The sequence below is a fragment of the Rhinolophus sinicus genome, linkage group LG15, assembly GCF_036562045.2.
Source record: "Rhinolophus sinicus isolate RSC01 linkage group LG15, ASM3656204v1, whole genome shotgun sequence".
NCBI classification, from domain to species: domain Eukaryota; kingdom Metazoa; phylum Chordata; class Mammalia; order Chiroptera; family Rhinolophidae; genus Rhinolophus; species Rhinolophus sinicus.
In genome coordinates, this window is record NC_133764.1 from 33,511,830 (window position 1) to 33,583,918 (window position 72,089).

At 38.7% G+C, this 72,089-nt stretch overlaps 1 pseudogene; it reads right to left on the reverse strand.

The window, feature by feature from the left end:
• Positions 1–40,291: 40,291 nt before the first annotated feature.
• Positions 40,292–48,378, reverse strand: LOC109451869 (large ribosomal subunit protein eL31; annotated as a pseudogene).
• Positions 48,379–72,089: the final 23,711 nt, after the last annotated feature.

Genomic DNA, 72,089 nt, shown 5'->3' on the forward strand with positions numbered 1-72,089 from the left:
AGGGTGGAAGTATAAACAGCATGAGGCCACTCAGCTAGGCCTTCCAATTTCTAGGCCCACTCTCTTACTCTGCTTATCTACTGAGTATACTTACAGAGGCCATTAGATTATGATCATCTATGAGTTTCCATAGATCAGAATGGTGTGCCACGACCATGGGTCACAGTCGTGCATGAAAGTAACACTACATTGCAAGGAAACTTGAATAAATATGCTTTCATTAGGATCCTGGAGGTCAGGATCTTAATGACTGACTTCCAGTCAACATGTACAATTAGGAAACTACTGTGCTCACCTCTTCCCATGACCACATCAGAATTACAACTGAATTACAGGACAACCATCACTGTGAACCACCTCAAGTCTAGCTGAACAGAACTTCTATAACTAGGGATATGAAGAAGAAGTCACATCAAAACTGAATATTGCATGTCAAGTGTAACGGAAAATTTTTTTTTTAAAGATCCAAAATGAACTCTGAATAGATTAGTGGTGATCTCTTTTTTTAAAATTGGATAGGTATCATTTCTTTTGGAAATAAGAACAATACATATTGTTACCAAAATATAAGAGATATTTCCATTCTGGTTCTTCCTAGGTTATTCTCCATTCCAAATAGGTAATATTTCTATGATACCATCATTCTGAAGCATACACTTAATAATGTTCAAAATGCTGTGGCAGCATAGTAAGCATTGGAATAATAAGCAAGCTTGCAAGAACCATTGCCCTGTAGGAGTTGATAACCTAAGTTTAGTCTGACATCAAGTCTCACGTGTGAAAAACACTGGGAAGAGTAAACTCTATTGCTTAAGTAGTGATGGAGTTTCTTGAGATTATCAATTTCACCTGTCTGCTCCCATACAGACATATCCATCTCTGGGAACTGATTTTTTTTTTCATCTAACTTTCAAAATGCTTTAATGATTAAGGATATGCCAGTGTACACCCAGGTCATTCATTATTATTTTCTGAAACTTTTAAATTTTGTCTTCTAAAAACCAGAAGAAGAGAGGAGACAATGCTCCATGTTTCTGTAACCTATTCATAATGTGACGGACCATCCGTTAACTGTCCCTCATTAAATATATATCATATACATATATGATAGGAAAGCAAAATATAAATCTACACAACTACTTTCCCTCCATGTTCTTGCCTGTTCACACCTGAGCCAAGGAGCCCTTTACAAATAATTTCACTGATCCTGGATTTTTTTCTTTACAACACAAGATCAAAGTCTCTCCATCTTTGGAGTAAATTTTCTGCAGAAATAAGTCTAGCATCGTTACATGTTGGACTATATAAAGAACTCTTCGAGTATCAGTAAAACTGAGTTAATTTTATGGAAGCTGATGTCAAGGTCTAGAGCCAAAGACTTAGAATATTACAATACACACACACACACACACACACACACACACACACACAAACGGGCGGGGGGGGGGGCTTGGGAGGAGAAGAAAAAAACAGCCAAGGATTTTGTGATATTTATGTTTAAAGACCGTACCAGCAGGACAACATTTATGAGGCTTTTCCAAGTGAAGTACCATCATCAGTTGAAGGCTTGGCTCAGACTAACAACATCCTATCTTTCTCTTCAACGTTTATAGAATCCCTCTTGGCCTCTGAGTGTTGCCTGAGGGCTGGAAGTGTGCCACATAAATCTTTGCTGGTCTTTTTAAATGAGTCTTCAGTTATCTCCAGGGAGAATGGAACTGGGTCAATTCCATCCAGGAACCTCAAGTAATGATGGAATAGAGAATATAGGTCATACTTATCCTCAGAGTATGGATAAACTTCATCTAAGCATGAATCTTTTTAACTGTGGAACAAATATTTCTTCCTAATTGCTAACTCTGTGTTTAGTTTTACTCTTGGAGGAACCAAATATTTAGTGCAATGAAAGCTAATATCTTTGTGGTTCTTTCTTCCTTCCTATTCCTCCTTCTAGTCACACATATCTCATTGCCCCATGTCTCTGCAGCACATGTGCATAAAATTTATATTATATCATCTTACACATGTTATTTTCTAGATTTTTGGTCAGGTATTATTTTCCCCACAGAAGAGAGTATTTCCTGAGTATCTGACTCATATTTAAAATCTACTCATCTACTATTTTCCAAAATGGCCAGCCAATAATAAGCACATCATAAATAATTGTTGACTATATGTGTAAATAAACTTTGCTTTTCAAAATATTTCACTGACACACTTCTTCCTTAAAAAAATATAAAAAAATAAAAAAATAAAATAAAACACAAAAATCGGGAGACCTTAAACCTCAATTGCCCCCTGGACAGAATGTTAAGTTTTTATATCCTACCCTTAACTCTTTCTACCATTATTTTCCCATATTGGGGACTGAATGTTTGTGTCCCATCAAAATTCATCTGTTGAAACTCTAAGGCCCAATGTGATGGTATTAGGAGGTGGGGCCTTCGGTAGGTAATTTAGTCCTGAGGCTGGGGCCCTCCTGAATGGGATCAGTGCCCCACAGAGCTCCCCCACCCCTTCGGCTATGTAAGGACACAAGGAGACAGGAACCTCTGCATGAGGCAGCAGGTCCTCACCAGACACGGAATCTGCCAGCATATTGATCTCGGACTTGCCAGCCTTCAAGACTGTTACAAATAAAGGTTTTGTTGTGCAAGCCACTCATTCTATGGTGTTTTGTCATGGAAGCCCAAACGGGCTAAGACATCCCACAGTCCCTCAATGTACCTTGAGTTGCTGCAAATCTGAATGTCTTCCTAGTCCCCAAGGAGGAGACGCTCTTCTATAACTTTCCTGTCTTTTCCATTTGTGAACTTCAATTTAACCTTCAACATACAGGGCAAATGTTAGTTACTTCCTCTGCGTATCCTCATTTGATTCCTCAGAGGAAGCTTCATTAGTACTTAAGTGACACTTTATAACTATTTCTATCATGTCAGCAATCATACTATAAATGTGATACTGTGGTTATGTATTTATTGGGCACGTCATCACACACACACACACACACACACACACACACACCATTCAAACTTTCCTGAGCATAGACATTACACCTTATTCCTGTGTCTAACTAAGCATTCAGCATAGTATCTGGAAGATAATTAGGTATTTAATATATACAATATATATTTGTGGAATGAGAGAATGACTAATTAATTAATTAATTAATTAATGGAATAGGTTGGAATTTGGAGACTAACAAAAGATTGACCTGAGTTTGAATCCTGTTTTAACAAGTTTTAGCTTTTGATTTTGGGCAAGTTTCTTGCCTTTCTAAAGCTTCAGGGTTTTTTACCTCTAAAATAGAGTCAGAGTAGTACTTTCACACTAGGGTTGTGATAAAGATTATATGAAATAATTCATGAAAACAACTGGCAGTGTCTGGAAGACGAGGAAGCAATGGAAGAAGAGGATGAAAGAGAAGGAGGAAGAGAAAGAGAAATAGGAGGAGGAGGAAAAGTTGGAGAAGCAGAAAGGAAGGAGGATAGAAAGGAGGAAAAGGAAAGAAAGATGTGCAAGAAGATGAATAACGATAATAAATACAACTTCACCAAAGGTGAACAGGGAAGCAAAGATAAAGTGGACGAAATTCAACTAATCAAATGGTAATTCTGACCAGGCGCCCTTATTGGATTGCGTGGGAAGGGAAAAGAGCTAATGATGACAAAAGAGAGCTGTCACACCCCTGTTGAGTCCAGTCATCCATTCTTACATCTTTTCAACTAACACCAATAGTCAAAAGACAATAAACGAGAATTTAAAAAGGAAAGTAGTTAAACTAAGTGATAAGTGAATAAGAGAGATGTTGTGGGTCTCTTTCCAAATATTTGACAATTAATAAAAACATCATTTAAAGATATTACTCTCATGATGTACTTCATTGGGAGGGATGCCTACAGTGAGCACAAAACATCAAAGCAGGATCCATAAGGCAGAAAGTATCCTAAGAATGAAAAGAGCTTGAAAAAGCTTGATATAGGGTGATTTTTGGAATTGCCACAGTTTATTGTCAACACCATCATGGCTATGTTTTAAAGAGGAAGGGAGGAGTGGGGCTTTCCAAAGAGTCAAATTTCATTAACCAGAACAATTTCTGAATCAATTGTTATACTGACATCAAAGCCACTGAAAATAAATGAGGTCTCGGGAACCAACTGTTACCTGGATTATTAAGGGGATTTCGATGTGAGGGTGGAGAGTATGGTTCAAGGCTCACACCGCAGAGAAGGGTGCAAAGACAGAAAGGTTCTCTTTTAAACTTCGGAATAATCTTTATCCCCAAATAAGTGAGACTTAGTCAAATGTGTGCTAGGAGTCTCCAGCGGTAGCTAGAAGTACCTCCTTAGACATCAGGTCACCTTCTGCTAAAAACCACGGAAATCTGGGGAAAAAGAAGTCAGTATAAATCCTTCATAAACAGTCACTTCCATACCCATGTATTTGTCATCATCATGGAGAGCATTCTTAGTGCTCAGAAGGGTCTGAACAGAACGTATACACACACACACACACACACACACACACACACACACACACACACTGAATGAAAATTTCTCTCATAGTCTCCACTCCCCCAAATCTGTGATAAACAAATACTAGTTGTGCCAATGAATCTGGAATATAAATCATAAGTATTAATCATTTTGATGTCACAGGAGCTCAAAGACTGGAAACATGATGGAGGGACCAATCTTTAGTGGCCTCTAAGTTACCAGTTTATTTGAAGAAGTGTTGTGAATTCTAAAAAGAAAGTTCTCCAGCTGAAATTATTTTTCGAAAGTATTCTTCAAAATAAAAATGAATCAAATTATCAACTTAATTTAAAAAGCTGCTACGTATACATATGTGCACTTAGCTTCTATATATGCAACAGGCCTGTAGCAACTTTATGTATGTTTCTTGGGGGTCAGGACAATATCTATTGTCATCTTTCACCTCAGGATGCTCAAACAAGTGATTTACACATGAAGAGGTTCAATATGTCTTTTTTCCCCCTTTTTAATGTACCTGAGCTGTAACCAGAGTGGGTATGTATACCCACAAATGTACTTATTGATGTCATTATAACAGTGATTAATAGCCCCTCAGACATCTTTCAGTTTCCAAAGTATATGCCAAAATGAATGGGCTCTAAGAATACTCGGGAACTGAGGGTCGGAAAGGGTCCAGTTTCCATCTCCTGTCATTGACCCAAATGCTATTATTATTTACCGACGGCCAGTGATTTGCTTGGCACCGCAGAGCTCACAGGGGAGAGCTCTGTCTCCGCCCAGTGGGGTTTGAAGAACAAGGCTTATAAAACATAAATGACAAGTAAGAACTGACAAGAGCAAGGAACAGCCTAAGCCTGTGGCTTAAAATACCATTAAAAATAATCATTAAAACCAGGCGCTTAACACACCCCATGATCTAGGCCCAAAACAGAGGAAAATGTAGGATTTTTCACCCTGTACCCATAGGCTGTTAATGTAATTGGGAGGCATCAGAGTTCTTCCTTGATATTCTAGAAGAGAGTTGTATTGTTCCAAATGTTGTCGTTAGATAGTATGTGTCCACAGTTTCATGGCTTATGGTGGGATATATACGAGAGCGACACATAATGGAATTGTTTCAACAGGCAAAAAGATATTGTCCGCTTTACCTAGGATATCACTTGTAAAGACTAACATCGTGTCGAAGAACATGGAAGCCCAGGCTGATTTCCCATCATGTGCCACGTAAGGACCATGAATGACTTGATCATGCAAAGACAGAAATAGCTTTCAAATTCTAATTCCCCAAATGGAGAAAGCATGTAATATTTCCTGTGAAAAGATGTCAGAATGTGTGGTCGGAAGAATAGTATTTCCCAACGACGTTCATGGCTTAATGCCCAGAACCTGTGCGTCTATCACCTTACTGGGCCAAACGGTCTTTGCAGATGTGACTAAGGATCTTGATATGGGGAGCTCATCCTCAAGCACAAGGGTCCACAGGCAAGAGAAAGACCACAGGCAAGGAATGCAGGAGGCCTCTAGAAGCTGGGAAAGACGGGGAAATGGATTCTCCAGCACCTTCAAAGGAATATAGTCCTGCTTACACATTGATGTTAGGACTTTTGACTTCCAGATAATATATTTGTGTTGTCCTAAGCTAGTAAGGTTATAATTTGTTATAGCAGCAATAGAACACTAATACCCAGGAAAAGTAATTAAAATCATCCTTTCAAAACAGTCTTGGTAATGGGCGTGTCTCAGATTTAGCTGCATATTCTGACCCGTTAGGAGGCATCTGTAGACACTGTCATAGCCAATGGGTCTTCCACATTTTCCAAGGACACATCGGCCTGTGGGTATAAGGTATGTTAATAGTATCTCTGTGTTTAGACCCTGCCCACGGAATTTCCAGAAAAGTAGCACTTTCCTCTTCCAAATAGCTTTCTACTATCTCAGAACACCAGAAGACCCCAGGAAATGTATTCTATATTACAGAACTTTGGTTTAAGAGTAAAAAAAAAAAAAAAAAAGTAGTCATTCAAGTTCACCATATTAACAGAATAAAGGAGAATCATCACAATAAATTCAGAAAATGAAACTGATAAAATGGGATACCTATTCATGATGAAAACTTCCAGGAATTAGAAATAGAAGGAAATTGCTCCAACCAGTTATAGGGCTTTGATGAAAAACCTTAAGGATCGAAGAAGCAATGTTTCCCCCTGAGAGTGGGAATGAGGCAATGATACCTGTTCTCACCATTTCTATTAAAAAATTTGCTGGAGATCCTAGCTAATTCAATAAAACAAGAAAAAGAAACAAAAGGCATACTTTTGGGAAGGAAGAAATAAGACTATTCAGGGAAGACATCATTGCCTATCTAAAATATTCCAAATAATTTATAAAACAAGCTGAAAACTACTAGGTTAATTGATCAAGAACACAGATAAAATAATTAATACACAATTATAAACTATCTTTCAATATATCAGCAATAAACAATTGTAATTGAAATAAAAATAGCATTACAATTACAATGGAATACCTAAGTATAAAAAATTTCACAATATATGTATAAGACCTGTAACTGAAAACTACAAAACTAATGCAAAAAGGAAGTTTTTTAAAAGCCTAGACCTAAATAAATGGAGAATTACAACATAGTTATGGATTGGAAGACGCAATATTAAGATGTCTATAATTTTATCTATAAACGTAACACAATTCCAATCAAAATAACAGCAGGCTACATTTTAGAAACTGACAAGTTGATTCAAAAATTTATATACATTAGCAAATAACCTGGAATAGCAAGTTAATGGCAGAAAGAATAGTCTTTTACACAAATGGTGTGGAAGCAAGTGTTAGTCCATGTAGAAAAATGAACCTTGACGCTTCCATTCCATCATGTAAATATTAACTTGAAATGCATTATAGAACTAAACATGAAAATTCAAAATACAGAACCCCCAGAAGAAAACAGGAGCAACCTTTGAATAGATTAGAATTCCTTAAATAAGTCGCAAAGACTACAACTCTTTGAAAGATACTACAAGAGAATGAAATAGCAAAACAGACTGGAAGAAAATATCTGATATACACAGATCAAAGAACCCTATACAAATAGGCAAATACTATTATAAACATTATCAGATCACAAAAGAAGATGTACAAACAGCCAATAAACACATAAAAATAGGCTCGGCATCATTACTCGTCAAGGTAATGAAAGTGGAAAATACAAATAGATACCACTATATACTGGAATGGCTAAATTTTAAAAGAATCTCAATACCAAGAGTTGGCAAGGACGTGGATAACTGCTATTCTCTCCCCACTGTTGCAAATGCAAATGGTACAACTACTTTGGAAACTCGTTGTCAGTTACTTACAAAGCTAAACCTACATTTACCATACGACATGGGCATCCACTACTAGATACTTAGCCAACATATGTATAAACATAGATCTCCAAAGAGACTTGTACACGAATGTTCACAGCAGCTTTCTTTGTCATAGCCCCATACTGAAAACAACCCAGGTGTCCACCAACCAGTGACTGGATAAGCAAATTGCAGTACATCCATGCAAACATACACTAATCAGCAATTAAAAGCAATAGACTAGGGGTACACAACAACATGGATAAATCTCAAAAACATTAGCTGAGTGGTAAAGCTTTGCAGAAAAAGCACACACTCTGAGATTTTATTTACGTGAAACTCTAGAAAAATCTAATTAGTGTCTGCCCGTGGCCAGAAGCTACGGAGGACACAATCTTCCAGGGCAATAGAATTGTTCTTTATCTCGGTTGTGGAGGGGACTGCATAGATTAACCCACTTTTCCAAATATATCAAAATGTACACTGGAAAATGGGTGCCATCTAGTCTCTCTTACTTACATAGGAATGAGGGTGATGATTTGTTTTGCTTCCCAATACCAAAATATATAAACATCTACTAACTACACATCCACATACTCTCCTTGTGCCTTTATGCCAGGTCCGTGTGCTCTCTTTCTTTTCTTGGGTGAGTTCCTCGCCATGTGGTGTCTAAATAATTCAGTGCAGAGACACTTCATGGAAGCTACCAGTATGTTCAGCCATATGAGAGTTTTCAAATGGTATGATTCTGCTCCCACTGGGGCCTTCTGTTACAGGTATTCAACCCGGCAGAATAAGGACTAAAAGTTGGTGACAAAAGGTAGGTATTTAAAGAATGACAGAAACGGGAAGAAACAAACGTCTGGGGAAAATCATTAACCGCCCTTCCAGTGATGAGTGACTTCCAGGGACCAATATGTTGCTACATCAAAGTGTGCCTGTGTGCTTTTGAAGGAGGTTATTTCTGTCTGCTCAAAGATGTTATGAAATGCTACACTTGGTGATAACAGTCACTGCTCCTCCACCCGCCATGGTATAGAATTACAACACAAGGGGATAACAATTAAATATTATTAAAGCCTGTGGTTTCCATGGTTAGAATGCATATCTTCAGGACTTGAAAAGGACTAAAAGTGGGTGGCATTGCTGGAAATTCACTACGAAATGACAAGCAAAGCCTTGAAAAAATAAATGGCCTCTTCATTAGGACGTTTGAAGTCAAATCCAGTTAGAACATTGCACTATCTGAAAACTATTTTGACTTTCCTGATCTTCATTTTTTTTTTCTTTCTTTTTTTTAAGAAACATTTCTCTGACTCACCTCTAATTAGACCAAAAGGAGTTGGAGCTGAAACCGCAGGCAAATAATAGCAGGTCAATAAAATTAATCTTTTCTCTAGTCAATGGATACACTTCTTGATTATTTGGATAAGTGAGGAAAGTCATGTGGATATTCCAAAAATGGTAGAATACAAAGAATATAAAAAATTCACTTCTATCTTAGCTTGAAATGCTGTGTGTGTGTGTGTGTGTGTGTGTGTGTGTGTGTGTGTGTGCGAGCGAGAGCATCCAGCTCATTTATTGCCTTCATTCTAGTGTCACTTTATAAAATGATGCTCTCTGGGTGGAAGAAAACATTAGGCAAATGTTTTCAAAAAAAAATTTTGAGATTAAAAGTTTTCCAAGAAAATGTCAAAAGGGACAGTATGTGTATGACTAAGAAAGATGAATAGGGAAGATGACTATCTGGGGGGCTATGGAGACAGCAACTTCTAAGAAGCATCAAAATGTGTTATCATGATTCCTGCTTGTAACTTGAGCCAACTTCAAAGCTTTCCTTGGTGGATTATGCCAAGAGGACCCATTATCAGAAAGGAGTTAATTAGAGTGAATTATTAAAATATTCAACCTGCCTTAAATGGAGTACAGCTGCTGAGTCACACTATAAAAATGAAATTGGACCACTCATCTGCTTAGGTCGTTAATAATTTTTGTTTGAATTGGATATCTGATTTGTAAAGACGGAACAGAGTGACACCAAGGGGAGGGAGAGAAAAAAATAATTACATTTAAGTGACTTTTTCTTGATGTATTTTAATCATACAATATACTTCTCTAGACACGTTTAACAATGTAGAGATGTATCTCTTTCCTTGGGGTGTTATTTCTTCCATCACAAAAATAGCCATTGTCCCCAGATGTGTTTTTACTGTACGGATGGCATTTGCAATCCTTGGAGTCTCACTATCAAATCCACCACTTCATAAAGGGGAATTTAGACTGAAGGTCGCAATATAATAAAACCATTTTCTTCGTCTCTCCTGACAGGAACTTGAAAGGAACAGGTGTACAGTCTGGGAGGAAGACTGAGTTTGATAGCGTAGAAGACCTCTTCTTTTCTTCCTTTTATATTTTTTATTCCTCTTTTTTTCATTCGTTTCTTTGCTCCTCAGCAGGTTAAAAAAAAAAAAAAAATCAAGAACACCATGCGAAAGCAGTTTGATACAAACAGACGTATCTTCCTCTAGTAAAAACATAAACATCAATTACAAAGACACCAGGATAGAGACAACTGATAAAAGAAGACACGCAGCGCCATTGTTTCTCCCTCATCTTTGGTGTGCACACATCTGGGAACTTCATACGTTGTCATAAGTGAAGGAAGTAAACAGATGTCGGCTGTTGATAACAATCTCCGCTGAACTTTCAGAGCCCAGTGGTGATTTCCCCAGTGGCTCTTTCCTTATCAGAATGCCATCGTAAGCTCTCACCTGCGAGAGCGCTCCAGCCTGCCCAAGCAGCTTTCATCTGGCATCAATTGTGGCCATAAAACAAGCCCGTGAGTAATATAACAGCCCAGGTGTCTACAATTTCCAACTTCCACACCACCCTACGGCATGCAACCACTTTCAAATCAAGGTTTACCTATCTCTATTTAAAGGACAGTGAAGAGAACTCTAAGCGTTGTAGCCCCGTCCCGGACATGCTTATGGTTGAATGAAACACTCTTACTCATTTCCCAGAAAGTCAGCAGAGGCTGAGTGATCAAAGTGGAATGACATGCTCGGGGAGAGGAAAAGCAACTGGACGAATATCAGCAACGCAGCTTGCATAATCGGCAGATGCCTGATCTTGAAAAAGATTGTCTTGACTTGCGAACGTGTTCTTCATTCAACAGCTAGGAGAATATGTTGGTGGTACCCAGATCTGTAAGCCTCAGATGTCTAAAGAGCTTTTACACAAAAGATAAGGTAGCAGTTATGATCAAAAACATTCCTTGTTGGATCTGTATTTTTGTCCTGGGTTTTAAGACATAAAAATAATGCAGAGAAGCTAAAGTTTATACTGTCTGAAAAATTAGATAAGAACTAGATACAGGGAATGTCCCAAGGGATTTACAACCAGATTTTTTTTTTTTCTTTCTAATCAAGTCTTGTGGGAAAGAAAATATTTTTTCTGTCTTATCAGGTGAAGTTTCCAGGGTTAGTGAACCTGGATGCAATCCAGGCTTGGACCTTTTCTAATTGTACAGTTCTAAGCGAGGTTTTTAACCTAAGCCTCACTCTTTTTCGTATAAACATGAGGGTAATAAAGCCATCAACCTCATAGGCTATTTTGACGATCTTATTAGATAATGCAGGTAAAGCATTTAGCATAGTACTAGCATTAGAATTAAACTGACATCAGCCTTATGGCTATCATTATTATGTGACGTCCACTCATCTTTCATATCAATGTGATGCTTTAAAATATATTTTGGATTCCTCAATTTTTTAGCACATTTCCATAATTGTGCAATATATGTTAAGGATGGTAAAATCAGCAGTTCTGAATCAAATTAATTTTCATAAGGTTCTAAATTTGGACCATGGGACTACAGATTCAAGTAACTGATGGGTTGATGCTTTCCTTTGCTTTCAAGTTTTCCCACCCCAAAGTGCTGCTAAGTGAAAACTGCTCTACCTCTAGTCACCTGAGAACCTTCTGTTACCTCCTGAGTTAGCCTCTATGTCCTGTGAAATAGTCTTCAAGCTAGTGAATATATTTTAGGAGGATAAGGGTAAAATAAATATATCTATATCGAGGGGCAGATTTTTTTTTTCTTTTTTGGAAAATCAGCCTTATTGAAGCATAATTTACATGTAATAAAATGTCCTATTTCAAGCATAGAGTTGATGCCTTTTAACAAATATACAGAGGGTACCAAAAAGTGTATATACATTTTTAAGAAAGGAAAGAAAACTGTATTAAAATTGTAATACTCAATATATACCAATAAGAAAAGATGAATGCAAGTTATGTGTATACACGTTTTCGGCACCCCCGGTATATACGCATAAGCAACAACCACTCTGATCAAGATATTTCCATTACATTCCCATCACCTCCCCAAATTACCTTTGTGCCTCCCCCCCCTTTTGCAATCAATCCCATCCCATCTCTGGCTCCAAATAACTACTTATCTGCTTTCTGACATTTATATTAGTACAGTTTGGTTTAAAACAAAGTGTTTACATATTATGTTCCACAGGCCAGATCTAGGCTACTACTCTTTTTTGTAAGGCCCACAGCTAAACATTCGTTTTATCTGTTCGAATAGTTGGAGAAAGCAAAAGCAAAAGAAAAATATTTTAATATATGTGAAATGTTCAATGAGATTCAAATTTCAGTGTCTAAAAGTAAAGTTTCATTGTCATTTGGCCATGCTCATTCGTTTACACACTGTCTGTGACTGCTCTGGTGCTACAACTGTAGACTTATGTAATTGCAAATAAGGCCCCATGATCCACAAAGACTAAACTGGTTAATATTTGGTCTTTGGCAGAAAATGGAATCATACAGTATGCAGCCTTCTGGATCTGGCTTCTTTGGCTCCGTGTAAGGTTTTGAAATCCATCCGTGTTATTGCATGTAACAGTAATTCGGCCTACTTAATATGTTATACTTTATGGCATAAGACATAGGATGTGAGATAAATTTTCTTCCTACATATTCCTTTTTATTTAATGACAAATAAAGAAACAAGTGCATAAAAAGAACTAGGCAACCAACTTAAAGGAAATCCACTTGTTTTTCCGTCTTCCAACCTTTCTCTCAATCTTTCTCATATTGGAAGATTAATTTAAAAACAGAAACTGAATGATGCAGGGAGACCTCTTCATGTCTATCACTTCAGTTACCGCCACGCAAGCAGTCCTCAAATATTTATAAGTTCTAGATCCTTGAAACAGGATACGCAAATAAATTTTTCTCACTGTTTGTGACAGGCAGGGTACCACAAAATTGAAGCATAGTTATCGACATAGAAATTCTGTGCTTCTGGTGTTTACATGTGGAGTTCGAGATAATTTATTGAGAATTTGCTATATCCTAGGCTCTATATTACTGGGCTGAAAGCAGTCTGGATACACATTTACCTATAATAAAGTATTTAAAAGTACAACCACATTGTAAGTGATCCCTTTTATTTAGGCACTCCTCCAAACATCCACGTCTTCTCATATTTAACACTCTACCAGTTTGCATGATAATTTGTATTTACAAAGGAGATATTTGACTAATCTGTTGACAGAAGAGACCCAAGATGGAAGTGTTTCTTTCATCTTGCTACTGTTCTCTCAGCCTTCCCCAAAAAGCAAACAACAGCTCTGCTTAGTTTAGATAGCTGTTGATGGACATCTAACTATAAGTGGTAGGAGTCTCCCAAGCCAATCACAAAAGTCTGGGGGGTCTTGGTTCTGCTTCAGGTTACAAGCAGCCCGAGTCAAGTGTGTGTGACTTGTCTGGTATTTGAATATATAAAGATGGAGGAGACAGCGGTAGGAAGAGCAGGGAAACGGCATTGCATAGGAATATAAGCACAAAGCTCTGAAGGCAGAAGGGATGGGCCAGCCTGAGGATCAGGAAGGAAGAGGGGCCTGCCTGACCAGCAAGCAGTGAGGAAGGAGAGAGCAGTGCAGACATGCACTGGATCATGTGGGGGCTGGCCAGCCATGCAAAGAGCTCAGTTATCACTGAAGAGCAATTCAAAACCATCAGAAGTATTTTACGAAGTGACACTCTCCGATTCTATTTTTGAAAGCGCACACTCAGTGGCTGCTATATGGTACATGAATGGTACTGGTGGTTGGCAGGAGAAGAGTAAGAAAAGGCCTGTTGGAAGGTTATTACAGCGAGTCCAGACAGCAGATAACGTTGACAACGAAGGAGGAGCAAGGGGACACATTCCTAATATGTTTTTGAGTAATTCCTGTCAGAATTTGGGCAATGGGCTGCTGATGTTCTACTTCTGCTGCAGAATTAAGTGAGGCTGTAATGAAATCATGCATGAAAGTAATTCTCATGCTCCATGTCATTCCCCTAAACTACTCCATACTTTTTTCAAGGAAAGTTAATGGCACTGCTTTCCTGCACCACTAACGAGTAGTAACTCTTATGGACTGAGTTTGTGTGCCCCCCAAAGTCATGCTAAAATCTAACCTCCAGTCTGATGGTATCTGGAGGTGGAGCTTTTGGGAGGTAATTAGGTCATGAAGGTACAACCCTCATGAATGGGCTCAGTGCCCTTATAAGAAGAGGCCAGAGAGCTAGCTCGCTCTCTTTCCACCATGTGAGGATACAATGAGGAGCCAGCAATGTAGAAGCCAGAACGCGACAATGCTGGTACCCTGATCTTGAACTTCCAGCCTCCAGAACTGTGAAAAGTAAATTTCTGTTGTTTGTAGGCTACCCAGCCTACGGTACTTTGTGTGGCAGCCCAACGTGACCAAGGCATCACTAAGACTTCCTTCTGCTTAAAGCTGGTGCTCAGCTGATGCTTTGTCACAGAGTGGAGAGGTGGTAGCTGTGGGCATGTACCAAGCAGAGAGTCCTTCAAGATAGATTCGGCTACAAGGAGTGTAGGCAGCTGACAGCATCCATCGGCCACATCACTGTGTTTCACCACAATGTTCATACCAAGGTCACTGTCACCATGGCTGCTCCCAGCCAATGACTGAGCACCACACAGCTACTAGAGCAAGACCATCCCTGCCTAACGTGAGACTCTTCTAATGGGCAATTCTGGATGGACATGACCCATCAGCCCGGCCAAGATTTTCTTAGAACTGTGCTGCAGTCTGAGGCTCATCCTACTCGAAGCTCCTCCCTTCCCTCAGTCCTGTCACAGGCAGAAGATCAATCTACACCACATCTGAAGGTTCTTCCTTCCCACTCCTGCTCCCTCTCCCTTTACCCTGCATAGGGATTTCCCCCCATAAATCTCTTGTATGTCTAATTCTATCTTGGCATCTACTTCACTGAGGACGCGAGCTAACACTAGTGAAAATTATACCTATTAATGTTGTTACAATGCAGTTTAATACTCCTCTCTCCTGAAAAGATAAGCAATAAGATGACAATAAAGGAAATTATGTAATGACCAAAAAGCCCATGAGGAAAATAGAACAAGCGAAAAGACAAGAGAAGTTTAGTTTTCAACGGGAAAGTAAAAGATGAAGGAGTGGTAATTGACTTGGCATACCAGGGAGGGCTGAATCTTAATGTGACACAGCAAAAGCCTAAATGAAAAGCATTTTTCTTTACCTTACAATGTCCTAAAAGTCTCAGGAATTGGCAGCACCAGTTACTTCTTGTATTAGGTGGGAGAAAAGATAAGTAAGAGGTCTACTTAAGACAAAATTAGAACTGCCCCCCCCCTCCAGGATTACCCTCTCACTGAGTGAAGGGTAGTTACGTCTCTTTACCTGCAGCAAGGCAAGGTTCTATCCCCCCATCCCAGTAAAAGACTTGAGATTTATATTCTAGGGAGAGAAAATAGAAAGATCCTACACTGGACAAGAACCACTGACGAAATGGTACTTCCTGAATTTCCTTACCCACTTAGATTACAGAACCTTGGAAGCCAGTGGTCTACCCTCCATTTAGGAAATAGAACATCTCTTTTATGGAAAATCTGACTATCCCAAGAGCAAAGATTTAAAGCACTGTCTTTGGGCTTTTGCAAATAAATTACTGCCTCAGAATCATTGCACAGGATGACGACAGTCAACAAGCTGAACAAAAAATCTAGAGTCCCAGGCATTTTAAGGAAGAATATACTATTAAAAATGATACAAAAATAAGCAAGCAAGGGGGGAAATAGGTATTTTGAAGAATAAAAATAAGCAAAAAAAATTTTCAAAGAGATAAGAAGTATATCTTAGAAAAAGAACAATGCTAGAGGAAAAGCTGAAGACAGAGAATGTTTAAAGAGCTTTTTTGAAATTAAAAACATGAGAGAAGGACTTTTTAAAAACATCATTATAAAGTTTGGGAGATAAAGTTGGTGAAATCAGAAAAAGGGAATAGATACAATGTAAGAAGAGTAGAAAGGAAATATTCAGATAAGTATTTTAACAACATTCCAAAATAGAAGAAGATATGTTTCCAGATTTGAAGAGTCCAGAGCCTCCATAGGACAGTGATTGAAAATGGATCCCCAAACACCCTATCACGAAATGTCAATTCTAGTAACTAACTAAGGGTCCTAGAGGAAAAAATAGTAAGAAAAAGTATGTTTTATACAAAGGTTCTAGAGCCTATGAAAATAGATTTTTATATAGTACCTCTAAATGACCAAGACTATGGGAAAAAGTCTTCAAGATTTTTAGGAAAAGTCATTTCAACAAAAAATTATATATCCTACTAAATTATCAATTCAATGTTAAGGCAAAGTCAAGATATCTTCAGGTCATTAGGTATCAAAATTTTACTCTCCCACATAAATGGTCATAAGATTCCTGGAGAGAAAAGAAGATACTAGTTCTAGAAAATAAGAAACTAACTTAGAAGAGGTGAGAAAAATCAGGATGACCGTTAAGAAAAATCCCAGTAGCCAATGTAGACAGCTATCAATCTTGATTTACATGTCAGAATGTTTTGGACGATCATGTCAGAAAATGAAATTGATAGATTACCAACTATCTATAATCATATTGAAACATACAGAGCTGAGGCAAATATGGGGCTTGAATTAGTAATTGATACAAAGGAAAAAAAGAAACACAATCATCTACAAAAACAATTACAAAGGAAAAGAGATCACAGTCTATACTATGTGGCTCAGCTATGACTAATATTTTCATTGTCATAATAATATCATGTAGGAGAATGAACATTGATCTAATAATAAGTAGCAAATAATCATCCTGGAAAGAAGGGGTGAGATAGGGTTGTTATAAGCAAAGGATAAGGAAAAGAATAGTCTAATGCCTATATTCCACAATGAAAATACAAGAAATAATTCTTAAAACTGAAAATCAAGAAATAGTGATATAATCAAACATTAATTAGAGATATATGGATACATAATGAAAGAATCTGCTAGAAGAGTTGAGAGTGATTGCTTTGCGGGGAGTAGAACATGGGGTCAGGAAACAAGTGTCTTCAGCAACAAAGTAAAAATGCAAGCAGGAAAACATTCCCCACCCTACACACATACACGCGTTATTTTACTAATATTCTTACTATCATCCCTATAATTAAACTAGCCCATCAGGTTTGCCAAAGAAACTCAGCTCTGGGAAAATCTTGCTGCTATCATTGGGCTAGAAAACCAAGTAATCTTATTTTTAGCTGACTAATTTTGAATTCCATTCCTTTTTTTTTTATTTTCCAAGAAATACTCTACACAGATGAAATGAATATGATTGAAAAGAAACATCTGTAAAGACCCAGATCTTAACTAGCACCTACTTAATGGAGGAGGGGGAAAGAAGGGGAAGAGAGAAGGTTAATGTGGACATTCTAACGTCTGAGAGGTAATTGCTTATTTTTCTGAGGATTTCATTTATGCCAATTAATCTCTCTCTCTCTCTCTCTGATACACGCACGCGCGCGTGCACACACACACACATTTTGGCTTCCTTTTCAACTAACAGGAAGACTCCATGGATAGAGCTAAACTGCTCAGAAGTTACTATGAACCAGTGGTTTTTAAATCCTATCTATAAATGGAGATGGAAAGATGGAATAATGCTAATATAAATAGAGAAGTAATTCTCAAGGCAAGGCTCTGAAATGAAGTGCCCCGGGAGGCTCTGGCAAACACATGTCTCGGCAATCTTTCCATGCTAATCTCTGATCAATCCCACCTACATAGAAAATGGCTGCCATGTTGGAATCTAAACTCTTTATCTCCCAATAGGCTGACTCTAGAAATGGGAGCAGCTTTAGTTTCACATATACTTTTTTCCATTTGGAGTAGACTCATTTAGGCTTTGGCCTGAGAGTATCCTGTTCTGTGAAGAGTTTCCAAACGAAGACAGGGTGTGGTGAGCAATCCTGGCACTTCAAGTAGCTGAAGATAGATGCCCTGTGGGATCTTGCCATATATCACACCCACACACTCTCTTCTCATCAGTATGTATTAGACAACACTGCCACACCCTGCCATGCACTAGTATTTTCAATTAACGAACCTCTTGAGGTTTCTGTGTAAATATCTTACAAGGGGTGACATGAAGGCCACTGCTTACAGGAACTCTTGAGACCTTAGCTAACTGCCATCATTTCACCTGGATACAAAGTGAAAAAATGGAGTCCCTGAAGATCTTGCAGGAGACCAAAAAAAATCGAGCCCATCTCACAAATAAAAGAGATCTTTAGAACTTTAACTTTGGTGTGCATGTGTGTGTGGTTTTGGCCATGCTATATTGCTTTACATTTTGGTATCTTTTAAAACACCTTTCTGCTATACTTTCTAACCCAAAAAGCAACTGATCTTAAAAATATATATAGAGATAGATTTGCTCACCCAGAACAAGCTATCAGATTAGAATGCAACGCTGCCTCATTTACCATGATACCGTGTCACTACCACAGACACAACTAGAGGGAAAATATGAAACACCAGACAACATTTGTGAGCTAACATTCTGCTCATATTTATTATGAATCAGAATTAGGAAAACTTAGAACTTTGTATAAATTAAAACATACGAAAGAGAATGAAAATTTGTCAATGTATACCTAAGTTTCGAAGATGCAGAGCTCCTAACGGGTCACAGTGCCGGGACCCTCTCACTGGGAGACTGTTTCTTCTCTAACAAAGCAGAACCACCCTCCTCAAAAGATGTGACATTAACTTCTAGTTACCTAGAAAGAAGGCAAATGGCATATGCAGTGTACAAATTCATTTTCCTGTGAATTCTCCATAAAGGTTCCCTTATACAAAGTATTTCACTGATTGATACAATGAAGTTTGGGGTTGAAAATAACGATCAGGAAAAGATGGTTTATTTTCCTTTGACTAATTTGCCATTGAAACAAATTATCTACTAAGTATGCGTAATTTAGGCTTCCTAATGCAAGCTCTGTGTTTACCTATAGAAGAGTAGAACTCTTAATTATAACCCCATCCCCCCAAAAAATCTGGAAATGAGTGATTCAAATCAGCAACCTTTCCCTACATAACCCTTACCTTAATTAATGACCATAATGACACAAAGGATTGGGACTCTTGCCAATTATTAGCTTCATCTCTGTGTTCTGTTTCTCAACATAGATTCAATAAACAATTCAAGACTTGCTGGAGTTTGAAAGCAAGAATCGAAGCCAAAACCCTGGGTATATTAAAACCATTCCTGCAACAATAACCTCCGACTCGGGAAATGAACTAATCATTCCTGTTGTTAAATTAAGCTCCTAACTGAAGAGGCTGGAATCGCAGCCCCCTCAAAAAAGAAGCCCGGGCTTAGCTAACAAGAGAAAAGTATGTACTGACCTTCAGGTACCCTTTCTTCCTGAGCTCCTCTGACATACCCTCTTCTTCTCCATCACATGCCTCTCATTCCTCCACACCAGCATTTGATAGTTGAGCTTAGGATGGGGAATGGTGATGGGTGACTCATAACCCATCGTTTATATTCCATTAGGGGAAAACAAGCAAGAGGGAATGTCTGGTAACATGCTCTTAGCAGATAGTTTGCCATATGTTCCCTTACCTGTGTTTTCTAAAGGCACTGTTTAGGTGGAGATCAAGCTGTTAAAATCACTATGTAACTGGAAATCTTTGAAGCATAAGGAAGATTTTGCCCCAAATCTATCTGGTAGTTCAACATACTTCGTATATACTAAGTGATTAGATGACCTCTGTGTCCCTAAATGGTTTCTTAAACTATCTGGTCTTTCGAGTTGAGGATAAGCCTGCTTAGATGCAATAAAAAACTTGCAAAGAATAATATAGTCAATCAACAACTCATTTGTGGGATTCAGAATAAATTTATGATTGTTTCTAAGTGACAGCCAGCCCAAGAAGAGGGCTGTACGTCAAACAAGTCAATAAAATGTGATGAATGACAGATGAAAGGATAGAAAAAGATACAGGATACTTTCCCTAGAGTCAAAACAGAGCCGGGATATGATGCACTGATATCACAGTGCTAGACCCTTCTGATGCAAGCCTTATGAGTGCAAGGGTTATCTGCAGGAGGATGGTAACGAAGGCAAACTTCGCACTGAACACTGGACTTCACAGAGGATACATGTTTAGTCTCATTGACACATGATTCAGTCCCAGACAATGAATAAATGTTTTGGCCTGAAAACTTTCCGCAGATGAAATCTGTATCTTAGTCTATCAGTAATGTCTGAATGCACCAATTCCTTTCTGCTTTTCAGAAATATCTCTTTGTGCTTTGGTAAAAGAATGAGAAATAGCCACACCTCCAACTGCCTAGTTAATTCAGGTGCATGCATGCCAATTAGGGTGATGGAGACCTTTATTTAAAGAGATAGCATTTTGGTGTGTTGCCATTTGTGAGACACACAAAGTTGTGCACACACAAAGCCATTTTTCATCCTTTCAATCTTACTGAAATAGTTCTCCTGCCATGAGAGACAGAGAGACCGCTTATGCAGATGTCTATTGACCCAGCTTCCCTGGCCACCAGGAGTAGCAATGTGGCCAATCAGACGTAAGGGGAAACCAGCTCAGGGACTTTTGAGGTAGAATTTTCTATTTAATAGAAAGAGAGAAAGCATGGGCCTAGCTCTCTTCCCCATATTCCTTTTTCTAACATTTGGGTGTTGCGTGCGGACATACTGACGGTGTTGTACCAGGTAGACAGAGAATGTTAGCATTTGGGGTGACAGAGAAAAATGTGGGGAGCTTGACTTCCGAAGGTCATTATTCACCTCATGAACCTATCCCAGGACGGCCATAGCTCTAACCTTCTTTGTATCTGACTCTAGACTTCTTTCTAAATGAGAGATGAATGACCTCTGGTCTGGAACTCTCTTACTTGCAGCACAAAGCAAGTTGATTGGTTTAGAAATGGGGAGGCATAAGCCAGTGTAAACCAGTGCAACCCGAGGAGAGACTTTCTCTGGGCTCCTGAATAAAAGAGTCTATCAAATGTGAACACTGAAGCATATTTCTTCAGTTATTACTGATAGCCATGTGAGACCTTGAAATGAGCCAGCCTGAGGATGAGCCAATAGGCTGAGAATGGATGAGAGGAAAGATGGAAAGTATCCGTGTCCTTGATGACATTACTGAGTCACTGAGTCAACCAACTCTGTAGTCTCCACTGAATTTTGGCTTCCTATCATGTGAGATAATCTATGTAAGGTTTAATCACATTTTATTTTGTGTACTATGGCAGATTGATTGCCCTGATGGTCTCAATTAATGACATCCCTGGATCCATCCAAGTCTTATAACTTGGTAGGATCTGCCCATTCTGACTGTGAGAACTGCTTTATCCAATCAAAAGCGGCAGAAGTGATGGTATGCTGGTTCTGAGCCCAGACCACAAGAGACCTTGAGCGTGTCTGCTCTCTCTTAGAATTCTTCCATTGCCATGACTACCAGCCTGGGCCAGCCTGTAGAGAATGAGAGACAACATGGAAGAGAGCCTAGTTGTCTCAGTTGAGGCCATCCTAGACGAGTCTATAGCTAGCCAACATCCAAACCTGAGACACAGAGCCAAGACAAGATCAGCAGAGCTGCCTACCCAACCACCAGCTGACCACAGACATATCAGTGCGCCTCGCCAAGACCAGGACGTCTTCCCAGCTGACCCACGGAGTCATGAGCAATAAGAAATGTTTATTATTTTAAGCCACCGAGTTTTCGGATGGGTGTATTTATGCACCAAGGGCTACCTGATTCAGTTACAAGTTGTGGAAGAAAGCATCCTGATAAAGCAAAATAAGAAGCTGAAGAGATAAGCAGGAGGGTGTTTTTAAATATAGTTTGTGCAGTGAAGACATCTTTGAAAAGTGTCAATTAGGGAAATAATCAGATGTGCATTTTAGACAAAAACATCCAGCCATGGATGTGGAGGACAATATTGAGTCAGATCAACATGATCCTGAAAAGAGGATCTGAACAGAAAAGGAACAGAAGGTAAAGCCTATAGGGTAGAGACCATGGGGATTCCCGGAGTCCCTGCCATGATAGGCAAGTTTATCTGCCATCTGGATTGTGTGCCCCACGTGAGGTTTCCAGACAAACAGCATCATCACGACCTGAAGTCAGTAAGAAATGCACATTTTTAGCCCCACTCCAGACCCACTGAATCAGAAACTGGGGTAAGGTTCAGCAATCTGTGTCTTCACAAGCGCTCCAGGTAATTCTAACGCATGTTGGAGTTTGAGAACCACTGACCTAGGTGAGGAAGGAGCTGTGTCCAATTATTAAGGACACCAACCAGCACCTCCTTCCTATCATCTTCACCACAAGGAACGGAGGCAAGATGTCACCAGTTTGGTCTGGTTGAACATCTCAGTCTACTGATGGAAGCCTTGTTCCCAGGATGACTCCTCTGGATTCTAATTTCTCTGTGGCCAGGTTTTAGCAACAGCCACCGTGTTCCCCCATGGGCTCTGAGCTTCCTTGGTCACACGGCTTAGAGGAGTGACGTCCTGAACCACAAGCAGAGACTGGGATTCTTTTGGATCACAAGCAGAGACTGGAATGCAGAATGAATATATATGGGCAGGGAAAAGTGAATTGACAAGGAGACCAGATTGATGCTCTTGCTCACCTCCAAGGGACCGGGGTTTGGTCCTCCATCTTCTGGCTGGGGAGGGGTCAGCCATGTGCTGAATGGTCCTCTCGCTGAGATACCCTCTACGAAGGGTCCATGCTGAAGTCCCTAATTAATATACTATGTCTCACCCTATCAGAAATTGTCTGGAGATCTGTTGGCTTCCCGGTTTTCCTAAATCCTGGGGGGCTGCAGATATGTTGGTGATGTAAGTCTATGAGGGAAACTGCAAGAATTAAAGTCTTAAATGCTATAAAATGAAATTGATTTCAGTAAAAAAGGAAAAGTTGTAGTGAGCTGTGAAGGAATTGTGTTGGTGAGAGAGGCCTCTATCTTGTAACTTATTCCAGGTATTATGCTTTATGGCAGAGAACTTAGGGTTCTTTCATTTGCAGAAGGAGTTAAGGATTGTGTTAGGAAGAGAAGGGATACATAATTGGTACAGAGAACTTTCACTCAGCAAAACATCTATGGGGGCCAAAACAAGTCCCAGCTCTCAGCTCTCAGACCTAGGGACCCACTGTTTTAGCATGATATCATAATGAGACATTTGAAGAAAGAATGTGTGACCTCTGAGCATTGTCATTAAAATGGGGCAGGAACTTCTAGAATCTAGACAACCGCAAGCCCTCTCCATCCACACAAACATATTCGTGGTCACGTCCTATTTGAGAATGTTGGTTCTTTCATAAATTTGAAAATAAAACTTGAAAAATAGGTGGTTTATCTATTATGGTCCAGAAATTTGCAGATGCCTTTCACTGAAAGAGCTTTCACTGCAAATCACTAACCTAACAAGTCTGGAATACTGAAATCTATTACATGAAGAGACTATGCCAATACCCTGTGTAGGGTCAATTAAAAAGGTCGTGCAGTAACGTTAACATTATTATAGGAAAGACTCAGATAAGCTTCTACGTATGTGCTTCAGTTCCCTCATCTATAAAATATGAGTTTGAATAATACTATTAATATTAGTAACAAATTACATAAAGATGCAAATCAAAATATTGGCTGCTCCATAGTAAACACCTGAAAGAAATTTAGCTATCATTAGTGTTAGTGTACTGTTGATATTATTACTGTTGTATTATTATCACTACTAGTTTCATGTTAGTGACATTATATGGATAATTATGAAAGGCAGTAGGAAAAACAATTCACTAGGACTCTCTCTGGGATGGCTCTGCTCTTCTGAGCATGGCTGAGCTTCATCAAGCAGTTTAATGTGGGGTGCAACTGGGGCTCAATCTCACTGGACAACTCTGAAGACAGTGTAAACCATGATTCAGAGTTCTCCCAAACAAGAAGAGATGGCGCTACAGTATTGCTCACCTACTCCCTCCCTCCCAGGATTGGGTGAGGGCTATTGCCAGGGTTTTTTCACTCCTGGCATTTCCAGTTTACCTTGCATGTGAGCAGCTGGAGCTCCAGTGCCCAGAGAGCTCCCTCAGACAGAGTCACAGGGAAGTCACAGGGCTTGTGACGGGAAGCTATGAGCAGATCACATTTTCCCAAGATGGTGCAACAATATCTCCAACCCACGTTCTCTTTTGCATTGTGAATGCAGAGTGTGTTTACAGCTGGAAGAGGGTCTACATTAATTCAGTCCACCATGTTTCTGAACTGCAGCCAAGAGAATTTGGAAGATAATTAAACTTACTCTATCCTTATTTGATCTGTTCTACCCACCCTAGAGTTCTGACAACACATTCTTCCCCATGTCAACATACAAAATTAAGAATAAACCCCTCAAAAGCAATCACTGTCTCACTTGATTTCAGAATCCAAGAGGTAAGTTACTGACACAGGACCTATTTCTCCTAAGAATTTCACAGCTAGAACAACAGCAAGTGACTGTGTCTCAAGAATATCTGTGTTTGCTTCAGAAAACCAGATTATAGCTTCTTACTACAGGCTCCAGGGATGAGCAAATCTCTGATTAAGATCAGTAGAGTCTCTTAAAGAAAACAGCCACACAAATGACAAGGTACGTGGGCAACCACATAAGAGGCTAAAACCTTCCCATGTTTCAATGAAAAAATCATTGCATTTCTTCAACATGAGCAACCCAAATTCACAATATGACCCAGCAATCCCTCTCTTGGGTATCTACCCCAAAAATCTGAAAACATTTATCCATAAAGATATATGTGCTCCGACACTCATTGCAGCTTTATTTACGGTAGCCAAGACATGGAACCAAAGTGTCCTTCCATAAATGATTGGATACAGAAGTTGTGGTATATATACACAATAGAATACTACACTGCCATAAGAAAAGATGAAATAGTGCCATTTGCGACAACATGGATAGATGTTGAGATTATGCTAAGCAAAATAATTAGACAGAAAGTCAAAAACTATACGATTTCACTGATATGTGGGATATAAAACTGAAAACAACAAAAGAACAAGACAAAGAAATAAAGAAACAAAAACTCATAGACACAGACAATAGTTTATTGGTTACGGGGTTGGGGGGAGCGTGGGAGATGAGGGTAAAGGGGATCAAATATATGGTGATGGAAGGAGAACTGACTCTGGGTGGTGAACACATAATGAGAGATATAGATGATGTATTATAGTATTGTACACCTGAAACCAATGTAACTTTACTAACAATTGTCACCCCAACCAACTTAAAAAAAAAAAAAAAGAAAGAAAGAAAGAAAAGAAAAAGAAAAAGAAAGAAATTCCCCAAATTAAAGGGCAGAGAGTGATGAACAAGTGGAGCACAGAGGATTTTCCGGGCGGAAACTACTCTCTGTGATCCGATAACAGTGGATACCTGTAGTTATACATGTGTCAACCACCCCTCCCCTCCTAAAAAAAGAAAGTCTCCAAGGCTTATATCCTAAAGGGAAGGAGTGTGTATAGTTGTGTGTGTGATCTGTGTGTGTGTGTGTGTGTGTGTGTGTGGTGGGGGTTGGGGGGGACATGGTGGGGGGTGGCCTGGGATATAAAGCTATACGTGTGGGAGGCAATAGAAGTGAGATGAAGTTCCAAAGCCAAAGAGCTGCACTGTAGGCTTAGAGATGCTTTTCTTTCCAGCAGAGGCTACATTGATTTGAAGACACGCAGATATAAATGCTCAACTCTCAGTTTTGAGGGAGGAATAAACTAATACTTCATCTTGAACAGACCAAAGTTCAAAGAGTGCTTCCAACCCGGAAAAGAAGTAACCCAGACAGAGTTTACAGAGAGGGCCAGAAAGACACAGCCTAAAATATAGTAAGAAACTGAAATAGCTACCTTGGGACAAGCCAGTCCAGATAACTGAGATTCGGAATCTCACATGTGATTATTCAACATGCCCAGACTATGAGGGGGAATGAAATGCAAAGCAGATTCCCGAGAAGCCTTGAGAAGCTGGAAACTGTGACTTAACCCTCATGTTCTGGAAAACTCAGCTTTAGTTGACTTCAGATTTGTGTATGCTTTTCAAAAGATATAATGATATTATTTGTAGTTTTAAATTAAACAGCAAGCCATGTTGATTGTAGAAAAACGAGAATAAAGATAAAAGGCAGATAATTAAAATCACTCATAATCCCAACAACCAGGCAGGTGTGACCAGTCATATTAGGTTGGTGCAAAAGTAAATGTGGTTGTTGCAATTATTTTGAACCTTTTAAACCGCAATTACTTTTGCACCAACCTCATAGTATTTTGATGTGTACCCTTCCTGGGGATTCTCTGCCTGCACATGTATATAATTTTAGTGGAATTAACCAACCGTGACATTTGCAAAGTGGTCTTTGCTGGACGCAGTATAGATGCAAGATCAGAAAAACTTTCACAGAACTTGAACTCACTATGCAACTGTTGACTTAGAGTAAAGGACTTTAGAAGAAAATACAGAGTGCAAGGTCATGTGTTTTCTTCATACACCATCTTTGTCAACAACTTACTGAAAAGTATAAAAATGTCATTCGGCAAAACATAAAATGGCCAGAGAAGTCTATATTCTGCCTACACCTCCGCAGAATGTCTCCTATCTTGCTCTTTTTCTTTCCTCTCTCTCAGGCCAGAGTCTAGTGTTGGTCCTCTCTGATTTTTTCCCCCCTTCTTTGCTCTCACTTAGCCTTTCCCAACATTTTCTCGCACAAAATGACAGTGCTTTAGCTCGCAGCTTGGACTACAAACACGGAAGGCACTGTGCGTCGTCTGGCACCTCCAGCTTGTGTTCCCATGAAGACCTGTTTGCCATGGCGCATCCCCTCTCCGTGCCACACCCACCGGCCATTGTGCCAGGTGAAATACCAGCTCTCGCTGGTGTGGAAGATGGTTCATCCGGACGCGATCAGCTCCACCGAGAAAAGGGAGAAAGAAAAACATGTGTGGTTTTTCCCGCCTTCACCTTGGCAGAGAAAAATGGATGTAAAACTGGGGCTGGGGTATAGCCTTCGGAGTTTCTGGAAGCTCAGCAAAGCCAGCCCGAGCCAGGAGAGAACACATGGTGGTTGTGTGTGGCTGTGACACCTCAAGAAAAATCACTTTGAGTCGTGCGCCTGATCATTTAACTGCTGTGGGCACGGGCCCAGCCTTCTTCCCAAGTCAAATGTAAATGGTTTGAGGAAGCTGGTCTTTTTTCTGTCCACTTTTACGGTACTAAACGTCTGACAGCCATTTTACTGTGTTTACAAATTATGAAAATTCTGGGCAGCTAATTACGAAAATATTGAGAAGTCGTATTAGAACGAACTCTTGGAGCAGGTTAAGGCAGAGCCCAGACTGCAGAGTCCTTGAAAAATGAGCTGCTTGCTCTCTATTTCTGCCAGTAAATGTTGGTATTCCAGCATAGTGCTGTGCTAATCTGAAACCAGAAAGAAAGAAATCAATAAAAATTGAGGAGAAGAGCAGCGGAAGAGGCAGGCAGGACACCCATGCTGAGCAGATGGATCAGAACGGGCTCGTCTCTCTATAAGTTTCTCTTCCAATGGATCAGAAGCCAAAGAATCCAGGGGAAAATATGAAAAACAAGTTTTATAACTTAAATGAGAGGTGATAAATTTTAAGTTTTCTGTAAAAAGGGACCGCCTTTCTTCAAGTTTGACCTTGCTGTTTTCACACCATCTGGAAAGAAAATCTAGTTGTCTTTCCCCATTTGTTTTATGTTGAATAAAATTAATGCCTGTGCAGTAATAACAGAAAGAATATAAGTACATTCTAGACTGATTATAAAGTTGGCTGGATTTGATGATATATCATAATAATTTAACAAATGTTGTTTTCCTACAATGCCTTTCTTTCTTACAGCAGATTTCTTTAGCAAATTTTTTATGTTAAGCAAATCTAAACAAAATAGAGTTATGGTCATTTTACCTGTCTAGAAAAGATGGGTAAGGACAGTCAAGTCAGGTTAGAGATGGTAAAATAATTTCGGAACATACGACCCAGTCCTATAATCTTTCAATCAGAAAATTAAGCTTTCTGAGTTTAGATAATACATGAAATTCACTCTGTAGTTCACACAACTTTACAGACTGTTGTGTTATAAGGCAATTATCAATGCCACGTGACACATTAAAATCTTAAGTACATTCCATGTAGCGTCCCCGAGTTACATTATGCAGAGTTCAAGTCTCATATGTGGATCTAACATAAATACACATCTTCAATTCAGAATCTTGTGACAGTTAAGCTTTTCTACAATAAATCCTGCCATTTTCTCATTCTTCCTGACCCTCATAGATTTGTAAGCTGCAAATAAGATAATAAGGATTTTATTAATTGATAAAATGTAAAGTATGATCACATTTTCAAATTCCCCTACTGTTTGTTTCCATAAGAAGGAGGCTAAGCTCTGGTCCTAAGCTCTTCTTTCAATATTATGAGCCAAGCAATTTACAAAGTTTTCCCTGACTTTCCATTGGCAGAGAGCTCTATAAAAGCTGAGATTTATGTAAAGTATGGAAAGGCAAAGAACACATGCATTAATATGTGTGAAAGAGTGAAACGCAAAAAGGGAAAGCTATGAAATGAACTCTCTATGTTCATATTATTTGACTGAAATACACAGCTACATAAATAATTTATACCTTATATTCTCCAGTTACCTTCGGATTGGTCATGTGCATAGATATGGATACATATAACTTGAGTGCTCTTTTATTGGAACATCGTCTAAATAACATTAAATGCCACGCGTAAGGCCAATTGCATGTAAGTCTGCTCCACTGTCCTGTTAGAAAAGTCTAGCAACTTTTCCAGGAGAAATAAATCAACTGAGCCCAAAAGTTTGAATTGATTCAAAACAACCGGGGACCTATCTAAAGGAGTTTGCCTGTCTTTGGTATCATGCCCTCTTCCGCAAACGCTGCCTGCCCCTTTTCATCCCAAAGCTCATGCCTCTTGGCTGTGAATACAGAAATCAAATGAGACTTAAAAGAATTGTGACCCAATTTGGTATATGGCCATGAATGACAGTTGTTGTATCAGAAGTTTTTATTGAAACAAACTGTTAATATAGAAAGTAGAGTAAAAAAAGAGTCAGTCACAGCAGAAAAGAAAATACTAATTGTGCCCTTTGATGCAGACATTTCTCACTATTTTGTCACAAGCTGGGATATCGTCCACTGATTATTGCCTCAGCTACTACTGAGTGACCTGATTTTGATCCATGGAGACAGTGTTAGAATATAATAACCACCTTCCTCCTTCAGGCTAGACATGCTAAGTTAAGCTAAGTTGGTCTGTGCTTCATTCCAAAGGAGGACACGGTGAAAACAGTCTGGTTAAGTTAAAAAAAAAAAAAAAAAGCTCCAACTAGGGGAGCAGGTTCTTCATTAAAATGAGGAAGCACCTGATGGCTGAGACAGGATTTCTGCCTCACTCTGGCTCTCTCTGAAAAGGAAGCATTCAATGGAATGAGGCAGTTAGCTGCGTCTTTGAAAATTGCCCTAATTCAGTGACTGTACATTCTTTCTGCTAAGGTATAATTTAGAAATCAACAGTGCACGTCTACCCACATGGAAACTCCTTGAGAATTTGGGATGTGACCAAGAATGGCTCGTATCCTATCATCTGCTCTCCAACAGCGCTGGGAAGGTACAAGCTACCAGCCACCCCTTTCAGCAGGCTCAGCTGTACACGGGGGAAAGGGTGCTGTCTTCGGATACGGAAACCATCTGGAAAAGAGCACACCCATCACTCCGCGGAGATACGTTCAACCCCGAGTCTTCACGCAGGGTTTCTCACTTTGGTTTTTATCACCAAATCCTGAAGGTTTGGAATTAGATCAATATTGCCTTTCAATGCATCACATTTTATTTGCAATTGTGCAGTACTACAGCACACACACTTTCATCGTGATTTGGATGCCTCACTAGCCAAAGCTCTGTGAGTATACAAGCTGTGTGATACCTCCAGCATGTTTCACGGGATTCGGCAAGCTTTTTCTGTAGAGGGCAGCTCAATAAACACTGCAGACCTCATGGTACTGCTGACACGATTCCACTCTGTGTTAGTAGTGCAAGAGTTTGCTAACCTCCGGCCTACAGCACTGTCTGGCATCTAGTAAGCACTTCATAAAGATCTGTTGATTAGGGATAAAACCAGTGCCAGTTAGTATCTCAGTGGGTTCAGAACAGCCTGACATCATACTTTCAGTCTCACCAGGCTCTCTAAGGGCAGGTTAGTAAGAAGCTACTATCTAGACTAGGTAAACCATTGTTTTAAAGTTGTCTGCACTCAATACCCACAGGTCTTAACACTATAGCATCTTAAAAGGATGTGGTAGTTTCTGGATTAGGCAGTATAATCGAACACTGGAATACCAACAAAACGGACAGGAAATAGTTACTGATTGCCCTCCATCACTTGTCCCTATAGACACCTCTTCCTTTTCTTTCTCTCCCCTTTATTGTCCATTGTTCTCATCTTCCTTTGACATCTTTACTTTCCCCTATTACATTCTTCTCTTCCAGCAGCACTGCTTCTATATAAAATGACATTATTAATATGTTTCCTTGGGGTTTCTCCTCTGTCATCTTCTTCTTCTGGTCCCATTTCCAACCTCTTTGCAAACACCAACTATGGTGGACATCTCCAGCTGGCCTTCCCCTTACAACACTGAAAACAATAAATATGTCCCAACCCTCCTCTATACCACTTCCAAATGTCTCTGTTATTTTTCCCCATTCTCTCCTGTCTTTAAAAAATGTGTATCCCAGTCCTTTACGATTTCAGTTTTTCCCACAAGTCTTGACTCCATGCCTTCTAGTGTCCTTTGACTTGGATCCTGCCAAGTCAATCATTCTTTTTGTCTTTTTATACATTCAAAGTTTCTATCTTCCTGGCTTCTTTCCCTTAACCCACAATGTATCAAAGTCTCCTTAATTTCAGAAATTCAAAACAGTTGTTGTCCAGTCTGCATCCTCTGTTTCCTGCAGTAATTCCCTCCCTCCATCATTGCTAAGTTCCTTGCCTTGAGTCTCTGCTGTCCTTTCCCTCCAGTCTCTGCTGGGCTCCTGTCCTTCTCACCCACTGTTTTGAGTATGGACTCTAATCTGATGACCCCCAAGTCTGCACCCCACGTCGATGTTTTTCCACAGTTCAGATCTCAATGTCCCACTCCACAGGGTTTCCAAATGGAGAGCGTGCTAACATATTGACTCGGTATATCCTAAAATTCGTTAATCAACTTCGCCCCCAACTCCCTTCATTCTTTCTGTCTTCAGACGTCTTTCCCCATGACAAAATCAGTCAACACGTCTTCCCATGATTGTCTATCTGTGCAATGTATGCACTTCCACTTCCTTTCAACTCGACCACTCCTGCCCTAAATTGCACCTTCTTTTCTTATCTGGCTTTTTTTCAAGTGATTTCTCACTGGTGTCCTAAGTTCATAGTCTTACTTTTCCAGGACATCATCACAATGTTTCTAGAGTCACCTGATATGAAGCTCATACTGTATTATAACTCTTCCCATCCTTACAGTGTGACTGAGGATCTCTTTACTCATCAAAATTCAAGACTATATCCAGTGTGCAACCTAGTTATTCATTTTATCTGGCCTCCATTCACTCATTAGTCCAATCACACTGAACTAGTCTCCAAACCTACTACTACATACATCAGTTTTTCTAATTAAAATGCTTGATATTGAATATTAATAATTATTTTGTAAAAATACGAAATATAATGCCATCCCTCAAAATTTGCTATTTGCTTTTTCTGCATATAACCTTCCTCTCCTTCTGTACATGTGTAACATTTTATCTACCATTTAATATTCTGTTTTTTCAATTACTACAAATATTTCAAGTTTCTGGCTAATTGAGATACTTGTAATTTTACAACCTTTATACTATCCACGAATAAATCACGTAGGCCACTACAATGAGGCCATGCTTGCACGTTTCTGCTTAGTCCTGACACATAGCAATTCGTTGTTTCCATCATCATCATCATCATCTCATCATGATTCAGATGGTCTAGAATTTAACTCAGCGCCTTCTTGTTGGGCCTGTGCTTTCCTTTCAGCTGATCTGTTGTGGGACATGTTGTAACAATATCTTGTGTGTATACAGGAACACGTTTTAGATTTTGTTACAATTATTTCTTCAAGATAAATTTCCAGAAGTAGAATTGTGAGTTCAAAGAACATGAATAGTATGAACAAATATAAAGACCATAGATATGAATAAACTCATGTTTTAAACACATTTGAATAGCATCCCACTGTGGCAAAGTATGTGCGCTAAACTTATTTATCACTGCTAGCTCTGAACAACGTAACTCTCATATAACTGAGTTCATGAATGGAAAAAAATTATAAATATGGACAGGTCTACCTCGTGGATTTAGCATAGAATATTCCCTGTGTGGAGGAAATCCTCAGAAAATGTAAATGAAAAGGATGAATTAGTAGTACATAAATGGAAATAACCTTTCGCTTTTAGAGCCTCTCAGGACACTGCTTACGCCATCATGAGTATGACTGTTCCACCCAGTAGGTCACCCATTGACTCCAAAGGACCAGAGCGACTCAAGACAAATGAAACTGTTGTCTTATGGTCTAGAATATGGGGGGCTGCTCCACATTGATTTTCTGTGAGTGGCTTTTTTTTTTTTTTTAATGAAAAGGTAAGAATGCTGAGTAACTATGCAGGAGACAGATATGTGAAAAGGCTTCATTCTAATAAGTCATTAGTTTTCATGTTTTAAAGCAGAAAAAAGTTGGAGGGAGGAGGGGTAAATACCAGTGGTTCCATCCACATGTCCTCCTGCTGATGACGGCACTTGCTCTGATGCTGGCCAAGCCTACGGGGAAAATACCACATTGATTTGAACACCACACAGAGTTGAGCTCCAGAAATCAATTCCTAACTCCCTAGTAAGTCAAAGACTGAAGATTGCGTGCGTGTCAAGAAAGATGTGATGTCTCTCCCTCCTGGAGCTGCTGACATGCTCTTTCCTAAAACCCATGAGATAGCTCCTCCCTTGGGAAACTTCTGAAACCAGAATGTTATGCTGTGAGTAGACAGGACGTGTGGACTACCATTCCTAAGCATGTGGAAGAACTACATTCTACATAGTGCGTGAAATATCAGTTTGGCTGGTGCCATCTAGAGCTAAATTGATCCATATGATTGGAAGGTTGCCCAGACCTTTTAACCAAAAGGGAGGGGGAGGCATCGCTTTGAAATTAGCATTATCAATATGGTAATACATTTTGAATGCTCGTTGGGCCTGACATAGGAAGTGATGTAATAAGAGAGTGCTTACTGCTCCTGCCCCTTGAACAGGAAATATTTTCCTTGAGGAATAGAATACTTGAACACTGCAGATTGCATTTTAATATTAACCAGATTTCTACATTAAACATGATTTCCGAGAACAATTTGATTTTTCTTTTTTTTTTTCTCTCTCTCTCTTTATCCCCACTGCGCCCCTCAAACAAGTGATCAGAACTGCACTCAACCACGGGCAGCTCCTGGAATGGACCCAGGGCTGCCTGCAATTTAAATGTCAAACTCTGTGCTGTTGAGCAGCAGAGACTCTCACTCGGCAGCATGTGTCACTCATGGCTGCCCTGTCCATAGTCATTGTTTCGAGATGCTTTCAGATGGCTATAAAGTCCCTCCAGGTTTCTTTGATTGTCTCCAAGTGTGAAATTGCAAAGCTTGTTTCTTCTTCACCATGTTTAAGACAAGAAAGTGTAATCACCTTCCAGAACAAGCAAGAAGCAACAAGAAAATTACCAAATCTGTTTTAAATTTTGAAAGGAGCAGAAAGTAGTTTTGGGGAGCTCCTAGAACTAGTTTCTGCAACTAGCTGCGGAGTCAAAAAATCCTCAAAAAAAAAAAAAAAAAAAAAAACTAGCTAAACATATCTATTCCCACTGGACATATACACAAGAATTCTAAGCTACCAAAAATGGCCTTTCTCGGGGAAGATTTGACAGCAGTGACAACCCCTGATTGGTTAATGGAAGCACTTCGGGATTTATCAGTTTTGATTGCTATCGTTTTTGGCAGCCAGTGAAATAGCGAAATAAAGATAATTTAACCACAGTTGTGCAGGCACAGAGAAGGGTGTGGAAGGACTGCTACAAGCAATGCGCTGTCATTCTTGATTTGTTGAAAGCAGATGGCTGTGAAATGGGGGGCCACAAAGGAGGATGAATAAGGAAAATAGAAATATAGAGTTGCAAAGTACCTAACCAAAAGCATGAGTATCTGGTGCGTGTAATGGCATACATGAGGATAATGGTTGCCTTACAACATAATCAGGATTAAATGGTTATAAACAGATTTTTTTTTATCACTTTACATAGCGAAATAAGAATTTCTACTAAAACGACTGAAGTAAGAAATTAGGAAAACAACAAGCAACCCTGAAGTCTCTTTGAGGATCTAGGAATACCTTCCCCCAATCCCCACCCCCAGAAAAAAGTGGTGGTGTGATGGGCAAAGGAACCCATACGCAACACTGTCAGCAGTCATTGGCTTTTAGAGGTTTTCTTCAACAAAGTCACAACTTAGGGGAGAAAGAGTCATTGGCAGTCAGAGACATTTGCCCGAAAAGGGCACACTACCTTCTCTCAGCAGTGGGATTTTATTTTTCTAGCAGGGAGAAGAGTTTTGGTCAAGAGACTCCTGAGAGCACAACAGCATTGCTTTTTAATTCTTTATTTATTTCAATGCAGCAGAAATGCCTCAGAGATGCATATTCTCCTTTCCTTTACCCATTCTAAATCTAGATTTACACAGGAAGAAAGAAATCTACCATTTGTTAAAAAACAAAACAAAACCCTACTATTTGCTGCGTTGTATGTTTTATAGGTTCAATTTCATGACATCTTATGTCTAACCACCTTGTGAAATAGACATCATCTTAGTTTTAAAAAGAAGAAAACAGGCACAGAAAGGTCTAGCATCTCTCTCAAGATCAGAAAGCAAGAAATTTGTGTGTGAGATGATAAGTCACAGAAGATTTTGAACACAAGGTTGCTTGACTCAAAGATCAGTGCTTTTTCCATTATATTACATTTACTCTCCAGGTGAACCTGCTCACAGTTTAACTTGACATCTGGCCTTATCGGTAACTTCCACTGGGCATCCTGGTTTAGTGCTCTCCGCACGTCTCACTTCACTGACACCACATGGGTCCAGAATGAGCCTTTTGCCTTGATATCTACTCCTTATGCTAATCAGACGCTCAGCTGGGAAGCACTCCTGTTTCTGTAGATACACTCCAAGTCCTCTGCTGACCGCCTGCTCCATGTGACTGAAGACATGCTTGGACATCACACAACATCTTAACTTAGAAAACAATAATAAATCTTTCTGTAATATACTCAAATATTTGCAAATTAAAGAACATACTTCTAAATAATTCATGAAGAAAAAAATCACAGGATATAAATATTTCTCATTGAATAAACATGAAAATAAAACATCAAAATCTGTAAGATGCAGCTAAAGGAGTGCTTAGAATGAAATATGTAGTTTTAAGTGCTTGTATTAAAAAAGAAGAAAAGACAGAATCAATGATACAAGCTTCCTCCTTAAAAGTAGAGAAAGAAGGAGGAGGAAGAAGAAGAAGAGAGCAAATTAAATCCAACATGAGAAAGGAAATAATTCTGTAATACATCATCTATATATCACATTGTGTGTTCACCACCCAGAGTTTTACACCTGAAACCTATGTAACCTTACTAACAATTGTTACCCCAATAAGCTTTAATTAAAAAAAGAAAGAAAAGAAATAAAGAAGATGACAATAGAAAGCAATTAAAGAGAAAATGCAGAAATAATAAAGAAAAATCACTAAGCTGTCACTAGTTATTTTTTAAAAAATGACTAAAAGTGGTTAAGCCTCTACCTGGACTCATCATGAAAAAATTAACAAAATGAGGAATAAAGGGGGAAATCACTATACAGAAATTAAAAGATAATAAGGGAGATGTTGTGAATAAGTATGCTAACACATTTGAAAACTTAGATGTAATGGACAAGTACTTTGAAAAACAAATTAGCCAAAACTGACATAAGAAGAAACAGACCACCTAAATAGCCCTCTCTAGTAAGTGAACTGAATTTGCAATTAAATATCTTTCCAAAAAGAAATTTCAGACTCATATGGCTTTACTGGTGACTTCTATCAAAGATTAAAGGAAGAAATAAAATTAATTCTATGCAAAATATTTCAGAAAGGAAATAAACAACATTTTCCAATACATTATATAAAGCAGGTATTTCACTGATAAAAAAAAAAAAAAACATAAAAGAATATTGCAAAAAAGAAAACTGTAGATCGATATTCCTCACAAACATAGAAGTAAAAGTTCCAAACAAAACTCCAACACATTGAATTCAAAAATATATAAACCTGATGGTGCGTCATCCACAAATGAGTTTTATCTCAATAATGTAATTGGTTTATCTTTCAAAAATCGATTGATGTAATTCACCATGTTAACAGAATAAAAGAGAAAAAAGATATGACCTTCTCAATAGATGCAGAAGATAAATTTGGCTAAATTAAATTTCCATTTGTGATATTCTCAGTAAAATAGGAATAAATGGAAACTTCTTCAACTTTATAAGGGTATTTACGGGAAAAAAATGCACCTAATATCAAACTTAATGGTAAAAGACTGAATGTTTTCTACCTGAATAAAGGAACAATGCAAAGGCGTCAGTCCTGAGCACTTATACTCAACACCGTACTGGAATTCCTAGCCAATGTAATAAGACAAGGCCAGGAAAATGGCACACAGATTAGACGGGAAGAAGTAGCCCTCTTTACCCATTGATGGCATGATCATATACACAGAACTTCCAGAGAAAATCTACAACAGAGCTGTAAGAACTTGAATAGTGAATTTATCAGGGTCACAACATTTAAGGTTAATAAAAGATTCCTACAAGGGCTATAGTTTCTACAATGGATTTCAAAGAACCATTGGAAAATAAACTTAGAAAAAACAAAACTGGATGAACATTTCATACAACTATTTTTCACATATTTCATATGGTCTTATGGGGGAGAGTCAAGAGATCTAGATAAATGCAAATTTGGAGAGACATCCTCTCTTGAGGGCAACTGTGCCTGCTCCACAATAAGTATCATTTGAAAACCCACAATATAGGCTTGACTCTTATAGCGAAGTTGAAAACGAGATATAATGACAGGCCCATGTTACTACCAATTAGGAAAGGTAATATCATTTTCAAGTTATTGAAACGGAATTCTAGCACATGAGACATTAACTGCCAATCAGGAGAAAGAGACGCCATATACGTTAAGAAGTTCTGGAGAAAAGAATAATAATATGAGCCCTGCATCTGTTATGCTTAGGGATCTAACATCATTTCAGCACCTGTAATTTGTCATTATTATGAAGCCATGAAATGAAAAGGTGAGCCAAACGGTATGTGCTTTCCAGTGGTAAGTTTATGTTGGAATGAGATACTGGGCCACCAGAGCCGCTAAAATATTTTTTAATGAATTCATAAAGAAAATCCAGACACTCAAAAATAACAAGGCCTACAACAGTGCATTTCAACAGAGTTTGCTAAAGCGGAATCAATATTTTTCCTCAAGACTTACTTCCTCTGACTCTTGCAATTACAGACATTGGAAAGTGAAGAGGTCATTAGTTTCATCTTAACCGTTAATGAGTCAAAGGCAGATGTTTCTAATGTAAGGCCTGGATTTCTGATAGAGCTGCTGCTCAAACAGACATCTTCACCTCATAGGTGCCCCAGCATGTAGCAGCTGAAATTACGTTCCATATGTTCCCTAAGTAAATAAAATGACAAACATGTACATAAACTTTATCACCAAGTTAAGAATTATCACAGCTCTGAATAAATTATAAAAATCATATAAAATTAGCACAACTCCTAAGTTTTATGTTCCGTTAAACTTCACATAGCCATGGTGAATGATTGCCTGAGAAATGCTAGGTAATAGTTACTGCTACTCCGTCTACTAATAGTCAACACTTTACTCTTACTAAGGACTTACTCTGCATACATATCATGCTATAACGCACTCAGTCCTCCTAACAGCCTCATGGAGAATGCGTTGTTGTTGCTGCTATTATTATTAATTATTATTATTATTCCCCATTTTGGAGGCAAGTGAATCAAGGTCCAGAGAGTTTAAATTGTTGCGAAGGTCATTTAGCTAGTAAATGGCATGGCTGGGTTTCATAAACACCTTAGTCAGAGTTGAGATTTGCAAGTAAGTGCATCATACTCAGAAGACTAAGCTCTTAAACACTATGATATTTTGTATCATGGGGAAAAAAGGAAAAAATAATATCTAAAAATGCTAAGCTTTTCCCCTACCCCCAAAAGCTTTGTGCACAAAAACAAAAGTATAAAAAGGCACTGTGACAATTTGGGATTAATAAGAAGTAAGCCTCTATAGCAATTAGAATCTGCTTGCACAAGAGCCAAATGCTAAGACATGCACCCGTTACGCAATTCCACTGAAATAGTCACATGGAAAGATGGAAAGTAATTAGAATGGACCAAGCCTATGAAAGTCCATCTGAAAAGGATTTTGAGGTATAAAGCTCAGAGGTTCACACACACACACACACACACACCTCCCTTTTTTTTTTTTTTGCAATTCCTTGAGTTAGTATGCCATAATTTTAAATAACCAACACTTTCTACATTATGGGTTTCCAGTCAAGTAATTTTTTAAAATGCCCTAAGAAAGAGCCTTGGAGAAGTGAAAAACAAATATCTCCTAAACACATTTAGCAGGAGGGAAGGTGACTGTCGTGGGGGAAAGAGTATTGGGGTGAGTATGTGGAAAGAAACCTGGCTAACAGCTAACTGCCTTAAAGGCTAATGATTCATGTAGAATTACAGAGACAAAGCTGAAAGGATCCCTGAGGATGTCTGAATCCCTCCCTCCCACCCCCACAATACCAGGGAGCCTTAATCCAAACAATTCTAGATAAATGGGTCTCTTCTTTGTTTTAAGGAAATCTCCAGGGTCTCAGATTTCAAAATTGCCCTCACTCACACATTCCATATATTTTCCCCGACTTTCATAAATCTCTCTTTTTATTAAGTAAGTCTAACTTTCCCATATGAGTACTGGGTTTGGAGGAGAAATATTATACAAGCCTTCTCTATTTCCCCAAGTTTCAACACAACCATAGGAAAATACTTGTGATCTTGCTGTGTCTATAGGTCAAGGGATTCCCTGTCCACCATCATTACTTCCACATAATCAACTCTCAAACCAAAACTCTCACAGACATAGACATACACTGAGGCCTTCCTTGATGAGCTTCCCCCTAACATAAATTCTGGAACCATTTTATCAAAATCAACCCTACTGCTTCCAAAGGGTGATCTTTGCAACACAGAGCACATTTCCATATTCATGTGTGGTACTTACGACATACGCGTATAGCTCTTGCAGAGTTCCTATTTCCATTCTCAGCTTCACCACTCTACCAGAAACCCAGGCTCCAAACATACTCACTGTCTCTCTGTCTCCCCATGTAGTCATATTAACGGTCTGCAGATCCCCGCCCCCCTTACAGTATCTATTGAATGGATCCCTTCCTTCTCATTCCTGCCACATGTATTTGAAAGAAAGTTGATTTGGGATTTGAAGCATGCCAAGTCAGCAGAGTCAGCACAACTTGTCTGAAAGTACTGGGAAATAGGAGATTCAGAAGGGGCAGCTATGCCCATTCCTGCTCCTCCGTGTATAGCCTTCATTCTGTTTAGGACACTGCTGGGCCTTCAAGAGAACTTTCTGTGATGACGGACGTGTTTTGTATCTACATTGTACACTATGGTAGTCACCAGCCACACGTGGCTACTGAGGACTTGAAATGTAGCTGGCTAATAAATAAATTAACCTTATTATTTTTTTGCAGTTTTATAACTTTATTCAACAATCAGCAGTTAGTTCTCATCCATATTGTTTGTAGATTTTTGAAAGTGGCCACAGGTAGGTCGGTAACCAATGTATAGAGCTTGTTTGGTGAATCTTCATCCTCATTACGTTTTCTGGACAACCGCACCTGGATACAGTATGGGACAGTCCTTATTCCTTTGGCCCGGGAGAGCTTTGTTGAGTCTGGTATCGATACACACACATCTGGAGTTTCCATCTCCTTCACGGCAAATTTCCGGATCTCGCTGAGTGTCTGAGGGACACGCTTCTTGAAACCCACTCCGTGGGTGCGCTTGTGAATGTTGATGGTGAATTCTCTGGTCCCTACTTCATTGATGGAAGAACAGCCCTTCTTCTCGTCATCCTTCTTTGCTGGAGCCACTCTTTGGGGCCCCAGTTAGAAAGGCTAAATTACCCTTATTTAATTGGAATTAGTTTAAATTTAAATAGCTCCATGTGGTTAGGGGCTACCATATTGAACATCACAGGTTTAGAGAATCAGTGCCCATGCATCATCCCAACTTTGGCATTTCACATGAACTCATCTCCTCCATTTTGTATTTTGCATTCATTTATTTACTGAATAAATATTGATTGAATTCCTACTCTCCTTTGTTTATTATTGTACTCCCTTCATTAAGCACAAGCAAGGTCCTTCCCCTCGTGAAGTTTATGTTTCAGTTAAGTCCCATTCATCACCAAATCCTCATTATAGTCCCAACTGAAACTTTATTTAACTTTTCCCCACCTCAGCTCTGTTGTTTTCAATATAGTCTGAAGATCATTAAATTCACCCAACAGGGTGAAATAATCTAAACATTTCGTTTTGGTTTTTGCTGTTGCTATTTGGTTTTGATACTGCAGAAAGGAAATAAAAGTTGCTTTACAACTAGTTGTTTTGGTGGCATGTTAGACACTCTGAAATTAAATATTAGGATAATTGGTTTAGCACCTAGAAGTTATGAAATGTTCAAGGAATAATTTCATATGATGCCCCCTATTTTTTTTTCCCATTGCCGAAGATCTGCTGACAATAAATGTTGGTTGAAATACACAGCAAATTTTGAGTCAGGCATCTTACTGTTCATGCTGATATGTCTATATATTGTTTACCTATGTCTATATTTATGTATGTCTATGTAGTGCCATAATCTATGTCAGTACAAGTATTTCTACCAAGACTTTTTAAAAATCATCTTACAGAAACGGAAAAACAAATTGAAGTGGCCCAACTATTCAAATACTCAGTGAAACTGTCCATTATATCTGAAGCTCTAAGTTACAATGTGTGACATATGCATTTTTTTCCCCTATGCAAAACACTCAGCATAGTTTCTGAATTGTTTCTCAATATAAATTTTCTTTAGATAACTTGATAATAAAGCCTTGGTAATCAGATTGAACCTTTTAATTAGCAAAGCACACTTTCAAGTCAAGAGGGGGAAAAGAAAAGAAACTTGTCAAAGATTTTTATCTTCTGATTGTAAATTCATCCAGGACTGTAAATTTGTCAGACAAACCCACTGAACGATCCTAAGGGAAACCAAGTACATTTATGAAGGAAACGCCAACCCCATACAAGTGTCAAAAGGATAGGAAATCAACGTCTGTGACGTCTTAGACTGTCAAAAAGACATGCTTTGGGCTGCTCTGGCTCTGCCTTCTTGGGACACCCAAAGGAATTCTTAGAGGCTTGGAACAGCAAGCCTCATTACCGTAGATGTAATAAAGCTTATTTTCTGCAGAATTCTTGGTGATCACTATTTAAACGTGGTGAGATGCTGATATCCCCAATACGCTCATGAAAGACAGAGTAATTAAATCCAATTTTTGAGTCTAAAACTGCTACCTTCCCAGCAGAGCCAACAAGAATGACACAAATGACTTTATTTTTACACTTGTAATGAAACTAACTTCTTATATCAAAACCTTGTCATAGCTTAAAGGAATGGGGCGGGGGGCTGGAGGGGAAGGGATATTTCTTACCTAACATTGAAACAGCAGCCAAATAATTTATCCTGATGGGTCACAAATAAAATGTACCACAATGTTCTGTAGTGGTGAATTAGCTTAACATATGGCTATAGGCATAGTACATTCACCAGCATTTGGCTGTGCCTTTTGTAACATAGGGAACAAAGTAAGGAAGAACAGCAGTCCTCTGGAAGAAATATGGGAACTTCCGGAAACACTGAGAAGGAAGGGCTCGTGCACCTATCTGCAGATGTCAAGTCTCAGATTCAATCTACACCAACAGGCATTCAAGTTTCTTTACCATCATCTATTCCAAATCCTGAGCTCAGAGGGAAGGCACTAAGTGATCTGCCTTTCCAGCCTCAGAGGGCTTCTCTTGCTCTGTTGCCAGGGTGCTTTAATTTCCATCATGAACAAATGGTGCTTTGAAAACCTGCACGTCCAATGTGTTTATTATTTTCATTCGTGTGGTTTTCTTGGTAACCAGTACGGGAGCAGAAGAGGTAGCTGTTTGGGCCTCGGCCTGAGAGTAAGGCAGCTGGTAACAAAAGGTGGCTCTATGCAGATAATTTGTTGTTGTTGTTTTCTATAAAAATAGTTTCTCTCGATAGCAGCATCTGACACATTATTATTATTATTGTTATTATTATTATTATTTTGTCATGGTTTAATTTTCCCAAACTTGCCTGGATGTAAGAATCTCCTGGAATGGTTATTAAATACAGATCACCAAATCCCTCCCATAGGAATCCTGCTCCAGTGAGGAGGGTCTGAGAATGCTGGTTTTTAACAAGTGTCTCTTGTCTGAGAAACACTGCCCTAGGTTCTCATCCTGCTGCGACCAACTATCAGAAAGGGAAGACTGGTACCAAATAAAAGCACTGGGGTCTGAGCAAGTTCATTAAATCACGAGTACAACTATTTCCTGTCAGCTTCTTCACAACTCTCATAGTCTTAAAGAGATGTTTATAGAAAGTTGTCCATCTGGCTGGTTACGAAAGGAAGCAGGGGAAACGTGTAGCATAATCTATTAAAAGTGTCTTTCACATTTTGAACTGGATTCTGCACATCTGACAGCTTCAGAAATAGAAATAGCTCGCTCATCTTCTAAACGCTCTGAAATGGGCTTCGCCTCGGTTGTCCGGGAACCGGACACTGAGATGCAGATTTGCATGAAGGTTACTGGGGGAGCTCTTGGGGTCAACGCCTTTGAAGGAGTGACAAAGGCATCAGCTCATCCCCAAAAGAGCTCTGGAGCTAGGAAGGCCTTTGAGAGTTGTCCCAAACTAAGGAAGATGCCCAAGACTTTATACTGCTCGAATATGGGCTGAATACGGGCTGCCCTTGGGTTACGATAGGTTTTTTCTTCTGAGAGCAATTCTCTGGGAAAACTCAGATAGGATCCATCAGCAGTCAACATCATCTGGGAAAATGAGTTGGTCCTGAAGGTCCTGGTGGTGAGATCAAGGGCACACACCACAGTATTTACTACGAAGATCAGATATCGATTCCAACCTTGCTCACCTTCATTCAAGCCTGCTTGCTCCACCTTTCAATATGGAAACACACAGGCTGGGGCCCCTGATCACCTCTGAGAAACCTAAGAAGCTCTAAATACTTTAAGACTGGTGATAGAGCAGAAAGTTTGTGCACATTTGCAATGTACAATAAGGGCAGAGTGGGAGAGTCAACATATTTTAGCACTAAGACGTCAGGTTTCATTAGAGTTAGTTGTTCCAGGAAAGCAAAGGGAAATAAAACACAGAGAAACACTAACAAAGACTCACATTACCAGCCTTTTAAATACACTGACCATACATTGGTAGTTTATATTGAAAAAAAAAAAAAAAAAAAGGAAATGTACATTTTACACATTTCAGTGAATCAACATTCTCATCCACTAAGGCCTCTCATCAATCATTTAGTGGTCAGACAACCCCACAAACAAGGAGTGCATCCAAGCTCACTTCTGAGTTATTATGAATTTCAGGTGTTGTGCGCTAGCTTTTCACAGTGAACACTTTCATAGGGTACTCGGCAACATGCGGCACCAATCCACCGCTAAATGGTCTGGTTCTCAAATTTTCAACTGGGGATAATCACACTTAAGTCAAGTGTCAACAGAGGTCTTATTTAACCACGAAAAGCCAGACAGTCAAGCTAGGCTCCAGCATTTCCTATAAGACCCAGTATTCTATGGGACTAGGCTTTCAATCATCCTTCCTAACATGGAGGACCTTTAGACGTAAACCCGCCATTCTGGGCGGAGTACCATACAATCTCATTGGCTTGCATGGTCAATTTGAGAGCAGGCCACATGATGAACTTTGAACATGGGTCATCATTGTTTTGGTCAATGGTAAATGCTCGATGAGCCAGAAAACCCTAGAACCCAAATCTAAGTCAACATGCCCCCAAAGCTCACAAAGGTCACTTGACCTTACTGCTCATTAACTCTTACTCATCATTGATATAATTCTAGGTCTTGGTAATTAACCCCAATGTCAGTTTTTGTTTCAATTGGGAATGGCCACCTTCTCTCTATTCTATTTGAGAAAGAAGGGGGATTGTCTTAGGATCGGTCTGCCATTGGCCTTGGAGAATTTGCTCCTCAGTAAAGTGTGTTCTTCTTCTCACCCTCTTTTTCCTCATGCAACACATTTGCTCCTGGCAGCTAGTCTTTCCATGGACTCTTCTCACTTGCGTTGGCCATTAATGGAAAGATGAAGGGAGGGGAGACTGTGACCCTGTTCACTGCCCCAGAGTTTCATTCTCTTTACTACTCCTGTCATGACACAAATCACAAGAAGTGTGACCAACTTTGGTAAATGGTTGCTATAAATAGAATTACAACTTAGTGATAATTTCTCCGTTATCTTATAAATACAATTTTTCCATAAGTACAATGCAACCAAAAATCACACATTTTACTTTTTAAATAGGTTGAGCCCTTTTTCCAAGCCTTATACACCTATTCATAGGATCTGAGAGGTCGTATAGAAAAAGATACATGTTTTTCTGAACTCTGCTGTGGGTCCCTTGGACCACCTTTCAAAAATTTTACCCCCTATGCACATGAGTTGGTTTTCTCCCAGGATCCATTTCTCCCCCATAGAACCACTTTTGCTAAGGTTGAACTATTTGGCTGGAACAAAACCAAGAGTCATTTTTGAGTTAGAAATGGGGTCAGGGAGGAAGGTCAAAGTAGACATGGGAAAAGATGTGCTGGCCTTTGGTTTCCAAAGGTCTTGAAAACAGTTGAGGCATGCAGAGGGGCCTGGGATGCTAAATCCAGTACATCAATCCACAGGGCACAAGGAGATTCAGGCAAGATCCCTTCCAAGTCATCTCATCAGAATGAATTACAGATGCGCTTTCTTAGTCTTCCTAGGAAATATGAGCCGAAGCATCCATATACATGCACGAGTGCATGCCTACACACACATATTACAAGGAAGCATATTAAGAAAAAATATAAATTATGTTTTATCTAATTACTCCACAATTTGCTAGGCATTTTCATAACAGTCGTGGGATTTTATAATATAAGGTGTCTTTCTCAAGCCACAGCTCTATTTCTCTGCTCACTTTCAGAAGAAAACTCATTAAGTTGCTCTATATTTGTGCTCTCTCCACCCCTATGCCTTCTATTCTTTCCTCAGTCAACTGCAGTCAAACTTATATCAACATCTCTCCACTAAAATATCTCTTACTATGATCAAGAATAAGCATCACATCACTTCTCGGCCTGTTGGCTAAGATCAAGTGTGAAGAATAAGCATCACGTTGGCAAATCCAGCAGCCAACTGTCTGTCTTCATTGTGCTCCACTTCTCACAAGGATTCGGTACAGCTCAATAGTCTCTTTTGACTTCTGTGACACCTGGTTTTCCTTCTGTTTCATCTGCATTCTCCTTTACTTACTTGTTCTCCTTTCTCAACTTAAATGTCCTTGGTTCTTTTATTTTTCTCTATGCATCCTCTCTCTAGGTGATTCTATGCTGTCCTCTGGCTTAAACACCACTTCTATGCTAATGACTTCCACGTTCAAGTTCCCACAACTGAGCTGCACATCTTCTGTGCAAACGACATCAATAGTTAGAAGTGAAATCTGCATCCAGTAGGCTTCTTCCTTTAACCTGGCCAAATACTGTGATTTCCCCTCCAAATCTTTCCTTTCCCTAATCATTTCCATCAATAGTGCATCCCACCATCCACTCAATTTGAACAAGTCAAAGACCTGCCCCTTAATTTCAATTCCTCTCTTACTCTGTTATCTATCTCACATCACATCCATCAATGGACTGTATTTCCTTAAATTCAAAATATAGCCTGACTCAGCTCATCACTTGTAGTACTCGAATTATCAACATTGTCTCTTACTTGCACCACTGTAAAGGCCTCCTACTTACCTCCTCTGCTGACTCTTACCAACAGTCTTCCCTTTACAGAGAGTATTTTAAGAACATGAATCAGATCAGGTCACTCCATTTTCTTTTAAATCCTCCAAGAGCTTCCATACCACGTGGAATAAAACCCAAATACCCTAGGCTGGCCATTGAGGACGTGCGTGACCAAACTCATTTCTTCCCACTCTTCTCCTGCCTCACACTGCAGCAGTCATGACACTTTCATGGCTCTTTCTCAAACACGCCAGTGTGTTTGTTCATGCCTCAGGTCTTTTGAACTTACTGCATGTTCTGCCTGGGCCATTCTGCCTGGAACATTCTCCCTAGATCTTCATATGACTGAGTCCCTTGATAAGTCTGGGCTCAAATGTCACTCCGTCAGAGAGCCTGCCTTGATCACCGTCCCCATATCCCCTTCCATCCCTGCTATAGCTCCCAACCACCTTACTGCACTGTGTTATTACAGCACTTAGAGTACCTGACATTACCTTCTTTATTTTGTGTGTGTCTCATGAAGGCTAAGTCCCTGTGTGTGGTGTTGAATCCGAGAACACAGATCGGTGCCTGGCATGGAACAGACACTCAATAAATATTTGTTGAATGAAGGAATCGGTTCCTTTCTCTGATTTCTCCCTTTTAAATTGCGTCCTTTCATTGGTAACAAGAATCAGACCTTTCTTTAAGCCATGTTCCTTCGAAAATGTCGACTGCAAGTTACATAAAGATCTGACTCAACCTTTGAAATTACCCCTTGGTCGGGCTTATTATTGGATAAGCCACCTTGTCTAACAAGCACTTACAAGGGTCATATTGCTTTCTTCTAATCACCGGGCTATGTTATGATTCATTATGATGGGCAACGTACAGGTACTATAATAAATAGTTATGTTATTTAGAGACAAAATAGCCTCAAGAATCACTCTCTCTAGAATCCACCCTTGACTAACTCAACCACATCCTACCCACTGAATGTGCTTTTTAGGTTTGCGATTCGATTAAAACTAAATTACTGTGGACTTGTTATCCCCTTCTACATTCTCTTCTATGGAATTGTAAAAATCCAATTTCATTCCAAAATCTAATTTTATTTCTGAAATACTAAAACTGTTTTGTAAGTTTGTAATAAACTCATTTGTTTTATGTATTTTACTTGATGTGAATATTCATATATTTACCTGCAGCATGATTTATGTGTTTGATTATAAAGTTTCAGATCCTATGAGGATCCTATTCACGAAATGCACTAAATAACCTTTGTAAAAATTTTAAAACCTTCCATTTCAAATGGGGGTGTTTCTTGCATCTGCTATCAGTTCTGAGGAGGTGACTTGAGCATTGTCTGTCTCTAGGTGTGAGTTATCCCTGCTGTCAAGGAAAAACCCTCATGTTTCTCCTCATCCATTCTTAAAAACCCTTGCTCTTTCAACATATGATTGCACTGAACATCATGGAAAGACGTCTAGCTAAGCTTTGCCTTAATAACATAATTATTAACCGCCAACAAACATTGCTTCTACTTCAAATAACACTTTTGGGTCCCTACAATGTAGATTTTTGCATATTTCTTCACCTCATTAAGCCCACAAACAACTGTGACAGGCTGAGATGCTTTCTCTTCATTTCACAAAGGGTTAACCCAAGCATCAGCTAAATTGTGATGTTTGTGAGACTCACAGCTCAAAGCGGATGCAGCGAGGCTTTGACATGGTCTCAGGAGACACTCACTAAATATATGCTGAATGGTCACCAGTGGGCCAGTCTCGCTCTTCTGTTCAATTGTAGTGTTGTTTTGTGAATGAGTCACGTTTTTACATTGTACAAAATTCAAACAATCCAATTTCATTTCAAAATCAAACCTCATTTCTGAAATACTAAATTAGGTTGCACGTTGGAGACAAACTCATTTGTTGGTACATCTAGCCTAAAATGGATACCAACTTATTTATAGACTTACCTTTTTCACTTAATATGAAGATTCGTATGTTTAACTGCAAAATTACTATGGTGTTTGATCACGGGGACAGTCTAACTCAACTGTCTTCTCCCCCGGCAGTCCCTATGCATCTGGTTTCCTTGCTGGAGGGCAACAACTGTCACTATTTTTCTGTTTTCTTTCCCCAGAGATATGTGTATTTAGATGAAAAGACAAATAAGTATCTTTTACACAAATGCAACACACTAGAAATATGACACACACATTTCTGCAACGTTGGTTTTCTTTCACTTAACATATCATAGATATCATTCTATATCAATAAAAAATCTTTTTTTACAATGGTATTTTATTTCATGGATATGTCATAATTTGTTTAAATAGCTCCCTATTTATAGATACTTCAATTATTTCCTATATTTTGCTATCATAAGTTAGATACCAATGTTCATATGTTCAGGCATACCTGCCAAATACTTATAAAAGAAAAACAACCTATTAACACGGAGAAATGTGTAAAAAACTTGATGTACACATAGGAAAATAAAAATATCTCTTTTCTTATTGAATATTAGAGAAATTAAACCTTTGTCTCTGATATGCTTTACAAATATATTTTTCCCATTTATTACTTTTGACTTTATTCATGGTATTTCTATAAGAATTTGTTAAAAGTTTCATGTAACCAAACTGCTGGCTTTTCATACTTTTAATTTTTATGGAATTTATATGATGTCAGGCAGGCATTTCCACTTTGAGATAATTGATATAAAATGCTTACACATTTTTTGTATGCTAATACACATGTATTTGTGTTCAGATTTTGATCTCCCTGGATCTATTTTGGGGGAAGAGGTCTAGTGTGATCCATTTATCCCCCCCGATGGCTACAAAGTGTTCCCAATACCGTTTATTGAGTAATCCTTTCTTTTTCCAGCTTTTTTCTTTTTTTTTTTCTTTCCAGTTTTCTTTTCATTACACAAAGTACCTCAGAGTGCACAACGGTAACCACTGAATGGAATTCTATTTATTTTCTTTTTCCTACTGACCAACCCACAGTACGGTTTCTGTGAAGGCTGGCCACTTCTGCTCGGCTCTGGGTCTAGGGATTCATATTAGGTTGCACGAGGGGCAAGGAGTGCCACCACCTCCCGGCAAGGCCAGGGGGCTGTGTCCTTGCTCATTTGCATTTGACACAACTTGACATCTGAGCACAGTCCAAGTGCTTTTCTTTCCTCTGCTTCCCTGTACCAATTTTGGAATCTCAAATGTTAGAAAACAGCTGAAGTAGTAAAACAAATAAAAAGAAATTTTGTAAGGAAGTTATTCTTCCTTTTCATGGCAGATTGTTCTTGTTTTTTTCAAATATTTGACTGCGGAGGCCTCCATAATTGGAGCTAATAAACAGTTGGATTAAAATACATAATTTATTTTATAAAACCAGTTGGGTTTCGATCTTTACCCAGACATTTTGAATTGTCTGATAAAACTTTCAAGTTGACAAATTCTACCAGGAATTTATTCGCTCATGTAATAAAATCCCTGAGTATTTTCTGTGTGCAATTTATTCTTTTAGGGGCTGCGAGGACTCACAAATGAAGAAGACAAGCGCTTACTCTGTCATCGGCTGTCCTGGCCGTGCTTAAACACCGTAGACAGTGGCAGAGCACTTTCTCTGCAGGGACAGGCGATGCCTGTAATATAGGATAATGTGGTAAGCACAGTTATAAAGAGCCAAGGACCATCTCTGGCATGTAGAAAGGGAAAAGTAATTCCAAATGATTGAAGAAAAGTGTCATGGAAGCAATGACAATGGACCTGTCCTTAAAATCCACATACTGTTTTAACACGTCAAGATATTTGAGAACATTCTAAGAAGCATGACCTTCACTAAAATAAAAAAAGGCACATGTGATGCATGCCCACCGCCCCACCCCCATGGAGATCCCTGACAATACAGCATGGAAATCATGATTATGTCTGCCAGAAAACTGTCGATTTTAACTTCCTGTTTTTTCCTAACAGCTCTGTGTTGTTCTCTATTGCCGGGTTACTTCCTTAGCTCAGACTCTGTTTGTCTGATGAGTGAACTATCTGGAGCTCATGGTTCCAACCCTTGTTCTTGACAGTGTTTTTATTTAACACAAATATGATCATATTAAGACTCTAGAGAAAACCCCTGTGGCTCCTTCCCACCTACGGGATAAAGCCAGAATGCATTGATATGATGACCGTTGTTCTCCATGGTGTGTCTTTATACTGCCTGCCGATGTTCATCTAACTTAAATACCTCTCTCCAACACAGCCTGAGTCTCAGCCATTGCAGAGCACTTAGAGTGCTTGATTTTACCACCGAGTACAAAATCATTATATTCATAGTTCTCTCCACCCACCTGCAATTTCCTCCCTAACTCTTCTATCCATGTGACACACTTTTGTTCACCTTTCAAAAGCAATTCAACTTTGTCCTCCTCTGTGAAACATTTGCTGAGCTAACTAACCAGAATGAATGATTCCTCCACGGTGCTCTCATCCCACCTTGTTCATGAATCTATCCATTCCTTTCCTTCATGGCCTCGGATTGCTTTTTATATTTATGCCACATGGTCTAGTATAGTCTGAAAATGGTACATAGTAGGTTATAATCATATTATTTCTATGTTCTCTGGATTATTTTTTTCAGAAGGGGGATACTGAACTTTATGGTTAGGTGGAATAGAAGATAGATATGCAGATGATAGGTAGGTAGGTAGGTAGGTAGGTAGGTAGATTGCTGTCAGTTATAGATCTACTATGTCATTTGGGGACTTATTAGTAAAAATGCAATGAATACTAGAACAGAGAAAAACTCATCATAACTACATAGGAAAAAAGCAGTGATTCTGAAAACAGAAGAGTCCTCTGAGACGCTGGGATCAGTCTTCCTAGTAAAATGTATGAAAAGCTGGTTCTTTGCCCATGAGCCACAGGTATATATATAGCCCCTTTCAATTTTCAATGATCTGGAAGAAAGTGTTGTTGATTTCTTTATCACTTTATAAGTATGGAAACATCCAGAAGGTTAGCTTGACGCAGGTTGACTATGAAAGATAAGACGATGTGACAGGTTCTTTCTCAATGTATTTCTCTTTAAAAGGAGTTTAGGGGAGCATGTAAAAGGCCATCCTACAAATAGCCTGGTGGGTTTAATGAAATGTCTATTAAAGGGGTTATATACAATAGAAGACCTGAAAGTTGTAAATCCTACTGTGAAGATTTTTCTTCTTTATCCATCTCACTTCTTCAATGACTTAGTCAAGGTATCATTTGTCCAGTAGCTATGAAACATCAGTTTTGTGAGGAAATTACAAAAAGGTAGTTTAAAAGACAGTAGGATTAACATCACATACCACATACCATTTTCAGGAAAACTTTACAGTGCCTCAAGTTTTATTTCAAGTGATGGGTGTCGGAACATTTCTTACCAAGTGTTCATTTCCTCTTTTCTTGATAACACATCCTGATTTTAGTCTGAATGGCAGGTACCCAAAGCCAGGTATTGTGGGTTAGGCCAGTTATTTAATCTTGTTCCCAGCTTACTACCTTGCTGGCAGCTACAGTGGCCATGTGACCCAGCGTGCTAAATGAAACGTAAGGGGATTATTGGAAGGAGACTTATGAGAAAGCTCATGATGAACTACTAAAGGGAGATGACCAACTTCCTCTTTCCCTTCACTCGTATCTTCAGAAGCCATGTTATGACCAAGAGACAAAACGAAGGGTGTTTAATGTTGCAGAGCAAAAAGAGAGAAAGAATGCAGGGTTTTAGTGATTTTTTGTTGAACAAGTTGATCAGCCCCACCTTCTTGTTATGTGAAAACAACAAAGCTGCTCTTGGTAGCATATGCTATTATTTGCAGCCAAACACATTCCCACAGATATTAGAGTGTGCTGGATAGTTACGAAGAAAGTCTTTCATAAGAGTCGTCTCTCTCTGCCAACCCTTCAAAAATTTATGGAGGACACCTATAAACAAGAGCTTACTGATGTTTAAACAGAGGGACATGAATTCAAGTCCCCTGCATGTATGGCAAGACCTCATACACTAAAGAACTGCCAGTAGTTATTCATGATAAATTCAAACCAATAACAAACAAACAAAAAAAGTTTCCTTCCATTATCTCTGCAAATTCTAAAAATTCCCAGAACTTTGAAACTAAGCAGGCTGACCTCAAGCTCCCAAGTCTGCCCTTAGAAACACTAAATCTATCTATTTAATATAAAAGTAGAAATGTATGGCCATGTTGAATCTATATAGCCAATAGAGAGAATCTTAAGAAGAGGTTTTGTTTCTCTTTAGAAAACTAGAGCTGTTGGCTGGTAAATGTGTTTGGTCAGCCAACCTTCTAATCCATGAATTGAAGGCAATTATTTTCAAGTTTCAAACTTTTTTTTTCTTGCTCTAGAGACTTTGCCTTCAAGTTATTTTCATGTTAAATAGTTTTTGGGCCCTGAGCAGATATTTTGATACCCTGATAATTTGTGGTCTTTCTAAAGACTAACTCTTTGCACAGTCTCCCTGACTTGATGTGTTATTTCAAAGTTCCAATTATTTCACACCTTCTTTTGAGACTTTTTCTAACTGAGTTGTATTTTTCCAATTGAAATTAGAACTGGCCCAACTCTTGCCTTAATCAAAATTTGAACCCCTTTTTAAAGATTAAAATTCTACGATGTTTTTAAATAGATGTTGTTGTTTTTACAGTCTTCCTAATTTCATTTTGTGGGACAAACTAGAACCTTAAAATAGTGGGAAAATATTTTCTTACCCAATCCCCAAGCCCCATTTTTACTTACATAAAGTTCCCATAAATAAAAACTTTGGACAATATTTATAGCTTTTAAATGTTTAGCAGCCGTCGTGATAATTATCTATGAACCAGCAAATGAATTTTATGATTTGTGACTCCGACTCTTTCCAACTTCATCCTTTCCCCAGGTAGAAAAAGTCACATTACTGCCATGCAGCATATGACCAAACAGCCTTCAAAACCAAGTTTGTCTAAAACCAGATACGACTTTCTCATTAGAGAGAAAATAAGAAGGAAAAGTTCAGCTTCTCTTACAAGACCAGAGCAGCACAATGTCACTCCAAGAATAAAAGGTCTTGTTTTAGTCCTTTACAGACTGAGAATAAATGTTTTGAGTTACTGGAACTTGATGTGTGTGATTTGCCATTATTTTCCATTTCCTGAAAAATCTTTAAATAATAAAATCACAGCTCATATGTTCAACAACTTTTCTCTAAACTCTTAGGTGTTTAAGCTGCCTTCTAAAAACACCTTAATTTACATGTATATATCTGCCCCTGCACATGGATGTTTTGCAAGTTAACTGTTTCTGTACATGTCCCCTCAATGAATCACTTCTAGAATTTAAAGTTGCTTGGTTTAATCAGTGATTTCACAAGTTTATTAAACGCCAATAAAAAAAAAAAATTCAGCTAAAGAAAAATCCAAAAACAGGTTCATACCTTCAAGGGAGTAGCCTCATGAGAAACAAAGAAAAATGTTACATTATATCCTATCTAAGAGTTCTCCCACCATTATTACCATTCTTCTTGTTTTTTTGTTTTGCTTTGTTTTTGTTTTTGTTTTTACGTTACACCTCTCCAACCAAGAATATTTTAGTGGTCTTACCCTACTAATATGTTGTTTAGAAAACAAAACCCAAATGTTTCAACAAAATAAAAGAAGAAATGAAATTTGGCCATCCAAAATAGGTGTCACAAACTTTTAAATACTTGACTCTTCTCAGAGTTTCATCTTCACTCAATGGCTCCTAGTTCTTAATTGAGGTACAAAGGTCCAAACACCTTTGTTTCTAGGTTGTGTAACACATGGTAAGTTAATGATAATAATTAGAAAAGGGGTAATTTCAAGAGAAGTTTGCATTTTAAAAAGTGAGGGTTAATACCCTAAAACAGGAAAAATACAGAAAAACTAAAGTTACTGAACAATATTAAACAATTAGCAAGTAAAAGCACTGAAGTCTAAGACTATTAAAAGTAGGAAAAACAAACCTATATCCTCAATGATCATCTTCTTCATTTTTAGGGGGAGTTAGCAGTTCAGAAACTCGGACCAACAAGAAAATATTATAGTTTCATAGTTTGTTCTATTAATAAAAAGCATGATTTTTCCCTGGCCAGAGATGATCATTAAGTCAATTTTGTCTGATACAAACAAATGCCAGTCACAAACATGACCCATAGATATATGTGTATATTTTAAAATTTGTATTAACCTCAATAAAAATGGTAAAAAAAAGAAATAGGTGTAATTAATTTCAACAATGTATTTTATTTAACCTAATATATCCAAAATGTTATTTCAACATAATCAATATAAAATTATTAATATATTTTATATTATTTTATGTATATAAAGCCTCCAAAACTTGGTGTACATTTTATGTTTGGCTAGTACCTACTGTATTGGACAGAACAGTTCCAAATGCTGGGAATAAAGCAATAAACAATATATTCAAGGTCCCTGTTTTTGTGGAGTTTACATTCCACGTCAGGGAAGACACGAAAAACTACAAAAATAACAAACAGGAAAAAAAAAAATCACATGATTTTAAATGCCTTGAAGAAACTAAAAAGGTTGATGAGATAGAAAATGCTGAGGGGCGAGAGTGCTCTGCAGATGTGACATTTAACCTGCGACCTGAATGAGTGGGAAGCCAGGCACGCTATGATGAAAAGCGCGCTGGGCAGCACAGAGAGCTTTGACAACAACTCTAAGGCGGAAATAAGCCCGCATGTTTAAGCAACAACAACAAAAACAAGAGAAGGGTAAAATTAGAGATTGGGGCACAGAGAGGGAAAAGGGTGCAGGACACGTTTGGGGTAACAGGCGGAACCACATGGCAGGAGTTTGGAGACAAGGATAAAGGGCTCTGGTAGCCAAGGGAGGAGGGATCCTGGAAACGCTGAGTGTTCAATTGCAGACCCTGCAGGGCTATGCCCTACAAGTGAGGGCAACAGGAAATAGCCTTCACAAAACCTGAAACAAAGCCTCCAGGAGTTTCAGTGCCTAATTGGATAAAGGTGATCTTCCTAGGTCAATTTCCCTACTATTTAGAATATCGAATCCACTTTGGGAGAATTGATCTAGAGCCTCTACACTTTCGAATGTAAAATGTCTAGCATTTAATCCCAAATCATTAAGAATGACAGTAAATAAGACCAAATGACCACAAGGTAAGGGGAGCGGGAGTAAAGGCATTTTGGTGATCCAGATTTTTGAGTTGTCAGATCCCTGCTTTATAATAACTATGATGAGTCTGCCCAAGAAAAATAGACAGTAAGAGAACTGAAATATATGAAAAATGAACCTTTTTTTTTTCTAGAATTGTAGGGGGGGGGAAAGGCTACAATAAATACATAATTCAATAGATGACTTCAACAGCAGATGAGCTAGAGCAGAAGTAGAGATTAGTAAAGTGGAAAACAGATCAGCAAAAAAACCCAGATCAGGAACAGGGAGAAAAATAAATAAATAATTAAATATATATGTCATATATATATATATGGCATAAAAGACATTTGAGGAGTCCCAGCAGGGGAGGAAAGAGAAAATGGGAATTGGATGTGGTCTTTATCTTCTTACTGCTTCTTTCTATAGTCTCAAGTTTTCATTACTTTGGGGAAAAAAAATGAATATAAATCATTACTTCACATTATATATGAAAATAAATCCCAGCTGGATTAATGAATTTAATGTAAAAAATAAAATCTCAAACTAACCAGAATAAAAGGAACAGGAAAATATTTATCTTGCCTTTCTAATCACAAACACAAAACCTAAACCCATTAAGTAAAGACTGTTATGTTTGTCTCCATATGAATTTTTGCTTATGAAAAACACCATAACCAAGTTCAAAGGCTAAAGACCAGATGAGAAAATAGCTGAACCAGGTGTATGATGGAAATATATGCAGTAATTAAAATCATATTTCACAAGAATATTTAATGACATGGAAAGTGCTCATAATTTGTATTTATATTTAAAATAGTTTATTGACTTTCCCTCCCAGTGACTATGAAATAACACAGGCTGGATTTATTTTTTCACAAATAAGCAACAAGAAAATCAGACAAAACACATGAAACAAGGCTCTCGGATATTGAACAACTAGCATCATAGTTAACACAATCCTTGAGCAATTGGGAATAAACATACTGAGTCCCAAAATGGTCCCAGTTTACTGCTTGAAGGCAGTTTCCAAACTGCACTGGAGGGAGGAGCCCAAAGAGAGCCAATGATCTCACTGAGTGGGGGGAACAGAGGACAGAAGTCAAGGTAGCCAAGGAAGGGAAGGGTCCCCTCAGGGATTTGACTGTTAATCTGTGCGTATGTGACAGAAAGCTATAGAGGCAAGGAGCCGAAACACTGGAATACAGTAGTCACAGCAAACCCGAGTCCACGCACTTATACTCTCATAAGCCAGAGTAAAGAGACTTCAAAATACATAGGATAAAATAGCTGTTACAGAGATACTTTATCTGTTCAAGAATGTAGAGGAAAACATGATCCATATGAAGAAAGAAAATGTGAAATACAAGAAGAAGCCAAAGGGAACTCTTAGAGATGAAAAATGCAGTATCTAAATTAAAAACACTTTGGATGTTTTTAATCCAAAGCACACAGATCTTGTTTCTAATATTATTCTTCAATAAAAGGAACTAAAGCTCCTTGGAGAAACGGCTGATTCTATCACTGGAGTAGGGAATATACAACATGATTCTGGAGCATCTTGGAGGCTAGAAAGTAAGGAAGTGCAAAGGAAAATGACAACCCTGCTGGGGGTTTGTCAAAGGGTCACAGGAACCAACAGAAAGAGTTCCCAGAGGCTACAGCAGATATAATTTGAGTAACAAAATTAATTAGGTAATATTGTTTATAACACAAGGAATAAAATGAGTATCCATGAGCCCTTACTGATATAAATTAAATGATTGAATAAATAAATAAATGAGGTAGGGAGGTGGGAGATAGACAAATCTCCTGTATGCACAAAAATTCCAAGTAATTCATATAGTAGATAATGCACTGCATGGCGGGGGGCGGGGGGGCGTAACTCCCTCTGCTTAAATGTGAGCTGCACATAGTTACATCATTCTAAAAAAAGAGTAACTTTACAATTAAGAAATTGGAAAATACTATTCTTAAAGGTGATCCAAGTTCACATGAATGGTGATAAATCATGTTATAGGATGTAATCTTGATATGATGTGATTAAAACGACACTGTCTCTGTGGGTTTCTTCCCCCAAACCCATAACACCAGTGTAATCATGAAAATGACAATAGAAAAATACCAACAGAGGAGAATTCTACAAAATACCTAACCCATACTCCTTAAAACCATCAAGGTCATCAAAAACAAGCAAAGTCTGAGAAATTGGGAAAGCCAAGAGGAGCCCAAGGCTACATGACAAGTAAATGTAATGTGGTATCTTGGATGGGGTCCTGGAGCAGAAAAAGAACATTAGGGAAAAACTGAGAAAATGGGGGTAAAGTATGGACTTCAGTGAATAAGAATGTATCAACATTAGTTCATTAATTGTAACATATGTACCAAACAAAGATGACCTGTTAATAATGGGAAAATGGATTTGGGGTATGTGGGAATTTTCTATACTATCTTCACAAATTTTCATGTTATCAAACCATTCTGGAAAACTTAAGTGTTTTTAAAAATGCACTGGATAGGATTAATAGCACATTAAACACTGAAGATGAAAAAAAGTGAATTTGAAGGTATAGCAACAAAAACAATCAAAAACCAGAGAGAAAAAAGAGAGAAATAGTATCACACATGTGTAACTAGAAGCCTAAGAAAATGAGGGAGTGGATAAAGAGAGACATAGAAAAAAACTATTTGAAGGAATGGCCAAATTTTTTCTAAAGTTGATGAAAATTATAAACACATATGGAAAAAAAAAAAATTCAGTAAACCCATAAGATCATACAAAAGAAATAACTAAAAATCTGAACAGATCTGTAACTAATAAAGAGATTGAATCAGTAATCAAAAACCTTCCAATAAAGAAAAGATAGCTTCTCTGGTGAATTCTAACAAACATTTAAAGAAGAATTAACAACGCTTCCAGTCAGAACAGTTCCTAATTCATCCTATAAAGCCAGCATTACACTTATACCAAAGCCAGACAAGGAAACCACGAGAAAACTATAGACCAATATTCCTTATGACTATCAATGGAGAAATCCTCTACAAAACACGAGCAGTGTAAATCCAAAATCATATTGAAAGAATTATATACCCTTACCAAGTGGGATTTATCCCAGGAATGCAAGGGTAGTTCAACATAAGAAAATCAGTGTAATAGATCACGTTCATAGAATGAATGAAACAAACCACATGATCATCTCAACCCATGCAGAAAAAAACCTTTGACAAAATCCAACATGATTTCATGATAAAAACATCCAGAAAACTAGTAAGAGAAGGGAAATTCATCAACATAATAAATGGCATTTATAAAAAAACCCACAGGTAACATCATACCCAATGGTGAAAGACTGAAAGCTTTTTCCCTAAGATCAGGAACAAGACTTGGAGGCTTGCTTTCACCACTGCTTTTCAGCAGTGTGTTGGAAGTTCTAGTCAGAGAAATTAGGCAAGGGCAGAAAAAGACATGCAAATAGGAAAAAAAAAAAAAAAAGAAGTAAAACTATCTCTATTCACAGATGACATGATCCTATATTGAGAAATCCCAAGGAATCCATCAAAAGAGAAAATGCCACAGCTAATAAAGGAATTCAGTCAAGTTGCAGAGTACGAGCTCAACATGAAAAAATCAGTTATATAATTTATAAACCAACAACGAACAATCCAAAAAAGATATTAAGAAAATACATCAGTTATTGCCAGGGGCCAGGGATAGGAGAGGAAATGTATTGCAAATGAATATGAGGAATATTTTGAGATGATGAAAACATTGTGTATCATGATTGTGGTGGCAGTTAGAAGAATGTGCATTTGACAAAACTCCACGAATTGTACAGTTTAAAATTAATCCGTTTTGTTGTACGTAAATTATATTATTGAAAAACTGACTAAATTTTAAAACAAAATGTTTACGAACTTTTAAAAATATTTCAATGCGTAGAGAAAAGTACGGAATTATGGACAACAGCAAAGTATAATATCCAAGAGGTAGGTTGTGAGTGATTTTTACTTCTTTATTATGTGCTTCTTTTTACTTTAAATTGTTTATAATGTATATCTATTAGCTTTCTAATCAGAACAAAAAGCTATTTAAAAACATGTCAGAGCATGATGCAACTTGAGTTTTCTTTCCAGTTGAGAGTTAACATTTCAAAGTATTGGCACGTACCATGTGAAACTTTTGACTATGGCAGATAAAGGGAGATGTAACAATATGCTGAGTTGGCATCCAGTACGTAGTGCCCATTTTCACATCATATCTCATAAAAGTCTGTGTACTAGAACTCCATTTTTAATATGGGTACAACTGAAAAAACTCCAGAAACCTAGATCACAGCTAAAAATCCAAAGGGCTTTTTCCAGTAAAATTGTCCTGCTATGTTTGAGTAGAAATCTGGAAAGCTCTTTGGTTACCACAGGCCCATCTAAATTTTAAAGCAAGTCAAACAGTAACAAGATAGTTTTAATAGACCCAGTAAACAAACTTCAAGTGATGCAGAGGTGGAGAAGCCAAAGTTGGCATGGGCATTAATGACCGAACTCCATGTTGTCCTTGATCTCGTAAATAAAGATCTACTGCCAGAAGAGGAGAAAGCATCCTGAGAAGTATTCTTGAGGACAGACTAAGTGATAGGGATCAGGAGAGAAGAAAGTTGAAAGAACAAAGTTACAAAACTAGACCAGCTCAAACACAGATTTGGCAACAAAGCCTGAAATTCTAGCATTTAGTAGCTTCGTTTTGGAGCGGTAACAGGAAGCGTATCTAACAGATTAGGTAAAAATATAAGGAACTCATTACCCGAGGCGCAGATACTGGCTGAAGGATGAACAGAAGTGGAGTCAAGAAGTTTATGGATAAATTTACAGACTATTATTCCACAGATTGGTTAAAATAAACACATTCAAATTCTACCATAATGGACAATAAACCCCTTCGGAAAACTTCCCTAACTACTGGGGTAAAATAAAACTAAAAATAGCTTCCATGTACAGAGTGCTTACTATATAATAAGCACTTTGTATACATTATCTCTAATCTAAATTAAAGACCCAAATTTACCTATGAGTTTGTAATGGCTGAGGTCTTTACAGTAAGTAAATATTAGAGCAGGGCTTAAATCTCAGGTCTGTTTCAGTAAAAACCCCAGGCTCTTTCCAGTCTCAAGTTTCCTCCCCCAACGCTAAGCTAAGAAAACGTTAAGTCTGATTCTATTTAGAAAGAAGAAAGTGGACAGCAGAGTACTTGCTATGCGCCTTGCACATGCCACATAAAATCTACTGACTCCAATTGGTTCTTTAGAAAAACTCAGCCTTGATTTTCATGTAGGGACACTCACGTCTACGTTCACCTTCAACAAAGACTATCCTGCCATAAATTGACAGGATGCTGCTGCTTCTCCTACATCCCAGGTCAGGTGACAAATAAAGATGAGTCCTACTGTATTTCCCCGAAAATAAGCCCTAGCCAGACCACCAGCTCTAACGCATCTTTTGGAGCAAAAATTAATATAAGATCTGGTATTATTATTATATTGTATTGTATTGTATTATATTATATCCAGTCTTACAATAAAATAAGACTGGGTTTATGTTAATTTTTGCTCCAAAGGACACATTGGTGCTGATGTCCAGCTAGGTCGTATTTTCGGGGAAACATGGTACTTATTCTAAACCCATGTTCTTGCAATGATATCGTGTAGAAAGGAAAAATGTCCTTTCATCGAGCTCATTATTCATCTACCTGTGAAACAGGAATGATGATGTCTGCTCCACAGGCTGGTAAGAACAGAGTTACACAAACGTTTAAAAATGCTTAGCATGAGACTAGCAAGAAACAGGTACTCAGGTTACGGCCACTATGACGAATGTCACCTTTACTCCTCAGTGTCTGACAGACAGGAACTTCAATGTGACAGTCGTCTGAGGAGTCAACGTGGAAGAAATCACCACAGAAATGACCAGAGGGACCTGGGACAGTGGACTTCAGGCCCCTCCTACTCCTATCTCCTCCAAAACACATTTAATCTCACCCGTGGGTCATTCTTGGAATTACATCAGTAGGTGCCAGTAGCTTCAGCACAATGCTTTCTGAATACAGCTCTTCGGGCCCTCTCTCCTTTCCTTGTGTGTCTCACGGCTTGAACTGTACCTTCCCAAATGGGTTATACTTCACTTATGAGAAAGGAAAATGTCAAAATAGCTCAGGCATGAATTACTCATTTGAAATAATTTCTTTTTTCACGTGTGTGTGCACAGGAGACGATGGGCAAGGGGAACATTCTTGCCCATACTAACCCTGGTTGCTGTCTATGCTCTGATTCAGCAGCCAATACCTGGTGCTGTTGCTCCTCTCACCAGAACTCAGGGATCCAGGAATCAAGAGGGTGGAAACGGGAGTGGTAGCGCTCGCTTTTAACCCTGCTTACTAACTAGCAGGATTTTTACTTCCTGTTCTCGTGACCTTATGCTCTTGGCCTAAGGGTCTTAGTTCTAAAGGGATAAACAGAGACATGTCAGAACGATCAATAGCAGTTCGGGACACTTCTGAAATGTGTGTGTGTGTGTGTGTGTGTGTGTGTGTGTGTGTGTGTGTGTGTATTAGGGAGACACCAAGAAGCGATTGCCTTGTTACCCTGAACATAGTTTTTCAAATCCACTGCGTGATACATTAGACCTTTCACTTGGAGTTTTTACTGGCAATAGTACTAGAACAACCTTCTGAATAGCAACTACTGCTGAATTTTAAAATCTTCTTGGCCCTGCCCTGAGCCAAATTTAAAGGTACCTCAAGCTTGGCTCCCTCAATATTTAGGAACCTTGTCTTTTTTTTTAATATAGAAATTAATTTCACTACTATCAAATAGCATATCCAAGTATTTACCGTAAAGAGATAAGACTTATGCCAGTCTGTACTGTTAAAAAGCAAACGACACAGATAAGTCTAAATTTCTGAAGAAAGAGTTATAGGCCAAAGCCAAGTTCTATTCCATTTTATCCCCCTTTGCTCTTGAAGAACCCTTGGTTGCTAAGTAAAATGAACTGTAGAGTAAGTTTTAAAGGTCTTATCAAGTAAACTCAACAAATTCATTGAGCTTGCTTAAGAGTATCTCATGGAAGACCTCTCTAGTCGGTGGGTCACGTTTTCTACTACATTGATCTATCCCAGTGCCATCAGTCCCTGTAAAATAATTGCAGATTTTAGCCTCCACAAACACACGTCCTTTTCATTTACCACGGAGACTTCAGCATAGGAATGTTTCACATAAAAGAATTTCTTCAGTCTCATCAACTGGCACAGAGGAATTGCACATTCCAAGTAAGAAGGCGATATTTATTTTTTCAAACCCTATCCCAGCCAACTACCATAAACTTGGTTATTCTGAGAGCTCCTTGTTTCACTTTTATTTGGAGTCTGCCAACAGGTGACTGGATACTAGCACTCATTTGTCTACTCCTTGGGGATACTTCTAACGCGACTATAACTTGGAACCAGGATTCCAAGTGGAAAACCCTTAGTCCAGAATCAGCAGCCCCTTCAAGTGCTTCTTCCCACATTCACACCAGGAGGTGGTGTTCCACGGTGGTCTCAGCATTGCACTGTCCAGCTTATTATTGGATCAGCAGGAAGCTTATTAAAAGGAAAGAAAACTCAATGAGCATCAGGTATTCTGCACTGAGCAAACTCAAGTTGTAAGGCGGTGTCACCTAAGGTCATCCGATCCTTTGAGATTTAAATAAAATTGGCTGGAGCCCCTTTCCACATCCTGTGGGATATGCCTAGCTCGCCCCAAGATTTCTGCAAAATACCAGAGTCTCATGTTCTCATGGTCATATCTAGCTTCAAATTCTTTTTCTTGCTGAACTTTTGATCTCAGTTCATTTTGCTTGTATCTCATCTCCTGTGGGCATTTTCTTTCCTCTGCTCCAGACATGGAACTCAGCTGGTTTTCTTTACTCCCCACCAAAAAAAAAAAAAAAAAAAAAATGGCGTTTATATGGTAAGTAGTTTTTTACGGAGGTTTTGGATGTGAGGGAGGTCATGGCACGTAATTAAAAATAGCAGTGGATATTGATCATCCTTATTCTTAAAAGTCGCTCAGACATCCTGACCTTTGGAATTTCTCACTGGTCACATTTCTCCTTTGGCTCCCATCCTGACCTATCTTAAATTCTTCGTAATCTCAGCTCTCTTCTGTCTTTATACTCATGTTTATTCTTACGCAAGTTTATTTTGTCTTATATTTTGTCTTAGTCCATTCAGGCTGTTATAGCAAAAAATGCCATGGAGTGGGTGGCTTACATAACAAATATTTATTTCTCATGGTTCTGGAGACTGGAAGTCCAAGGTCAAGGTGTCAGTAGACTTGGTGTCTATTGAGCGCCTGCTTCCTCATTCATATAGATGGCTGCCTTCTCGCTGTGTCCTCACATGGTGGAAAGGGAAAGGATCTTTCTGGGGTCTCTTTTATTAAAGGCACTAATCCCTTTCACGAGGGCTCCACCCTCATGATCTAATCACACACACACACACCCCCCCCGAAGTCCCCACCTCCTAACACCATCAATTAGGGGTTAGGATTTCAACATATGACTTTTGGGAGGATACAAAATTCAGTCCATAACATCTTTGTTTTACTCTCTAAACACAGCACATTCTCAGGTCCTCACTTTCCAAATTACAGTCACTTTCCTAAAGAAAAAGAGTCCTCCACTTAAGTAAAGTCTGTTGGTTAGATTATTAAAATACATGAATTCAATTTCTTAAATGATGCTACATAACAAGAAAAAAACAAAACAAAAATATCCCATGAATACCATTTACCAACACCATTTACACTATTTCATTGTAAGGCCTTTCATACCAAAACCATTTCTCATGGAGTTGTATCTTCTTCGGGCCACGCCATCCTGATCAATTCCTCTCCAACCCTAAACCTCGTAATCCTAGTGTTCTACAAGCTTTTGATTGGTTCTGTGTTTGGACAAGCCCCACAGTTTGTCTTTTCACTTGAAAAGTTTTACCGAGGGCACGTCCTTGTTTCATAGGTCAGACGCCTCCCTACAGCCACATGGCTGCAGACTTCCACCCTGGATCCCGTAGTGATTTGAGCTCCTGACCCGTGACCCATGCAACTTCTTTTTCCAAACGCCTGTCTTTGGATTCTGTTTTGGAATAATCCACCCAATGAGAGTTATGAAGTTAATGATTCCTGGGTCTGCCCAGAGCATCTCTTATTTACCGAAACCTGGCTGACAGGCTAACTTCACTCCGTGACGTCCTCCCTTTCATCCATCATCTAGCCCAGGTCTGGTCTGTGCACCTTTCTGCCAGCCAGCTCCCTTTAGTGTATCTCATCTTGCCCACATCTTCCTTTTAAGCAGGTGTCACAAACCTAAATGCCTGCAGAGACCAAGTGGGTGACCTAAGGGAGGAAATCAGGGCAACTGGAAACAAACTGGAGCAAAAAAGCCCAACCTGGGACGACGTCCATTGCTGAGCTCCAGCTGCCCCAAGAGGCAATGGGCCCAGTGAGCTGGAGCATCCATCCCCGGGATGTTTTCTTTGAAATCTCCATTTTCTTATTTTAAAATAAACATTTTATTCAAAGTGTATCAGTAAGTGTAAACATATTTAAAATAAAATATGTTTCTGGTCTAATGTTGCCCAAAGACAGCAAATTTGATGTTTCTGGCTTAGACTCATAATTTCTAAGTCCCACGAGCGTGTTTGCTTGCATTATAGGTTGTGCCTGCGGCCTAATTTGAATAATCTTGTCCTCTCCAAACTCACCTCATAGTGCTAACAGGACTCGGTCCTGCTCTCCCAGCGACACCCTCTCAAATTGGCCCAAATTTGCTCTAAGTAGCTCTTCCAGTCTCCCGGAACTAGTTCCAAAACTCCCTGATTTTTGCTTTACGAGGGCCTTTCCTTATTTTCTAGAGCCGATTTTTCTGAGAAAGTCGTTTGTTTGCTTACTGAATTTGGCCTTCTGTTATCTGTTCCATGTCTTTGGGTCACAGTTACCATTATCATTCCTAACACTGTCACAACAGAAAAATTCCTTTCTCCTGGTCCCATTTTTTTAAGCAATTACAGGAAGGTTTTTGTTTTGGGGACTCCCCTTATTTTGGCCTCTTTGATCCCACCTTTCCCCAAAGTAAACTTTACTCCCAATTCAATTCACGTTTTCTTCTTTCATTTTTAAAATTCTTTTTCCTATTCCTACTTTTCTTACTATATGACTGAAATCTATTTTTAAATTGATTTCATTCCTTCCAAAGTCTCCAAGGAAATCTGATTTCCCAGGAGATAGGGCTATGTATGGTTCAGCCCTTTAAATTTTTTTTTTTCCCTTTTTTAACTTCAGGGCTTATAATGATCATATTGAGATGTTTCTGTACTTGAAGCCAAGATGATGGCCTCGCCTCTACAACGAGAGCCTCTGGGTTTCCATCCTCCCACCCCCATCAGTGCATCCTAGAAATCCACCATGAGGACCAAGGCACTTGTGCCTAATAATCCAAAGAGAACCAGAAACACACAGTATTCTGAGTAGGGCTCATGTGTGAGTGCTGGGTGGTGACTTTAGGAATCCACAAGGAGACAATGAAGCCAGCAGGCAGTCACTCAACAGTGTCTTCCCTGATGTGAGATGAAGTTAAAGATGAAATACAGAGGGACAGGATTAGGAACATTGGACTTAGCATGTCCAACTAATGGCAGGACAAACATTCACAGAGCACATTGCCCAGCACACATACTCTGCAGCCCACGTGGAATATAGTTGATTTTCATAGCTCAAATCTAATAACCTAGAAGCAATGCCTGAAATGCCAACCATAATATTCCTGCAACACACCGGTCAAGGATGGCCATGGTAGCTTCCCCACGACCTGCCTCTCTCAAATTGTCCTTTTGCCTCTCAAGGTCACATTGAATTTGCACCCAAAGGATTTCCTGTGCCATGCATAATATATGGGAGCTTCACACAAATCTAAGACTCTTCTCTGAGTTTATCTGACTGAGAAAAGAATGCAATGATTACTAGCCCAAATGAGATCAAAGAATTAGATGCATGCAGGGTTCTGTGATAGAGAGTAGGCTGAAATAGCAGGACTGACCTGATTTACACCTCCGCCTTTGTTTGCAGGGAGAGAAACTGGAGACGGACAGACACCCCACGCCAAGAGAAGCAACTCCCCTGGCCTGCTGATCACATTGGAGTAGGCAGCAGAAAAAAAAAAAAAGTGGAGTGTTTTCCAAAATAGGGACCATAATATGTACCATTTTTTTAAACTGCTGTGGCTCCTAGTCCAGCATTACAGTAGAAACTGAAAAATAATTTTTAAGCTAAGCTGAGAAAATGTAGATATCATTCTTATAAACTCTGTATTGCAATTTGCAGAAACTACTATTTATAATGCACTTGCCATGGGGCAAGAAAGTATTACTTACTTTTTACTATTTATGGATAAATTGTGTCTCTGACACGATGCAAGAGACAAGATATCGTAAAGACCGTGGGTATTGTCTCAGACAGAAAACAGCCACCATTTAAACTTGGTGTTCCCACAGAGCACACATATCTCTACTCGTAACAGGAAACTTGCTATGAATTTCCATAGTTGAAAGCCAAATCCTGGCTCTTCCACATCACTCTCTGGCTCCCAAACAGGCCTTCTTCCCTCTGATATCAGTTCCTGCAGTCCCATAACCAGGCTAGAAATGCCAGGTGCATCAAAGCAAGAAGATAATTTTATGATGACAAAATTCAGTAGAAAATAGATATTTTTTTTCCTTGTTCATTTTTTGGGGGTAGACTACTTCTCTCTTGGCCTGAAGAGTCTAGAAAGAACTGAAATCTAGATCATATCTCAAGTAGTCATGTGACTTTGAGTAGGGCCATCTTCCTTCCCGTGTGTTGGTTCTCTCATCTATGAAAGGATGGGTTTGGACTAAATAATATCAGGGACACTTCTGATCAACATTCAGGAGATGGTAGCTACCAATGATATCTGTGAGAACACCAGGAAAAAAGCATTCCAGCTAGGGTCATCAAGGCAGGCTTCATAGCAGAAATTGCACTGATGGTAGACTTCCAAGAACAAGAAGAATGGAACAAGCGGGAAAGCATTCCAGACAAAAGGACAAGGTAAGCCACGGTTGAGAAAAGGAAACACTCTGCCTTTCCTGGAACTGTAAGGGCCCTTACATGCCTGCTCGTTGCAACAGAACTTTTCCGTAGGCCCATTCTCTTTGATAGAATAAAGAAATACAAAATTTTCTTTTAAAGCAAGTAAAGGTCAAATTATTATTTTTTTGTTACAGCTTTCTTGAGATATAATTCATGTACCATAAACTCGCCCATTTAAAGTATACAAGTCAACGGTTTTTAGTATATTAACAGACATATGTAACCATCATCACAATTTTAAAATATATTTATCACCCTAAACCTTGTATCCGTCGCCCCCAAATTCTATCATCCCCTTCCCCAGCCCTAAGCAATCACAAATCTACTTTCTGTCTTTAGAGACTTGCCTATTCTAGACATTTCAAATAAACGGGATCATACAACCTGGGTCGTGACTGGCTTCTGTCACTTAGTATATTTTCAAAATTCATCTATGTTGCATCATGTTATCAGTGTCATTCCTTTTATGGCTGAGTAATATTGCATTGTATGAATATACCATATTTTGCTTACCCATTCCTCAGTTGGTGGACATCTGAGTTGTTCCCAACCTTTTGGCTATTATGAATAATGCTGTTAATAAACATTCGTGTACGAGTTTTGTATAGATATATATTTTCATTTTTCTTGGGAATATACCTAGGGGTGGAATTTCTGGGTTATGTGGTAATTCTATGTTTACCTTCTTGAGAAACTGCCGGATTAGTTTCCAAAGTGGCTGCACCATTGTACATTCCCACCAGCCAAGTATAAGAGTTCCAATTTCTCCACTTCACACTCATACTTGTTACCTGTCTTTTGATTATGGCAATCCCAGTGAGAGCGAAGTACTATTTCACTGTGGTTTTGATCTTCCCTGGTGACCAATGATGCTGAGCGTCTTTTCATGTGCTTATTGGGTATGTGCATATTTTCTGTGCAGAAATCTTTAGACTGTTTTCCCATTCTTAATTGGATCGTATGTCTTTGTATTATTGAGTTGCAAGAGTTCTTTACATAGTCTAGGTACAAGTACCTTATCAGATATATAATTTGCTCCCATTCAGAAGGAAGTCAGATTACTGATCTTACTACATTTTAAAGAACAGAAACACAAGAGTCTTCCAGCACAAAATTACAAATACTGCGCTCCTTTTCTGCAAAACACATTTTAGTTTTCAGATAGCAATCATCAAACATTTTAAACGCTTTCTTTTAAAGCTCTCATTAAAGTCATCCCCAATTTCGGGTGGCAAGAAATTAAGTACACAAAGGCACGCACGGAGATGCCTCTGCAGAGAAGAACGTCTGATTACCTCAGTGCGACCACTGCAGCTTTTATAAATCATGTCTTACAAATTCACGTACTAGAATAACATCCCAAAATAAGCCTTGGAAGGCATCTGGCTACATGCTGTAACCATTAAAATGATGTCCTGTACTACAGAAAATATGTTTTAGAGATACCCTCTACATGAGTTATGACTAGATAGTTCAAATCTCCTATGACTGACCAATTAGTTGCTTCCAAAAAATTAATACCACAAATCCAGAAGCTCTGTAAACCCTGGTTCATTAAAGCAAGCCATTTTCTTGTTCGGCTGTGGTCTCTGTTACATGCTGAACGGTAAGACGTAATTCACGGGACACTTTGCTACGAACACCGAAAGATTTCATTTCCGAGAATCCACCCAGGCAGGAAAAGGTGTTTTTAGATCACAGAGCTCAGAAAAACATAACTCTTTACGTGAAGCAGAGTTCAAAGTTGAACAGAAGCTCCTCACGACTCCTGTGCACTTCATCTTCTGCTCTGACAATTCTAGCTGGGTGTCTCGCTCCCACCGTCCCTTAAAATTCCCTTTCCTGGAGCAACGGAGGCTGAAGGGCATGTGAAATAGTTGAATGCTACTCCACTGAGCTGAGCCACGGGCCCTGCATGGAAAGACCTGGGAAACATTAGCTTGCTTCTGGTCTGACCATAATGAAAATAAATGAGGGCTTCAATTTAAAGTCGTTACTAAAAATTTGTTCTTTCCTCCATTCTAATTCTGAGACCCACTTGCAGCTAATTAGAACGGTTCCCAGCGTGATCTCCCAGCACACTGCTAGTGTAAACACCCACCATCTGAGTTTCATTACAATAAAGAAATCAAATAAACAGTGGACCAGAAAACAGTAGTTTGGGCATGGCTCATTACAGCACAATGCAGTTAACATTCCTCACTCGGGAAGGAAAAGAAGGCATCGCGGCAGCCCGTCTGATGCCCAACGCGTCCCATTCTTACTAATGATGTTAGTGGGGCAATGGATTCTTTGTTACTATTAAAATTTTCTGGAGAAAGAAGAGGCTTTATTTTTTTTTTTTAAGGAAAGGGAAAAGAAGTGCTCTCTGAACCTCACTGTAAACAAAGAGAAAAGGTAATGATTTGCTTTGGACGACTCACTGCTTCTCCAGTTCCTCATAGGATATACTGTTTACAGTTTAAATAAGGAAGAAAAAAAGGAATACAGTGGCCATTAGTCTGCTTAGCATTTTTACTATTTATCCTACGTACAAACAAATCTCTGCCGACATAGGCTGGGCAGGACGACATGATTCCTAATACCCAGAGTAAAAAAAAAGAAAAACAGTAAACATATAAATAAGTAAAAGAGTCACTCATGTAATCAGGCATTTTACTCATCTCATTCCCACCTACTAATATTTGGAAATATTCACATAGTAAATAATCATTTTGAGGGTTCATCTGCATTGCTTAGCACGACCTTGGAACCATGAAAGGGAAAAAATATCTAAACATTTCTGTCGCTAACATTTAACGCTGCTCTTACGTAACTGTGAAAGTCAAAAGACATTTATTGAATTTGGTCCACAAACTCAACCAAGATATGAGGTCTCTGGTTATGGATTATTCTATGGAGAAAATATGACCAAACTCCAGCACCTCCTGTAACAGAAATTCTCAGTCAAGAACTGAGGCTCAGAATTCTCATTTGGCCCTTGAATCGAGCTGTGGTTTCACCACACATCACAGACCTTGTTTAGCCCCTGAATGATAACATAGGTTCACCGAAGATAGAATAGAAATATCCCTTATTTCCTGTCTTATACAGTCTAGGTCTAGGTGTGTAAATATCCCACGGCTGGTATTTACAGTTTGTTGTGTTGTTGTTGTTGTTTTTTTGTTTGTTTTTTTCCATTTAAATGGTTACAGAAAGATTGTGATACTTGTGGGAATGTATTTAAATCGGAAAGTTGCAGATGCTTTGGGCTAAAATTAAAATACGTCTAAAATAGCCCCTTTATGTTCCCACTTAGATCGTTCCAAAAAGCAGTGGCCTAAAAGCACCTGAACCAAGATCCTAAACCGCATGAATCAATAACTGAAGAAACATCAACCCCTAAAAAAAATGCAAATGGTATTGAAGTGCATCATGTTAGAAAAAAATGAGCTAAATCAATAGAACTTAGAGGTAAAATCCATGTTCTGACCTTGAGATTCATTTTCATCTGTGGAAGGAAACAATCACTCATCCCTCAGCAAAAAGGGGGGCGGGGGAGAAAAACAGGGAGGCATTTGTCTCAGTAAGGAACTTACCAAAAAAATCTGCCATTGTTTTGGAATTAATTGTCTATCATCCACATATTGAAAGAAAATTAAAGTCAAGGGGAAAAAAAGTAAATGTCCAGAGAAATTAAAACTTATGACAGTAATTTTTAAAATCTACAAGCACTGTCATTTTACATTTTTTTGATAATTTCCTTAACCAGCTTCACCGCAAAACAATCTATTTAGATCCAAAAGACACATACTTTCTTTAATTAGACAAATATTTATTCAACATCTGTCTGCTAGATGCCACATCTATTTCCTGATTATTCAGGTGGAGTTTGGATACTCGCATGTCTTAATCTGTAAAATGAGAGATTTAGATTGGATCATTGGGAGGGCTTTCCAGCCCTTATGTTTAGAGCTGCCCCCTCACCCAAGGGGAATGCACATGTCTTATGCTCTGAAAGGCAGCCGTGGGCCTTTGCACGGTCAACATGTGCTGTGACAGCATCAGAA